Source organism: Onthophagus taurus, chromosome 10 (assembly GCF_036711975.1).
Source record: "Onthophagus taurus isolate NC chromosome 10, IU_Otau_3.0, whole genome shotgun sequence".
In the NCBI taxonomy this organism is placed as follows: domain Eukaryota; kingdom Metazoa; phylum Arthropoda; class Insecta; order Coleoptera; family Scarabaeidae; genus Onthophagus; species Onthophagus taurus.
The window spans coordinates 14,099,455-14,170,327 of record NC_091975.1 but is presented as its reverse complement, the minus strand read 5'-3'; the positions used below and the strand labels follow the sequence as shown (position 1 = coordinate 14,170,327).

Genomic DNA, 70,873 nt, shown 5'->3' with positions numbered 1-70,873 from the left:
CTCTCACAATGTCATTAACCGATCTCGATCGGTTGATGATGATGACGAAGATGATAACAACACGTAGACATGGTGACCTCATACCGAACAGTATACGAGCAATAGTGTGCGGCCCGAGTGGATGTGGGAAAACTAATTTGATGTTAAATCTCATTTTCGATAAAAATGGTTTAACTTTTGAAAATATTTATCTATATTCAAAATCCTTACATCAACCGAAATATAAATTTTTAGAGATGATTATGAAACAATTACCTGAACTAGGATTTTATCGATTTACGGATAATGATGCGGTTATAGATCCATCTAAAGCTAAACAAAACTCAATTTTCATATTTGATGATGTAGCATGTGATAAACAGGATAAGATTCGATCATTTTTCTGTATGGAGCGACATAAAAATATTGATTCGTTCTACCTCACGCAAACCTATACACGAATACCTAAACACCTAATTCGCGATAATGCAAACGTCCTAATTCTATTCAAACAGGATGAGGTTAATTTAAAACATGTGTATGATGAACACGTTAACACTGATATGAAGTTTGATGTTTTCAAGGAAGCTTGTAAGCGGTGTTGGAATCATGATAAATATAACCCTCTGATTATTATGAAAGATTTTGAATTAAAAGATGGAAGGTATCGTATAGGAATGGATAAATTTATTTACCCAGACTAAATCATTACATTGTTACCTAGTATTTGCGAAAGTAAACATGTCACATGGTGATGAAATGGCTAAGCGTTCCATTCGTGAAAGAGATAAAGCTATAATTAACATAACAAATACTATTAAGAAAAAATATTTGGCGCTTAAACTCGGTCGAGAAAACGATGATCGTCTTATCGCTAAACTCCATCAGCCTTTAAGCGATTCATTGAAAGATATAACTAATAAATTAAGTGACGTGAAATCTTCCTCTTCTTCTGTACATTATCACCACCATTATCCGCATTCTGATGATACTGCTGTGGGTGTAAAAAAAAAATTTGATGAAACTGATTTTAAAAGTCCAGGATTTAGGAAAAAATTAACATTTCCTGAAAGCGATGATGAACGTAAAACGCCGGATGTAAAACAAAAATTGAAGGTGGAGGATTTACCTATAGAAAATCTACCGTTACAAATTCGGGATTTATATTATACGTTTGGTAAAAGAGGGGAAATTGATGAGAGAATGGGTATACGTTATGATCCTGATGAAAACGATTGGATGATTGGATCGAAGACTGTTCAATTTAAACCTTCCCATATTATTCTTGGAGGTGAAAAACGTATTCAAAACACTCCGGGTTTATATGAACTTATACAGTTAAAACGACCTACAAATTATACTGAAGAAGATCTACAACGCTACAAATCTATTCTAGAGTATACGGGTGCACATAAGTGGAATTTTACGGGTCAAATAGTTGGGAATAAATCTAACAAGTATACTAAAATTATTAAACCTTTATTTACATCTCATAAATCAGGAGGTGGATTAATATCCGGAAGACATCTTGAAGTGAACTCTAAAATCGTTGAGTATAAATACTGGGATGATGTTAATGAGTTAGTAGATCGATTGAGATTATTGTACGCATCACATGCGGCAGGAAATAATTCCCATATCAATGAAATTACATCAATTATAGAAGAACTGAAAGAGAGCGGTGTTATATCATAATAAAAAATAGCAATTTATGTGTACTAATGAACAGTGGGTCAAGCGTTAGTGGTGCGAGCATTGATAAGTTTGGTCGCACATTTCGTTCTTCACGGAATAGACCATTGAGTGATGAGAATATAACTACATTTCAACGAAGTATTGGAATACCTTTAACCATAGATGGTGATTATGATATCCAGGGACGTAAACTATCTAACGTTCAACAACCGACGGAGGAAAACGATTGTGCGATAAAAATTTACGTAGACGAAATTTGTGAAAAATTGAAAGCTACAATCTTAAACGAAATTAACGTCATAATAGCGGAAGTTCAAAGAATTATTGGAGATCATAGTAAACGTATACATCAGGTGTCAACAAAAATTGATATTAAAAACTCTACACTCTTACGCGACATTAAAAAAATTAACGCGGAAATCCTATTAAACTAACAGCAAACTTCAGCTCTAAAAAGTTCATTCATTTCTAATTTAAATACAATTGATATACTCACAACCAATCTACAGAATGGAATACAGGATGTTGCAAATCGTATGCTTGATATAGAAAACAGTATAAATTCCCGACTAGACGCATTAGAGAAAAAAGTTATACCTAATCCATAAGCGTAAGAATGCAGGTATCGAAAGCGAAACAAACTATAGTTGAAGAACTTCATCGGCCTGCTAGACGTTTATTTTCCAGACGAAGAACTATATTGAAGGGGATTGATGATTTATGGCAAGCTGATCTTATTGAAATGATTGAATTTAGTAAATTCAATGTCGGACATAAGTACATATTAGTGGTTATCGATTGTTTTTCGAAGTATCTCTGGATGCGTCCGTTAAAAAATAAATCTTCAACGGATGTAACACACGCGTTACGTTCAGTTCTCTCTGAAGGTCGTCTACCTAAAAATCTACAAACAGATCAAGGAAAAGAATTTTACAATACTCACTTCAAAAAGTTGATGATGGAATTTAAAATTAATCATTATTCAACCTATAGTGTAATGAAGGCTTCAATGGCTGAACGCGTAATTAGAACCGTAAAACAAAAGTTGTATAAAATGTTTAGTCTTTACGGAAATCATAAATGGTTACACTTATTAAATACTATCACAACTCAATATAACAATTCAAAGCATTCGACCACAAAAATGAAACCATCTCAAATAAATTCAAAATCTGTAGAAAATAAACTTCTCAATACGGTGTACAATCATATTAAAATTGCTGGTAAGGGAAACTTTAAAGTTGGAGATGTAGTTCGCATTAGCAAGCATAAACACGTTTTCGATAAAGGATATTTACCCAACTGGACCACCGAGCTATTTAAAATAGTTAAAAGACAAATTACGAATCCAATTTCTTATTTATTAGAGGATATGAATGGTTAACCTATTAAAGGAGCTTTTTATGAATTTGAACTCCGAAAATCCAAACAACCTGATGTATATCTTGTTGAAAAAGTGTTGAAGAGGAGAAAGAATAAAGTGTACGTCAAATGGTTAGGATTCGATTCATCGCATAAAAGCTGGATTTTTAAAGATAATATTGTTTAAATTTTACATTGTTATTTTGTAAATAAAATTGTTGTGTTTATGTTGTTGTAAATAAAGGTTCATTTTGTAAATAAAATTGTTGTGTTTATGCTGTTGTAAATAAATCGTATCCCATATATTACCATAAGGAAAACTTCTACACGTCTTGCAATAAATAAAAATTAAAAGCATGCTTACATAAACAGTATCTCATAATATATTAAATAAAGAGGATAAAAATACACTTTTATTTTAAAAATGACATCGGTATCGCCAATACCGCTCGACGTTATTGAAATAATAACAACAATTTGTTCATGGGCAGCTAATAATGTAAGTAATATTTTATTTATTATTATTCTTTCCTAATTGTAATAATACAGTATCCTTTCAAATTACAGCCCCGCGTATTCATAACGTCGGCTGCGGATTTAGAGGACATCACCATTCATGAGGGGGGTGATGTCCTCTATTGTGGACCGATCCTCGGCGGTCACTTAAAAATTATCCGGGAGATCGGCTTTGCGAGCCATTTCACTGCCGTCTGTAAGTTATTTATATATAGCTCCGAATATTAATCATAATTAAATTATTTTTTAGTTACACCTCAATAGATATATTAGTATTAAGTTATAAGTATTATTTTTTAGTTAAGTAGTAATAAGTAAATATTTTATAAATTAAATATTAACTATAAATATATTTTATATTATTATTTTATTGTTTATAAGTTATAAGTATTATTTTTTAGTTAAGTAGTAATAAACAAATATTTTCAGATTTAACAATTCTTGTATGATATAAGTATTATTTTTTAGTTAAGTAGTAATAAGTAAATATTTTATAAATTAAATATTAATTATAAATATATTTTATATTATTATTATTTTATTGTTTAATATACATGTTTTTTTCCTATAAGCTGACTTAAATTTAAAATATAGGTGATTCAATTAATATCTCATGCAGTTCTTCTGAACAATATCTTTTTAAAAAAAATTTAAAATGTGGATGATTCATACAAAACGAGCACCACATATCAACCCGTTCTATTAAATCTATAAATTCAGATTTAACAATTCGTGTATGATGTAGTCTTACATCTTCTTCCATTTCCTTAAATTCCGTATTTTCAAAAAAGTGTCGTTCCCGTATAACAAGATCATTATAATCCTCAAAACACTTTTCACATACACGACCACGTTCTGTTTCGATGTACGTAACCCATACACACAATACCCCTCCTGTATAACCAAACGATTAAATTTAAAATATAGGTGATTCAATTAATATCTCATGCAGTTCTTCTGAACAATATCTTTTTAAAAAAAATTTAAAATGTGGATGATTCATACAAAACGAGCACCACATATCAACCCGTTCTATTAAATCTATAAATTCGGATTTAACAATTCGTGTATGATGTAGTCTTACATCTTTTTCCATTTCCTTAAATTCCGTATTTTCAAAAAAGTGTCGTTCCCGTATAACAAGATCATTATAATCCTCAAAACACTTTTCGCATACACGACCACGTTCTGTTTCGATGTACGTAACCCATACACACAATACCCCTCCTGTATAACCAAACGATTGGAAGAATAAATCATCCCTAAGGTTTTATAAAAATTACATCACACTTTATTTAATGTTTTTTAATTTACCTGTACAATACTGGATTCCTGAATAGGACACAGTGAATTCTGTGAGGTAATCTAAACTTAAATGTTTCCAATTCAATACACAATAGATTTTCGTTATCAACACACTCTTCATGTTCACCCAATTCCCGCCAATTAATATCAAACCACGTGTCCCATAACTTCAAAACTAAATCCCATGGTATTACTCGATATAATTTTAGTATATCTACAGAGGTTTTTATATTTAAATTAATTTTATCAATAGCTAAATCCGCTAAGGAAGATGGATTGAATAAAGCCATTGTAATGCAACTAAACGTTGAAATACATATTTACTCAGTTATATATATACTTATGTTAAAACGTAAAAAATCAATGTGTGACGAAGATTCAGGAGGACCAAATTAAAACGCAAACTTACATAAACAACTTTAAAATATGCTAATAACTTTGTAATAAAAATACATTTTAAATTTCTATTTAATGTATATACATAAATCAATGTGTGACGTAGAGTCATGAAAATCAAATTAAAACGCAAATTATAATGGTTTATGGTTAATAATATAGCGTTAAAGAGTCACGAAAATCAAATTAAAACGCAAATTATAATGGGTTATGTTAATAATAATATAGCGTTAAAGAGTCATGAAAATCAAATTATAATGGTTTATGGTTAATAATATAGCGTTAACGTACATAAACGACTACATAAATTGAAGTGTGATGTAAATTCAAGAAAATAAAATACATAATATATTATTTATATTAAATAATAACTTTATTTTATATTACGTTAAAGCTAATTTTAAAATATGTGAATAACCTGCTACTAAAATGTGTTTTAAATCTTTTGTGGCTCAGTTTATTATTTAATTGTAAATATAAATCATATTTACTTCAGTTGACTATTAAAAATTGAAGTGTTCACATCATAATGTCTTGGTCCGACTTCCGTCTTCATTTGAAGCAGTGCTTAAACACAAATTTCCCAGAGGAAATTGTCCAGCTCGATTTCGTACTTCTAGGAATAGAAGACTTGGATGGTGATAAAATGAACGATTCGCAATTTATACAGTTTTGTGAATTTGACAATAATATATGGAGAGTTTATCGAAAGGGTGATATTCTGTATGTTGGTAGTGATGATGACTTTGAAAATCATAAAAAATTTAAAGATTTCTTAAAAGATAATGGATACTTTCCCGATAGCGAATCAGCTAAATTAATTATTGATGGTGATATTAATTTAACCGATTTTGAATATATTAACGATTGTTATTACAATTATAACTACTGGCATGTGTATCGTAATACAAATACTATAGTTGTTAATTTTACCGATTATTAAATTTTATACTTGTTTAATTATGTATAAACGTTTAAGTTGTTGAACTCTGCGCAACTCACATTCTAAAAGTTTTCAAGGTTTTTCTCGATGGTATATCAACGGTTAAAATTTTCATATGGAACTCAGTTACTACCTTCTCTTACTACTCACATCAGTCGCTCACGTTATAAAATCTATTTAGTATGTCGCGGTTAAGTCAATTAGGTCAGTATCAATTTTTCCCGAAGAAGAACATATCCGAATTAGAGGTAAATAAAATGTATGTGATTAAGTCTGTGAAGCGGATTACATCATGCGCATGGCCATCAGTTGTAGACTTGGAGGATGGATTCTCCGTATTTCTACCTAAACGCATCGCGGAGGTGATTACGGATGGTGAAATTACTGAGCTAGTTGGCATGAGCTTAATATTCAAAGGAGTAAAAGATGTTGGAAAAGGAAATCCAGCGCATCTCATCGACTTTGTAAAAACGTTAGAAAATAAATGAATGTAAAAACGTTAGAAGGTAAATAAATGTAAAAACTTTAGAAAGTAAGTAAATGTAAATAAATGTAAAAGAACAGAAAGTAAATAAATGTAAAAAAATCTTATAAAGTAAAAATGTTAATAAAATTTTTTTATTGATTTTGTAAAAAAAACCTTAATAAAATTTATTGAAGAACATATCTAAATTAATTTTTTAAGAAAAAAACATATCCGAATTAGACGTGTCTAAATTGTATGTAATTAACGCTTTGCGTTCACATGTATCAACGGGAGAATGCTGCGCTCTGATTGGTTGAATTTAAAATATGGGTGTGGTCAGAAGGAGGTAGTGGTGGGGATAAAAAGTACTTTTGAACCCCCCTATGTTAAATCTTATGGGAGTTTGGTCCAGAACGCCTATAGCTATACGCGCGCCATTTATCGCTCAATAAAAATTTTAAAGCTACATGTATTTTAATGTTACCAAAATAATTGTATCTTAATTCTATAACGTCGCATGAATTTTTAAAAATTTACGCTCGCCATCTATCGCTCATCGGTGGTTTATTGGCTTTAAAGTTTCTAGATTTCTCCTTGCAGCTATCAGTTCAATTCCTATAACAAGTAAGTATTATGTATATTTCGTTAAGTTACACCACCGAAACCTTTTTATATTAATTGTATCTGAATTCTATAACGTCACATAAATTTTTTTAAATTTATGCGCGCCATCTATCGCCCATCAGACCCTCGCTTAACTATCCACCGCTAGGTGGGCGCGCATCGTCTATCCACCGCCGTTTGGCGTTACTTCCGCTAGGTGACGTCCCGTGAAGTAGGTAACCAACATCCACCACCCACCGCTAGGTGACACCTCACGACGTAGACAACCAACATGACATGTTTTAGTTTCACTACACACCACCAGATGGTCAACATAGCGTTAGTTCCACCACCCACCGCTAGGTGGCGTCTCACGACGTAGGCAACCAACATGACATGTTTTTTAGTTTCACTACACACCACCAGATGGCGCTACAAGCATTTCAAATTTCCCACGCTGTGACGTCACTTCCTGCGCGCGCATGCGCAGACGTCACAGGGGGATTAGGGGGATTAACTTCCGGTCGGGAACTCTCGTTTTTATACTACTTACGGGAACCAAATGTGATAGAAAGTTCAAACATGGCTCAAAACGGCGTATAACGTCATAATATCACGTTTTGGGCACATTTTGTTTTTTAACACCAACATACCCCAATGTGACATTTGCCACCTGAATATCACATATATGGTCGACAGAATTACCGGAACCAAAAGTGATAGAAAGTTCAAACATGGCTCAAAACGGCGTATAACGTCATAATATCACGTTTAATGCACATTTTGTTTTTTATCTCCAACATACTTCAAAATAATATTTACCATCTGAATATCACATATATGGTCGCCAGAATTACCGGAACCAAAAGTGATAGAAAGTTCAAACATGGCTCAAAACGTCGTATAACGTCATAATATCACGTTTTGGGCACATTTTGTTTTTTATCTCCAACATGCTCCAAAATAATATTTACCATCTGAATATTACATATATGGTCGCCAGAATTACCGGAACCAAAAGTGATAGAAAGTTCAAACATGGCTCAAAACGGCGTATAACGTCATAGTATCACGTTTTGGGCACATTTTGTTTTTTATCTCCAACCTGCTCCAATGTGACATTTGGCATCTGAATATCACCTATATGGTCGATGGAATTACCGGAACCAAAAGTGATAGAAAGTTCAAACATGGCTCAAAACGGCGTATAACGTCATAATATCACGTTTTGGGCACATTTTGTTTTTTATCTCCAACATGCTCCAATATAACATTTGGCATCTGAATATCACCTATATGGCCGACAGAATTACCGGAACCAAAAGTTATAGAAAGTTCAAACATGGCTCAAAACGGCGTATAACGTCATAATATCACGTTTTGGGCACATTTTGTTTTTTATCTACAACATGCTCCAAAATAATATTTACCATCTGAATATCACATATATGGTCGCCAGAATTACCGGAACCTAAAGTGATAGAAAGTTCAAACATGGCTCAAAACGGCATATAACGTCGTAATATAACGTTTTGGGCACATCTTGTTTTTTATCTCCAACATGCTCCAATATAACATTTGGCATCTGAATATCACATATATTGTCGATAGAATTACCGGAACCAAAAGTGATAGAAAGTTCAAACATGGCTCAAAACGGCGTATAACGTCATAATATCACGTTTTGGGCACATTTTGTTTTTTATCTCCAACATGCTCCTATGTGACATTTGCCACCTGAATATCCATATATGGTCGACAGAATTACCTGAACCAAAAGTGATAGAAAGTTCCAACATGGTTCAAAACGGCGTATATCGTCATTATATCACGTCTTGGGCACATTTTGTTTTTTATCTCCAACATACTCCAAAATAATATTTACCATCTGAATATCACATATATGGTCGCCAGAATTACCGGAATCAAAAGTGATAGAAAGTTCAAACATGGCTCAAAACGGCGTATAACGTCATAATATCACGTCTTGGGCATATTTTGTTTTTTATCTCCAACATACTCCAAAATAATATTTACCATCTGAATATCACATATATGGTCGCCAGAATTACCGGAATCAAAAGTGATAGTTCAAACATGGCTCAAAACGGCGTATAACGTCATTATATCACGTCTTGGGCACATTTTGTTTTTTATCTCCAACATACTCCAAAATAATATTTACCATCTGAATATCACATATATGGTCGACAGAATTACAGGAACCAAAAGTGATAGAATGTTGAAACATGGCTCAAAACGGCGTATAACGTCATAATATCACGTTTAAGGCACATTTTGTTTTTTATCTCCAACATACTTCAAAATAATATTTACCATCTGAATATCACATATATGGTCGACAGAATTACCGGAACCAAAAGTGATAGAAAGTTCAAACATGGCTCAAAACGGCGTATAACGTCATAATATCACGTTTTGGGCACATTTTGTTTTTTATCTCCAACATGCTCCGATATAACATTTGGCATATGAATATCACCTATATGGTCGACAGAATTACCGGAACCAAAAGTGATAGAAAATTCTAACATAGCTCAAAACGGCGTATAACGTCATAATATCACGTTTTGGGCACATTTTGTTTTTTATATCCAACATGCTCCAATATAACATTTGGCATCTGAATATCACGTATATGGTCGACGGAATTACCGGAACCAAAAGTGATAGAAAGTTCAAACATGGCTCAGAACGGCGTATAACGTCATAAAATCACGTTTTGGGCACATTTTGTTTTTTATCTCCAACATGCTCCAATGTGACATTTGCCACCTGAATATCACATATATGGTCGACGGAATTACCGGAACCAAAAGTGATAGAAAGTTCAAACATGGCTCAAAACGGCGTATAACGTCATAATATCACGTTTTGGGCACATTTTGTTTTTTATCTCCAACATGCTCCAATATAACATTTGGCATCTGAATATCACCTATATGGTCGACAGAATTACCGGAACCAAAAGTGATAGAAAGTTCAAACATGGCTCAAAACGGCGTATAACGTCATAATATCACATTTTGGGCACATTTTGTTTTTTAACTCCAACATGCTCCAATGTGACATTTGCCACCTGAATATCCATATATGGTCTACAGAATTACCGGAACCAAAAGTGATAGAAAGTTCAAACATGGCTCAAAACGGCGTATAACGTCATAATATCACGTTTTGGGCACATTTTGTTTTTTAACTCCAACATGCTCCAATGTGACATTTGCCACCTGAATATCCATATATGGTCGACAGAATTACCGGAACCAAAAGTGATAGAAAGTTCACACATGGCTCAAAACGGCGTATAACGTCATAATATCACGTTTAAGGCACATTTTGTTTTTTATCTCCAACATACTTCAAAATAATATTTACCATCTGAATATCACATATATGGTCGACAGAATTACCGGAACCAAAAGTGATAGAAAGTTCAAACATGGCTCAAAACGGCGTATAACGTCATAATATCACGTTTTGGGCACATTTTGTTTTTTATCTCCAACATGCTCCGATATAACATTTGGCATATGAATATCACCTATATGGTCGACAGAATTACCGGAACCAAAAGTGATAGAAAATTCTAACATAGCTCAAAACGGCGTATAACGTCATAATATCACGTTTTGGGCACAATTTGGTTTTTATATCCAACATGCTCCAATATAACATTTGGCATCTGAATATCACGTATATGGTCGACGGAATTACCGGAACCAAAAGTGATAGAAAGTTCAAACATGGCTCAGAACGGCGTATAACGTCATAAAATCACATTTTGGGCACATTTTGTTTTTTAACTCCAACATGCTCCAATGTGACATTTGCCACCTGAATATCCATATATGGTCGACAGAATTACCGGAACCAAAAGTGATAGAAAGTTCAAACATGGCTCAGAACGGCGTATAACGTCATAATATCACGTTTTGGACACATTTTGTTTTTTATCTCAAACATGCTCCAAGATGACATTCGGCGCCTGAATATCACAAATATGGTCCACAGAATTATCGTAACCAAAAGTGATAGAAAGTTCAAACATGGCTCAGAACGGCGTATAACGTCATAATATCACGTTTTGGGCACATTTTATTTTTTATCTCCAACATGCTCCAATATAACATTTGGCATCTGAATATCACGTATATGGTCGAAGGAATTACCGGAACCAAAAGTGATAGAAAGTTCAAACATGGCTCAAAACGGCGTATTACGTCATAATATCACGTTTTGGGCACATTTTGTTTTTTATCTCCTACATGCTCCAATATAACATTTGGCATCTGAATATCACGTATATGGTCGACGGAATTACCGGAACCAAAAGTGATAGAAAGTTCAAACATGGCTCAAAACGGCGTATAACGTCATAATATCACATTTGGGCACATTTTGTTTTTTATCTCCAACATACTCCAAAATAATATTTACCATCTGAATATCACATATATGGTCGCCAGAATTACCGAAACCAAAAATGATAGAAAGTTCAAACATGGCTCAAAACGGCGTATAACGTCATAATATCACGTTTAAGGCACATTTTGTTTTTTATCTCCAACATACTCCAAAATAATATTTACCATCTGAATATCACATATATGGTCGACAGAACTACGGGAACCAAAAGTGATAGAAAGTTCAAACATGGCCCAAAACGGCGTATAACGTCATAATATCACGTTTTGGGCACATTTTGATTTTAACTCCAACATACTCAAATGTGACATTTGCCACCCGAATATCACATATATTATCGACAGAATTACCGGAACCAAAAGAGATCGAAAGTTCAAACATGGCTCAGAACGGCGTATGTCATAATATTACGTTTTGGACACATTTTGTTTTTTATCTCCATCATGCTCCAATATGACATTTGGCCCCTGAATATCACTTATATGGTCGACAGAATTTCCGGAACCAAAAGTGATAGAAAGTTCAAACATGGCCCAAAACGGCGTATAACGTCATAATATCACTTTTTGGGCACATTTTGTTTTTTAACTTCAACATGCTCCAATGTGACATTTTCCATCTGTATATCACATATATGGTCGACAGAATTACCGGAACCAAAAGTTATAGAAAGTTCAAACATGGCTCAAAACGGCGTATAACGTCATAATATTACATTTTGGGCACATTTTGTTTTTTATCTCCAACATGCTCCAAAATAATATTTACCATCTGAATGTCACATATATGGTCGCCAGAATTACCGGAACCAAAAGTGATAGAAAGTTCAAACATGGCTCAAAACGGCGTATAACGTCATAATATCACTTTTGGGCACATTTTGTTTTTTATCTCCAACATACTCCAAAATAATATTTACCATCTGAATATCACATATATGGTCGCCAGAATTACCGGAACCAAAAATGATAGAAAGTTCAAACATGGCTCAAAACGGCGTATAACGTCATAATATCACGTTTTGGGCACATTTTGTTTTTTAACTCCAACATGCTCCAATGTGACATTTGCCACCTGAATATCACATATATGGTCGACAGAATTACCGGAACCAAAAGTTATAGAAAGTTAAAACATGGCTCAAAACGGCGTATAACGTCATAATATTACATTTTGGGCACATTTTGTTTTTTATCTCCAACATGCTCCAAAATAATATTTACCAGCTGAATATCACATATATGGTCGCCAGAATTACCGGAACCAAAAATGATGGAAAGTTGAAACATGACTCAAAACGGCGTATAACGTCATAATATCATGCTTTGGGCACATTTTGTTTTTTAACTCCAACATGCTCCAATGTGACATTTGCCACCTGAATATCACATATATGGTCGACAGAATTACCGGAACCAAAAGTGATAGAAAGTTCAAACATGGCTCAAAACGGCGTATAACGTCACAATATCACGTTTTGGGCACATTTTGTTTTTTATCTCCAACATGCTCTAAAATAATATTTACCATCTGAATATCACATATATGATCGCCAGAATTACCGGAACCAAAAGTGATACAAAGTTCAAACATGGCTCAAAACGGCGTATGACGTCATAATATCACGTTTTGGGCACATTTTGTTTTTTATCTCCAACATACCCCAAAATAATATTTACCATCTGAATATCACATATATGGTCGACAGAATTTCCGGAACCAAAAGTGATAGAATGTTCAAGCATGGCCCAAAACGGCGTATAACGTCATAATATCACGTTTTGGGCACATTTTGGTTTTTAACACCAACATGCTCCAATGTGACATTTGCCACCTGAATATCACATATATGGTCGACAGAATTACCGTAACCAAAAGTGATAGAAAGTTCAAACATGGCTCAAAACGGCGTATAACGTCATAATATCACGTTTAATGCACATTTTGTTTATTATCTCCAACATACTTCAAAATAATATTTACCATCTGAATATCACATATATGGTCGCCAGAATTACCGGAACCAAAAGTGATAGAAAGTTCAAACATGGCTCAAAACGTCGTATAATGTCATAATATCACGTTTTGGGCACATTTTGTTTTTTATCTCCAACATGCTCCGATATAACATTTGGCATCTGAATATCACCTATATGGTCGACAGAATTCCCGGAACCAAAAGTGATAGAAAATTCTAACATAGCTCAAAACGGCGTATAACGTCATAATATCACGTTTTGGGCACATTTTGTTTTTTATATCCAACATGCTCCAATATAACATTTGGCATCTGAATATCACGTATATGGTCGACGGAATTACCGGAACCAAAAGTGATAGAAAGTTCAAACATGGCTCAGAACGGCGTATAACGTCATAAAATCACGTTTTGGGCACATTTTGTTTTTTATCTCCAACATGCTCCAATGTGACATTTGCCACCTGAATATCACATATATGGTCGACGGAATTACCGGAACCAAAAGTGATAGAAAGTTCAAACATGGCTCAAAACGGCGTATAATATCACGTCATAATATCACGTTTTGGGCACATTTTGTTTTTTATCTCCAACATGCTCCAATATAACATTTGGCATCTGAATATCACCTATATGGTCGACAGAATTACCGGAACCAAAAGTGATAGAAAGTTCAAACATGGCTCAAAACGGCGTATAACGTCATAATATCACATTTTGGGCACATTTTGTTTTTTAACTCCAACATGCTCCAATGTGACATTTGCCACCTGAATATCCATATATGGTCGACAGAATTACCGGAACCAAAAGTGATAGAAAGTTCAAACATGGGTCAGAACGGCGTATAACGTCATAATATCAGGTTTTGGACACATTTTGTTTTTTATCTCAAACATGCTCCAAGATGACATTCGGCGCCTGAATATCACAAATATGGTCCACAGAATTATCGTAACCAAAAGTGATAGAAAGTTCAAACATGGCTCAGAACGGCGTATAACGTCATAATATCACGTTTTGGGCACATTTTATTTTTTATCTCCAACATGCTCCAATATAACATTTGGCATCTGAATATCACGTATATGGTCGAAGGAATTACCGGAACCAAAAGTGATAGAAAGTTCAAACATGGCTCAAACCGGCGTATTACGTCATAATATCACGTTTTGGGCACATTTTGTTTTTTATCTCCAACATGCTCCAATGTGACATTTGGCATCTGAATATCACATATATGCTCGACAGAATTACCGGAACCAAAAGTGATAGAAAGTTCAAACATGGCTCAAAACGGCGTATAACGTCATAATATCACATTTGGGCACATTTTGTTTTTTATCTCCAACATACTCCAAAATAATATTTACCATCTGAATATCACATATATGGTCGCCAGAATTACCGGAACCAAAAATGATAGAAAGTTCAAACATGGCTCAAAACGGCGTATAACGTCATAATATCACATTTGGGCACATTTTGTTTTTTATCTCCAACATACTCCAAAATAATATTTACCATCTGAATATCACATATATGGTCGCCAGAATTACCGGAACCAAAAGTGATAGAAAGTTCAAACATGGCCCAAAACGGCGTATAACGTCATAATATCACGTTTTGGGCACATTTTGATTTTAACTCCAACATACTCAAATGTGACATTTGCCACCCGAATATCACATATATTATCGACAGAATTACCGGAACCAAAAGAGATCGAAAGTTCAAACATGGCTCAGAACGGCGTATGTCATAATATTACGTTTTGGACACATTTTGTTTTTTATCTCCATCATGCTCCAATATGACATTTGGCCCCTGAATATCACATATATGGTCGACAGAATTTCCGGAACCAAAAGTGATAGAAAGTTCAAACATGGCCCAAAACGGCGTATAACGTCACAATATCACTTTTTGGGCACATTTTGTTTTTTAACTTCAACATGCTCCAATGTGACATTTTCCATCTGTATATCACATATATGGTCGACAGAATTACCGGAACCAAAAGTTATAGAAAGTTCAAACATGGCTCAAAACGGCGTATAACGTCATAATATTACATTTTGGGCACATTTTGTTTTTTATCTCCAACATGCTCCAAAATAATATTTACCATCTGAATGTCACATATATGGTCGCCAGAATTACCGGAACCAAAAGTGATAGAAAGTTCAAACATGGCTCAAAACGGCGTATAACGTCATAATATCACTTTTGGGCACATTTTGTTTTTTATCTCCAACATGCTCCAAAATAATATTTACCAGCTGAATATCACATATATGGTCGCCAGAATTACCGGAACCAAAAATGATGGAAAGTTGAAACATGGCTCAGAACGGCGTATATCGTCATAATATCACGTTTTGGGCACATTTTGTTTTTTATCTCCAACTTGCTCCAACATGTTATTTGGCGCCTGAATATTACAAATATGGTCAGCAGACTTATCGGAACCAAAAGTGATAGAAAGTTCAAACATGGCTCAGAACGGCGTATAACGTCATAATATCACGTTTTGGGCACATTTTGTTAGTAGTACAGCTAAGGGGGTTCTGGGACCGAAAACTCTCGATGGCATGCCGGATGGCCATGGGGGGGTTACAACTCTTCAGAAGGGTAGTTCTTGTAGTTGGTACCCTTAAGCTGCTGAAGAACTACCCCGAAGAAGAAGTTACCTGGTGGTGGGGGGGTAGTTCTTGTACACGCAACCCTTGATTAGCCCCGAAGAAGAAGAACTTACCTGTAACTCTAACCTTACCTGAGACTTTACCTGTAACTCTAACCTTACCTGTGACTCTGACGTCACAACGTTTTATCTAGCAGAGGTCAACAAGGTTATTTAGGTCAACGGTGGGGTTATCGATAACACACAGGTCAAAGGTCACACGCTGTGATGTTGATAATTAGAGAAATGAGTGTAAAGGTTATGAAAATAAAACAAACGTATATAAATATTAATTACTGTATTATACTTTTAAACAATGCCATATTTTATCTTTTTTTCAACCAAGTAAACATTTGGGTACATAACTTTTTGAAGTTGCATTTCGTAAAATCCACCTTGAATTTCTTTATTATTAAAGTCTTCTATTATATAGGTCGTTGGATTTGTAAGTTTTATCCGTTTAATAGTGAAAACTTCAGTAGACCAATTAGGAGTATATTGTTTATCGAAAATTTCTTTCATAACTTGTTCTAAAAGAAGGGATTATGTAGAGAATTAATTACTTCAATGAAAAAAAGAACTTACTGCTCATTGTCTTGACATCATATTCTTTAATGCTTTGCCGGCCGCCAGCTTCTTAATTTCTTTCATAACTTGTTCTAAAAGAAGGGATTATGTAGAGAATTAATTACTTCAATAAAAAAAAAAAACTTACTGCTCATTGTCTTGACATCATATTTTTTAATGCTTTGTCGGCCGCCAGCTTCTTAAATTCGTATAATTAATAGCTGGCCGCCAGCTTTTACAATTCATACAGTCCTTTGTTGTTGTTCCAAGTGTCCAACACTTGCAACAACATTTTATTTTCGGTACTGGACAATGCTTCTGAAAATGACCACCTTCCAGACACCACCAACACACTTGGGGTACTTGGAATGGTATACCATTCCCAGTATCCCAAGTTGCATCATCCTCTTGTTCTAAAAGAGGAAGAAGAAAAAGAAGAGGTTATGTAGAGAATCAATTTCTTTAATGAAAAACAAAACAAAAAAAAATACTTACTACTCATCTCTGCTTTCATAACTTGTTCTAAAAGAAGAGATTATGTAGAGAATTAATTACTTCAATGAAAAAAAACTTACTGCTCATTGTCTTGTTTGAAGATTTTAACTGATTTTGGATTCAGAACTTATCTCAAATGGAATATATATACAACCGTTGACTTAGGGAAATTTACAAATCAGATTTCAATCAAAAAAGTATTTTTGTCTAATAAGCACAAATGCAACGGAAATTAACAATATCATTTGGTAGTGGTTAATTTGAAGGTCAATAAATTTACACATCAGATTTCAATCAAAAAAGTATTTTTGTCTAATAAGCACAAATGCAACGGAAACTAACAATATTTCTTTAATTTGAAGGTCAATGGTGGGTTATCGATAACTTACAGGTCAAAGGTCACATGCTGTTAATTGATGTTTATAAAATTAATTGATGTTGATAATCAGAAAGAGAGTGTAAAAGGTTATGAAAATACAACAAACGTATATTAATTTTACTTAAATTCAAATTTTTATTGATAGATGGTATAGTTGGATTAAAAGCAAAAAATTGTATAAATTATAGAATTATGCTTATCACATATTCATAACCATGCATCATTTTGGAGTAAAAAGTCAAAAATTTACATGTCCTGAGTGCAAACATCGAATTGTAACAAAAATTGAAAAGACAACAACTAATAGAACACATGTGAACAGTTTATTTTTATGCTTATTAGGGTAACGTAAGCAGTAACGTTAATAATTGATTGTTATTTATTTATTTTTTTATTATAGATGTTGGTTCTGTGTTTGGGTACCATATTGTATGGATTCATGTAAAAATATTGATCATCACTGTCCTTATTGTGATTTGTATTTAGGTACATACGAATGTTAAAATCAATAAAAAAACAGTTATCTTTGAAAAGGTTTTTTTTTTTTATTTTACAAAGGACTATCATTTAAAGTTTCATAACACATAATATCAGTTGAACTAGTTCTTTTCTTCCTTGTTTCTTCAATTTTTCTTTCACGTTCTTCAATTTTTCTTTCACGTTCATCTTGTTTTTTATGGTTTTCTATTGATGTTTTACAATAGCAGAAATGTTTTTCACATAAGTTACACCAAATAGTAGGCATGTTTGTATTGAAATAATATTAAATTGAAAAGATATGTTCTTATTTATACTATTGTTAGAAGCGTGGTGGTGGTATAAGATCCCATTTTTTTATTGATTATTTTTCTTCTCGTAATACTAATGATGTGATAAAATTATTTACATTATGCATCATTTTCAAACGATCACCATTTCGTTGCAAAATTTCAGTACGACATGCTTTTAATTTTTCTTTATAATTTTCATTATCATTTTTAATTATAATAACATTAAATCTCATTTGTTCTATTTCTTTGTTTAATCGATCAATTATTTTTTCTTCCGAATTAATTATTTCGTATGCAGTTATTAATCTTTCTTGAGTTTTTGTTAATATTTCATTTAATTCTTTGTTGCGTGCTGTTAAAATTACCGTATTATTTATTAATATTTCCGTAGTCGTTCTTGTTGTTGAATTTGCAAATTTTCCACTCAAAGATTTAATTTCATTGTTGCAAATATCATTTAACATTGGTTCACATTGTTCACAACACCTTTCCATATTGTTTTTACAGGTTTGATATAAGATACTACTAGAATTATATAGAGTCTCATAGTTTGAATATACAATTTCATATTGGTCCTTATAGTAATTATCTTCTTGTTGACCATTTAACCCATTTGCTAATAGTAGTAGAAGTGGGAAAACAATCTTTTTTTTTTTTTTTCAATCTTGTTATTAATATCGCTAGAACACAATTAAATGACATTAAGTGGTGCTTCAATTTATATATGTTTGTTTCTTACCTGTTTAAACATGTTTAAACTCGTCCAAACTTGATTTATTACGTGGTATCTTGTTTATGTGTGTTAGTACAATTTTTTATAACCCCAAGGTTTTGTATCTGTGTAAGAATAAGATACTATTCTCTTATCATCATGGCTATTCAACGCTACCTTCCTTTGTTGAATGGTGTATACATTATGTTTTTGAGACCGAATGGAATTTTGTTCAGTAATAAATGTTTCATTATTAAATAAGCATTGATAATAGTTTTCAAATGTAAGCGTTTTTAATGATGATGATTTTACACCTTTAGCCTTTTTGCTAACACCAACATTTGATATAATTGTATCAATTTCTTTCTGATTTTCACCTGTATCAATAAGTTTCTTTTCAATTTCACTGATTTCACTTTCAGAAATTTGAACTTTAATTGCATACATTTTAGATTTTAAACCAATAAATTCGGTCATAATACGACCGTTGTTCTCATCCTTCATCAAACCAATTTTTTTTTTGTTTTTCTGGGGAATATTATAAACATTGTTTGCTGATAGTCTGATGTATCGAAACGATCTAAATCATTTTTAATTTCCTCATAAATATCTAATACAAAAAAATGATATATTAAACTATCGGTATCGGTATAGAGTACTTTTGCATTGCTTCCAAATTTTTGTAAGATATAATTGTAATGAAAATCATAAAGAAATGTTTTAGAAATATCCAAAATTGCCATCCCAGAGTATATTGGTTTGTTGTAGTGAATTTTAAATTTTTTCATTTCAATAAGAATTAAATCGGAATCAATAATTGTACAACTACTAAAATTTGGTTGAGATATATAATATTTTGCTCCATAACGTCCAGACCATTTGTTCACCAATTTAACGTCTCTATATTTTCGAACATTTTCCATAGTTTTACCGAAAACTGCATTGTTCATTAATTTAAAGAAATTTTTTGTAAATTCATATATACTTTCTTTTCTCATTTCAGTGTTTAAATTTATATATTTTGATAGCCAATTAGATTGTGAAAATTGTAATACTTTATGGATTTTTTTAATTTTAATACCTAACTTAATAGCTTGCTGTAAAGTACGATAGTGGATTATGTATTTATTTTTTGGAAGAAATGTAGTCATTAATTTGGAAAGTTTTGATTTTGAGCCGGGTGGAACTAAATGTTCTGCACATAATGGTAAATCTTTATGTGATTCATATAGCTCTGTCGGATAAAATAAATCAACTTCGTAAATGTAGCCAATAGAACTTTCTGTTGATATATTTTCAATGCTTGGTATTGCATATATATCATTCACCCATTGAAAGTTACCATACGGTAAGTACATTAACATTGCCAATCCATACAAATTGTTAATATCGAAATACATTAAATATGAAATATCTTGTTCTGAATTAAAATTATTCATATACTTATTATTTGCTTTTCCATACCGATTTGAACATTGTGATATACCACCTCTTATTCCTCGTTCAACAAATAATAACATATCTACGTCAGTTAAAAGTTCCAGTTTAACATCTGTAATTTTTAACATGGCATCAAATGCTAAACCGGGTGCTGTACAATAATGTAAGGGATCTAAACCATACGTAGATTTACATAATTTTCGAAAATTTTCAAAAATATCTGTTAATATTAGTACATCTGTTTTTAGGTACAATTCAGCATACTCTTGTAAATTTCTAATATGAAACCTATTCCAAATATTTATAGCATGCTGATAATCGGATTTAGAAATTTCCTTTTTATTAATATTACTGTAATTTTTACAGTAATAAACAGTTCTATTGACGGTAATTTTGTTTCCTCCAGTTTTTCCCAACTATCTAAATACTCATATGGAAAAACTCCTTTTCTTTGTAACAATTGAAATTCATCATGATTGTTACAAAATTTTCTTGTAGTAATTTTTTGTTCTTCCGTTAAGTATGATGATAGTTTATCTAAACTTGAAGCCATGAATCTGAAGGAATCAATAAATTTAAAGACTACATTTGTATTATTAATATATTTTTTAAATGATATGTAAGTTTCTTTGTTAACAGGTAACAAAGAGATTCTACCTTCTAACTGAGTACTAATAGATTTAATTATAAAATGGGAGTCGTATCCAGACAAGTTATGAAATACTACAGGGATTGAATTTGTATTTTTAAAATTTAAATTACATCGTTTATGTGCAGCACCTCTAAAAGTTCCAGTTAAATGACAATGATCTCTAACTTTTAGATCTTCATTTTCAATGTACTTCGAACAAATATGACAAATTTTAGAGTTTTTATACACTAGTTCTATTAACTTCTATTAACTATACTATAGTTAAATTCATTGGAACTACATTTAAAATCCGTTGATTTATTTTTAATGCAATTTGTTCCAATTTTTTAGCAAACCAAATATCACAATCTCTACCTGTGTAAAGTTCAAATGTTGATAGTGAGTCATCAAAAGAACATTTTAAATAAAATGCTATGCTAAAGGCTTGATGTTTCTGAAGTCTATTTAAAGTTGTTGTTTTTCTATCATAATCACATTTAAACAGTATACTTTCAATGTCAGCATATATTACAAAAGGAGCATCTAAAGTATGTTTAAAGCTACTAAATTTTAGTATAGAATCTGATATTTTAGGCAATGTAATTTTTGTTTCATTAAAATTAATACAATTTATCAAATGTTCATTTAAAACAGTTTCGCTCATAAAATGGTTTAAACAACGTTCACATAAATATTTCTTGTTTTTGGATTTGCTAATTTGATTGTACAATAATCGGTGTAAATTTTTAATAAGAGCAAAATGAAAAATTTTTTTATTATACGAAACGATATTGCGGTAATCATCATCATCATCATCATCATCATCTTCATTACAAATTGTAAACAGATTAATTTTTTCTTTAAAATCATATTTGCTTAAGTAGGATGGTACAACTTCTTTCCTCTTACAATCACTGCTTATAGTATATGTATTAATTGAAATGTTATTCATAAATTCAAATTTGGGTATGTCTTTTAATCTTATAGGGAATCGAATACCATCGTACTTTAAGATTTCACTAAAATGCGGATATGATGATGTTCTTGATACATTTTGATTTGTTCTACATGGAAATTTTGCAGCTACAATTGACCATAAAAAACAATAAACATCATCGTTTTTGATGTTAATCACAGCTTTAGTTTTTTTAATAAATTGAGGAAGTTCCCGATAGGTTGAAGTACCATAACTAATAGGAGAATAGTTATTAATGTTCACTTTTAAATGTAGAATTTCAAATAAAGCCCACCCTGAATCTCGTTCTTGAAACTCTTCTAATTTTTGCAATATTTTATCAATTACATGTTCATCATACCAAATTTTCAATTTTGTGTTGTTATCAATTATTTCATTTTTAGTATTAAAATACTTAATGTCAGTCTCAGCAGTTTGAGGTTTAATGAAGTTACAATACAATATAACATTTACTTTCAATAAAGATCTTTGAAGCGCTTTTTTTATTTGGTTGGAAAAACATCTGAATGCTTTTTTAAGGAAAAGTTCAGGGTCTACACTATTGTAATTTACAATGAGCCCACTACAAACTCTACCCTCAAAACATGATTCTAAATGTTCACATTTTGTATTTCTATTACGTCTAATAGTTTTTCTATCCTTTAAATTTCGAAATTTATCACTATAGAATTTTAAATGTGCTAAATTAGATTCTATTTTCAAATAATTAACTCCCGGTACTTTATTTTTAATAATTTTTCGTATTGTACAAATTATACTGTTTAATAATTTTATCCAATGTACAAACTGTCTCTTGGTTTTAATTATTGTACTAACACGTTTAATTTTAGATACTAACTCGTTAGAAAGTTGATCCATGATGAGGAAACTAATTAAAACCAAATGTGTTTAAGTTGAATTATGTTTAAGTGTAAAAAAAAACTTACCTGTGTTGTTGTTGGGTTACGTTTGCTCATAATAATACTAACTCACATATATATTAGAATCACTTTTTTTTTTTTAGTTTATAAGTTGAAAGGTTAATTTACATAATGTTAAATTATTTTTCCAAGAAATAACAAATCGTTATTAATGGTATTGACGTTAAATGATTTTTATAAGTTTTGCAAAAGAAAAAATTGAAAGCGAACACATCAACAAAACATCGATAACTAAATGATTTTTGTTAAAATAATCTGCATTTATGATTAAGATTAAATAACAATAACAATTAATTTAAATAACAGAAACATTGATAGCGAATGTGTCAATAACAAAATATTGATAACTCAGCAAAAGATAACTAAATGATTTTTGTTAAAATAATCTGCATTTATGATTTTTTATTAAGATTAATTTAAATTAATAGCGAATGTGTTAACAAAACTATGATTTCTTTTATTAAAATAATCTACATTTATGCTTAATAAGCAAATTATTCAACCTATAAATGTCTCTCAATCGGTCCAATTTAGCATATCTACGACACAGCTTCGACAATTCGACTTACAACAACAAAATGACTACACCAGCATGTACTTTACTGATTACCAGTACTGATATGATAAATATACCAGTAAAAATATTATTCGTGGTGTGTAAACACCTATTCTCCCGGTAAGTTTCTTTTCTCTTTTTGTTCCTTTATTATTAATAATTCTGAATTAGGTATGGTTTAAAAAGTATCACAACAAAGGGGCAGTGTGTAATCGTTACACTATTGTATACTCCCAAAAACGAGACACTGAAAAGGAAATTTGGAAACCTCCCAGTGCAATATACAAGGTTGGGAGTTGAAAATGAAGTGGAGGTACAAATGTTGGCGACAGCGATGCATAAGTATTTCTTTGATTTGAGTGTTGAGAGGGATGAGCAATTTCCCCAAATTGAGAGTCAACAACAACAACAACAAAGCCACCACGAAGATGTAGAAGGGGAGAAAAAGAAAAAACTGCAGTTGGATTTTGATACTCTTCGAAAAAATTTTAAGAGACAACCACCACAACCATCATCATCATCATCATCACAAAAAGGAATGGCTCTAGTTAATTTGAGTGATGATGATGATGATGATGATGATGATGGTAAACAAGAAGAACAAAACAGTATTACTAAAAAGAGGAAAGTCACATTTGCTAACAACAACGACGACGACGATGCCGGTTTCCATGATGACTTGCAGGATTTTTGTAATAAAGTAGTAGTATTAGATGAGGATGATCAATGTAACGTGAAAAATTTTTTAAAAAGTAGAAGTAAATAAAAAGAACAGAAGCAGGCTTTTTATAGTAAAGTAGTGTTAGATAAGGATGATCAATGTAACGTGAAAAAAAAAAAAAAAAATAAAAACAGAATTAAATAAAAAAAAATTTTTTTTTTATTGTGTAAACCAATTATATAACAAATGTACATTCATTAAAGAGCAATTTAATGAATTAATTGAATGACCATTACAGTGATAATTAACTGAACTTTTTTTACGTAACTCTTCAAAATTTGAACAATTAAATTTCTCTACATCTATTATAATATTTTCTGAAACAATTTTCTTTAATCGATTTTTCTTGTTGAGTCCTTTAACTAAGATAATACCATCTCCAACAATATTTCTAATATAATTATTTATTTCATCAGCTTCGATAAGCCAAAAGTTGTGTTCGTTGTCCAGATCACGATTCCAATTCAATCCATGACAATTACATCTTAACCATTCGAAATGTCTTTGAATTTTATTATTAAACCATGACACTTGATACGGTAACCGTACAAAGGTATGATAATCAACATTTTTTTTAACATCATAAATTGAAAATTCTCTAATATATACTTCACTTTGTCCGTATTGAAATCCTTGAAAGTCAATGACAAACATTTTTATTTTTTTTAAAAGATTTTTATTACACTAGTTAACGGATTGTACTTTATAAGTCTATCGTGTAGAATAAGACAATAGGCAGTTGTTTTATCTGGGACGTTTTGAGAGGTTTCGAACTCTAACCGAATATCAACTGCACCAGTCTTCACAGCTTCAGATTGATGACTACAATCTATTACTACAAACGGTCCAAAGTGTTTAAAATTTATAGGCGAAAGACACGGTTCTACCCCACCATCACTTCCATTTTTAAAGTAGTAGGACTTTTGAAATTGCGCATACATTTCATATAAGATAGACCATTGATTTTTTTCAAAATTTAAATTCATGTTATCGTAAGGATAGACGTCAGAGTTTAAATATAACTTTACATTTGTTAAATTGCAATCATCGAATTCACTCATTGATTTACCGGTAGAATTTTTTCTATCTGTTTGGAGTGCGAAAATTATAAATCGCGGTTTTTCTAATTGGCTGGTCGTCTTTACAGTCCATGTATGCCTTGTGCTCGTTTGTAATAGGGGGAGTTCTTGTAATTCCCAACTTCTAAACGCCACCTCTAAATCCTTATCAATATATTTCATAAGTCGTAATTTTTCAATATCTGCTACAGCAACGTGCGGCATTTTCCACATAATCTTAGTAATGTCAATTTTAGGTTTATCAGTACCCGTAACGGGTACATTAATAACACAATTCAGATCTGTATTACTTCGTATTAATACAAGTTCTTGTCGCACGTTCATAATAATCTTAGGAAAATCCTCAGCAAATCCTAATAACATTGATAATGGAATACATACACTGAAATAACCATTTTTATTATTTATTTGTGGATGTTGTGTATGATTCCAACCGGCATTTTCCAATCTAGTACATTGGTTCACCGTGTAAGAAGCAAATGTTTTTAAGGTTGTTGTTATACCGGGATTACGTGTACGATCAATTGCAGTTCCAGCTAGTTCATAACGAATTTCATCAAATAAAAATGTAATCCCATTATTTACAAAGTGTAAATCCTTACTAATCGTTTTACCATCATCCTTTAATAACTTACCTTCTACATATAAATAGCTTTGTGAAGGTAATGTGTACACGTCTTGTGTTTGAATTGGAATACGTATTTCATCGTTATTATTGAAGGTTGTAGCCGCGTAAGGTTGATGAGAGTGGTATTCACAATTTACAATTGAATTATCTGAAAAAACACCTTCTCCAACCCTTAAATTACTGAAACTCATTTTGAATTTTAAATCCCAAGGAACGTAAGAATTTTTTATTAGATGCTGTTAACACTTTGCGCTTTCTTTTCACACTGGTTGTTTTATTGTTGTTGTGATATCGCTTTATAGTGTTATTACTTTTTAAAATACTAGAGTTGTTATTTTGATACCTAAACACCATTTCTAGATACACACTTTAGATGAAGTCTTACTGTTATCACTTCACTGTTGAAATTAATCAGGTTTCCATCTTGGTCAGTTATTTTAAGTATAATTTCACTAATATACGTAGTATTGATTGGTAAATAGATAACATTATTAGGATTCTCAACAATTTTTGTACCAGGCATTACGGTTGGGTAGAACACATGTAAAATATGCATTGGGTGATCATTGTTGTAAGAATTTGTAATCAAATTACATTCCACATTAATAGAATTAATTTGAAAAATATTTACAGGTGTATCTGATTGGTGTCTAATATTCTTGGATAATATTTTGTTATGAAATCCTAATAAACTTCCAATATTGTTTGGTTTAGTGAAATCTATCTCTTTATTACATTTAATTTCACTTTTTAACGTATTTCGATTGGTCCATATGCGTAGAATTGTATTTTCTGTTGTTTGTTTGGTCTTTTTTTCCATTTCTTCAATATGTTTTTGTAAATAATCACTAATATCTTCCACTTCATATAATCCCTCAGGTAATGTAACCATCTTATTACCATCATAATAAAAATTTTTATTCAAAATGTCAACGTTTGGAATCGAATTATAACTAACGAAATTTACTAGACCCATAACGTAGGTATCTTGATCATTTAAAATAATCAGTGGGTATAATTTATTGCTTAGAATTGAGGATCTTTGATGAAATGTGAACGTGTATGACATTTTTTAACAATAAATGTTAAATGCTAAAGAATGACAATTGCTTATTCTATTTATACAATTTATTTAATAAAAACTTTATACATAGGTGACCACAATTATAAGATGGTTTCTGTAATGTTTGATAATTTATATAATTGTAGAAGATTTGTACATTTCCATTTGATTTAAAGTAGTTTTTGACTTCTCTCGGTGGTCGAAGATTACCATACGAATCAAAGTAGACAATTTGATTTCCTCTTTTTTTATATGCAACCCAATGAGTTCCAGGACCAATAGCATTATCCAAATTAATCACACCATTTTCATATTTTTTTCTTATTTTACGAGGGAGTTGATCTTTCATAAAAACACCACGAAAATGTGGTTTTTGAAATTTGAAATTTTTTTACATAATTTTTTATATCTATATCTGTAAGAGGTGCTCTTTTCATTGTGTTTTTCTTGTATACCGTTGTTGTGCTTCTCGTGGATGCAAATAAAGTCCTAATCCTCTTTTATATGGTTTTAAGTAGGCACCCTTTCCTCTTGGGAATCGGTATTATCCTTTTTTTTTTCCAATCTGTTTTCATTTTTGATTTAAATTTCCTACTCGCTTTACTAGCAATCCGTACAGCAGTATTAACATCTTTTGGTTGCTCTCGAATAATACGTTTCTTTATTGTATTAATCACCTTACCCAATTGATTAAGGGTTTTCTTTTTAGATTTACAACATTGTTTTTTTTTTCATCTTAGAAACCATCCACTCACTAATAAGGATGAAATAAGACTATTGTAATTTAAAAATATAACTATTGCTTTATTCTTTTTATATTATCATCATCATCATCATCATCATCATCCTCTTTAAATTTACGTTTAAAGTTTGTTTTAGTTCTTTTTGTATAATGTATACTATCATCCGATTCATCTCGTAAACGCTTTACATTAGATTTAACTGTTTCATTATTATTTGATAGTTTAATTTTTTTCTTCTCATCAATATCTTCACTTTCATTATCACTTCTTTTTCGTTTAAAGTTACTTAATGTAGTATCTACATCCATATCTTCTATCTCCCTTTGTTTTTGTTTATTTAATATTTGTAACATTGCTGGAGTTAAAATTTCGTTTGTCATAAGTGTTTTCTCTTTCTTATTGCTACCAATTTTTCGTTTTCTAACTTTTGGTTTTGGATGAGGAGGATGAGGTTTCATAACATTACGCAAACTATTTTCTATACTATTCTGAACTTCTTCTACAACTTTGCTTATTTCTCGTGACGTCTTTTCAAGTCTTTATCCAATGTATAGGCTATATCGTGTTCTTTACAAGCTTCATCTAATTTATTTACACCGGAATCACCTCTTCCTAATCGCTTTTCAAGTTTTGTTCCAGGTCCACAATAATTATAACCAGGTATATGTAGTTCAAACGGCAAAGCATTAATAACACTATTTACCAATCCGCTTCCTAAATATACCTTCATTACACTTCACAGGTCAATTGTAGATTAATAAATAAAAGGTTAAACGTTTATTTCGTTATTTTATATTCGTGCACAATGAAAGTAGTACCACAAAAAGTTTCTTTGAATGTTGAAAATCATGATCGTGACGCGGGTGAAATTAAAAACAAGAACAAACATGGAATCCTTTTACCATCAACTATACGATCAATGATCATTGGTCCATCAAATTGTGGAAAAACAAACACGTTAATTACACTAATTGAACATAAGAATGGTTTAAAATTTGAAAACATTTATTTATACTCGAGATCGGCTTATCAACCAAAATATGTCTATTTAGAACGACTATTAAAACCAATAAAAGGAATAACATTCAATTCATTTACTACTAATGAAAACATTTTACATCCCAACGAGGCATTACCTAATTCGATAATGATTTTTGATGATGTTTCTTGCGATAATCAAAATATTATGCGAGAATACTTTAGTATGGGTCGTCATAACCATATCGATTGTTTTTACTTATCGCAAACGTACGCTAAAGTACCGAAGCATTTAATAAGAGATAACACAAATTTTATTGTCTTATTTAAACAGGATGATCTAAATTTAAGACACGTTTACAGCGATCATGTAGGTGCCGATATGGTGTTTGACAAATTTAAAGATATGTGCAATTTATGTTGGCAAGATGCATTTCAATTTTTATCGATTTTTAAGGATTGTCCCTTAAACGGTGGGAGGTATCGAAAGGGATTCGATAACTTTATATTACCAGGTTGATCAAAAATAATTTCATTATTACTCCAAACGCCATTGTATTTAGAAACGAACTATTATGAAAGAGAAACAAATTACAAGAAAACTATTTGCAAAAAGACGTGATATTAAGAATAAACTTGATATCCTAAAACATGGTGAAATAATAAAAGAACGAATGTTCTCACCTATTACTAAACAACTAAAGATTATTCAAACAAAATTAGATAAAAATAGTGGAAAAACTAACAACAAAGATGATGATGATGATGAAGAAAAAACCACTCCTACATTAAATTTAAATGAAAATCAATCAATAGACACTGATTATAGTAATAATGATGATGATACTTGTGGTACAGATGATGATGATGATGATGATGATGGATCAACTGTTGCTAAAAAATACCTTAAAAACATACAAGATGAACAGAAACAGAATAAATTTGATCATAAGTATGGTGTAAGACATGATCCTCAAAAAGGAAAACTATTTATTGGAAATTCACCATTATCAATATCAACGACAGGTAATATTATTGTTAAAAGTCAAACGTATAAGGGAACACGTGGTTTATATGAACTTTTATTTATGAAAAATCCTCGAAAATATACAGAACAAGATAGAAAAAAATACACAGATATTGTACTAAAAACCAACGCACACAAACGTTATTATCTACCTGATGCGCAACTTAATGCTAGTAAATTAAAGAAATACGTAAAAATTTTAGCTCCTCTAGCAAATAAGGAAGGTGCTGGGATGTTAATGTCATATGTTGATAAAAATGTAGAATATACATACTGGGATGACCCTAATGAACTTGTAGATAGACTTAGACTTTTACTTGCATCACACGAAGCAGGCAATACTGGTGTTATAAACGAAATTAATTCTATAATTGAAGAATTACGAGAAGCAAATATTATCAAATAAATTATGTCTAATGAGAAGCGACAAGTAGTAGAGGAAATTCATAAAGGATCACGCATCAATTTCCCTAGAAGAAAAGTTATATTAAAATCTTTAAACGATTTATTTCAAGCTGATTTGGTTGAAATGATTCCGTATGCAAACGAAAACGATAACTTTAAATACATTTTAATAATGATAAACTGTTTCTCAAAGTTCGTATGGGCCATTCCTGTAAAGAACAAGTCGGGACATGAAATTTCTAATGCTGTCGAAAAAATATTTAAAAATATTAGACCAACGAATTTACAAACTGATCAAGGTAAGGAATTCTTTAATAAGAACTTTAATCAATTGATGAAAAAATATGGAATAAATCACTATAGCAGTTATAGCGAAAAGAAAGCTTCCATCCTTGAACGTGTAAATAGAACATTAAAGAATATGATGTGGAAAGAATTCAGTTACAGAGGAAATTATAAATGGATTGATATTTTAGATGACATTGTAAATAAGTACCAAAAGTGATAGAAAGTTCAAACATGGATCAGAAAGGCGTATAACGTCATAATATCACGTTTTGGGCACATTTTGTTTTTTATCTCCAACATGGTTCAACACGTCATTGGGCGCCTGAATATCACAAATATGGTCAGCAGATTTATCTTAACCAAAAGTGATAGAAAGTTCAAACATGGCTCAGAACGGCGTATATCGCCATAATATCACGTTTTGGGCACATTTTGTTTTTTATCTCCAACTTGCTCCAACGTGTTATTTGGCGCCTGAATATCACAAATATGGACAGCAGAATTATCGGAACCAAAAGTGATAGAAAGTTCAAACATGGCTCTGCACGGCGTATATCGTCATAATATCACGTTTTGGGCACATTTTGTTTTTTATCTCCAACTTGCTCCAACATGTTATTTGGCGCCTGAATATCACAAATATGGTCAGCAGAATTATCGGAACCAAAAGTGATAGAAAGTTCAAACATGGCTCAGAACGGCGTATAACGTCATAATATCACGTTTTGGGCACATTTTGTTTTTTATCTCCAACATGGTTCAACATGTCATTTGGCGCCTGAATATCACAAATATGGTCAGCAGATTTATCTTAACCAAAAGTGATAGAAAGTTCAAACATGGCTCAGAACGGCGTATAACGTCATAATATCACGTTTTGGGCACATTTTGTTTTTTATCTCCAACATGGTTCAACATGTCATTTGGCGCCTGAATATCACAAATATGGTCAGCAGATTTATCTTAACCAAAAGTGATAGAAAGTTCAAACATGGCTCAGAAAGGCGTATATCGCCATAATATCACGTTTTGGGCACATTTTGTTTTTTATCTCCAACTTGCTCCAACGTGTTATTTGGCGCCTGAATATCACAAATATGGACAGCAGAATTATCGGAACCAAAAGTGATAGAAAGTTCAAACATGGCTCTGCACGGCGTATATCGTCATAATATCACGTTTTGCTCACATTTTGTTTTTTATCTCCAACTTGCTCCAACATGTTATTTGGCGCCTGAATATCACAAATATGGTCAGCAGAATTATCGGAACTAAAAGTGATAGAAAGTTCAAACATGGCTCAGAACGGCGTATGACGTCATAATATCACGTTTTGGGCACATTTTGTTTTTTATCTCCAACTTGCTCCAACATGTTATTTGGCGCCTGAATATCACAAATATGGTCAGCAGAATTATCGGAACCAAAAGTGATAGAAAGTTCAAACATGGCTCAGAACGGCGTATGACGTCATAATATCACGTTTTGGGCACATTTTGTTTTTTATCTCCAACTTGCTCCAACATGTTATTTGGCGCCTGAATATCACAAATATGGTCAGCAGAATTATCGGAACCAAAAGTGATAGAAAGTTCAAATATGGCTCAGAACGGCGTATAACTTCATAATATCACGTTTTGGGCACATTTTGTTTTTTATCTCCAACATGGTTCAACATGTCATTTGGCGCCTGAATATCACAAATATGGTCAGCAGATTTATCTTAATCAAAAGTGATAGAAAGTTCAAACATGGCTCAGAACGGCGTATAACGTCATAATATCACTTTTGGGCACATTTTGTTTTTTATCTCCAACATACTTCAAAATAATATTTGACATCTGAATATCACATATATGGTCGCCAGAATTACCGGAACCAAAAGTGATAGAAAGTTCAAACATGGCTCAAAACGGCGTATAACGTCATAATATCACTTTTGGGCACATTTTGTTTTTTATCTCGAACATGCTCCAAAATAATATTTACCATCTGAATATTACATATATGGTCGCCAGAATTACCGGAACCAAAAGTGATAGAAAGTTCAAACATGGCTCAAAACGGCGTATAACGTCATAATATTACGTATTGGGCACATTTTGTTTTTTATCTCCAACATACTCCAAAATAATATTTACCATCTGAATATCACATATATGGTCGCCAGAATTACCGGAACCAAAAGTGATAGAAAGTTCAAACATGGCTCAAAACGGCGTATAACGTCATAATATCACGCTTTGGGCACATTTTGTTTTTTAACTTCAACATGCTCCAATGTGACATTTGCCACCTGAAAATCACATATATGGTCGACAGAATTACCGGAACCAAAAGTGATAGAAAGTTCAAACATGGCTCAAAACGGCGGATAACGTCATAATATCACGTTTAAGGCACATTTTGTTTTTTATCTCCAACATACTCCAAAATAATATTTTCCATCTGAATATCACATATATTGTCGACAGAATTACCGGAACGAAAAGTGATAGAAAGTTCAAACATGGCTCCAAACGTCGTATAACGTGATAATATCACGTTTTGGGCACATTTTGTTTTTTATCTCCAACATGCTCCAAAATAATATTTACCATCTGAATATCACATATATGGTCGCCAGAATTACCGGAACCAAAAGTGATAGAAAGTTCAAATATGTCTCAAAACGGCGTATAATGTCATAATATCACGTTTTGGGCACATTTTGTTTTTTATCTCCAACATGCTCCAATGTGACATTTGGCATCTGAATATTACATATATGGTCGCGAGAATTACCGGAACCAAAAGTGATAGAAAGTTCAAACATGGCTCAAAACGGCGTATAACGTCATAATATCACGTATTGGGCACATTTTGTTTTTTATCTCCAACAGAATCCAACAGAATATATGGTAATTCTGTCGACCATATAGGTGATATTCAGATGCCAAATGTCACATTGGAGCATGTTGGAGATAAAAAACAAAATGTGCCCAAAACGTGATATTATGACGTTATACGCCGTTTTGAGCAATGTTTGAACTTTCTATCACTTTTGGTTCCGGTAATTCTGGCGACCATATATGTGATATTCAGATGGTAAATATTATTTTGGAGCATGTTGGAGATAAAAAACAAAATGTGCCCAAAACGTGATATTATGACGTTATACGCCGTTTTGAGCCATGTTTGAACTTTCTATCACTTTTGGTTCCGGTAATTCTGGCGACCATATATGTGATATTCAGATGGTAAATATTATTTTGGAGCATGTTGGAGATAAAAAACAAAATGTGCCCAAAACGTGATATTATGACGTTATACGCCGTTTTGAGCCATGTTTGAACTTTCTATCACTTTTGGTTCCGGTAATTCTGTCGACCATATATGTGATATTCAGATGTCAAATGTTATGTTGGAGCATGTAGGTGATAAATAACAAAATGTGCCCAAAACGTGATATTATGAAGTTATACGCCGTTTTGAGCCATGTTTGAACTTTCGACCTCTTTTGGTTCCGGTAATTCTGTCGACCATATATGTGATATTCGGGTGGCAAATGTCACATTGGAGTATGTTGGAGTTAAAAAACAAAATGTGCCCAAAACGTGATATTATGACGTCATACGCCGTTTTGAGCCATGTTTGAACTTTCTATCACTTTTGGTTCCGATAATTCTGCTGACCATATTTGTGATATTTCGGAGCCAAATCACATGTTGAACCATGTAGGAGATAAAAAACAAAATGTGCCCAAAACGTGATATTATGACGTTATACGCCGTTCTGAGCCATGTTTGAACTTTCTATCACTTTTGGTTCCGATAATTCTGCTGACCATATTTGTGATATTTCGGAGCCAAATCACATGTTGAACCATGTAGGAGATAAAAAACAAAATGTGCCCAAAACGTGATATTATGACGTTATACGCCGTTCTGAGCCATGTTTGAACTTTCTATCACTTTTGGTTCCGATAATTCTGCTGACCATATTTGTGATATTCAGGCGCCACATAACATGTTTTAGCAAGTTGGAGATAAAAAACAAAATGTGCCCAAAACGTGATATTATGACGTTATACGCCGTTCTGAGCCATGTTTGAACTTTCTATCACTTTTGGTTCCGATAATTCTGCTGACCATATTTGTGATATTCAGGCGCCAAATAACATGTTGGAGCAAGTTGGAGATAAAAAACAAAATGTGCCCAAAACGTGATATTATGACGTTATACGCCGTTCTGAGCCATGTTTGAACTTTCTATCACTTTTTGTTCCGGTAATTCTGTCGACCATATATCTGATATTCAGGTGGCAAATGTCACATTGGAGCATGTTGGAGATAAAAAACAAAATGTGCCCAAGACGTGATATTATGACGTTATAAGCCGTTTTGAGCCATGTTGGAACTTTCTGTCACTTTTCGTTCCGGTAATTCTGGCGACCATATATGTGATATTCAGGTGGCAAATGTCACATTGGAGCATGTTGTAGTTAAAAAACAAAATGTGCCCAAAACGTGATATTATGACGTTATACGCCGTTCTGAGCCATGTTTGAACTTTCTATCACTTTTGGTTCCGGTAATTCTGTCGACCATATATGTGATATTCAGATGCCAAATGTTATGTTGGAGCATGTTGGAGATAAAAAACAAAATGTGCCCAAAACGTGATATTATGACGTTATACGCCGTTTTGAGCCATGTTTAAACTTTCTATCACTTTTGGTTCCGGTAATTCTGTCGACCATATATGTGATATTCAGATGTCAAATGTTATATTGGAGCATGTTGAAGTTAAGAAACAAACTGTGCCCAAAACGTGATATTATGACGTTGTAGGCCGTTTTGAGCCATGTTGGAACTTTCTATCATTCTTTGGTTCAGGTAATTCTGGCGACCATATATGTGATATTCAGATGCCAAATGTTATGTTGGAGCATGTTGGAGATAAAAAACAAAATGTGCCCAAAACGTGATATTATGACGTTATACGCCGTTTTGAGCCATGTTTGAACTTTCTATCACTTTTGGTTCCGGTAATTCTGTCGACCATGTATGTGATATTCAGATGCCAAATGTTATATTGGAGCATGTTGGAGATAAAAAACAAAATGTGCCCAAAACGTTATATTATGACGTTATACGCCGCTTTGAGCCATGTTTGAACATTCTATCACTTTTGGTTCCGGTAATTCTGGCGACCATATAAGTGATATTCAGATGGTAAATATTATTTTGGAGCATGTTGAAGTTAAAAAACAAAATGTGCCCAAAACGTGATATTATGACGTTGTAGGCCGTTTTGAGCCATGCTTGAACTTTCTATCACTTTTGGTTCCGGTAATTCTGGCGACCATATATGTGATATTCAGATGGTAAATATTATTTTGGAGCATGTTGGAGATAAAAAACAAAATGTGCCCAAAACGTAATATTATGACGTTATACGCCGTTTTGAGCCATGTTTGAACTTTCTATCTCTTTTGGTTCCGGTAATTCTGTCGACCATATATGTGATATTCAGATGGTAAATATTATTTTGAAGTATGTTGGAGTTAAAAAATAAAATGAGCCCAAAACGTGATATTATGACGTTATACGCCGTTCTGAGCCATGTTTGAACTTTCTATCTCTTTTGGTTCCGATAATTCTGCTGACCATATTTGTGATATTTCGGAGCCAAATCACATGTTAAACCATGTAGGAGATAAAAAACAAAATGTGCCCAAAACGTGATATTATGACGTTATACGCCGTTCTGAGCCATGTTTGAACTTTCTATCACTTTTGGTTCCGATAATTCTGCTGACCATATTTGTGATATTCAGGCGCCAAATAATATGTTGGAGCAAGTTGGAGATAAAAAACAAAATGTTCCCAAAACGTGATATTATGACGTTATACGCCGTTCTGAGCCATGTTTGAACTTTCTATCACTTTTGGTTCCGATAATTCTGCTGACCATATTTGTGATATTCAGGCGCCAAATAACATGTTGGAGCAAGTTGGAGATAAAAAACAAAATGTGCCCAAAACGTGATATTATGACGTTATACGCCGTTCTGAGCCATGTTTGAACTTTCTATCACTTTTTGTTCCGGTAATTCTGTCGACCATATATCTGATATTCAGGTGGCAAATGTCACATTGGAACATGTTGGAGATAAAAAACAAAATGTGCCCAAGACGTGATATAATGACGATATACGCCGTTTTGAGCCATGTTTGAACTTTCTATCACTTTTGGTTCCGGAAATTCTGTCGATCATATATGTGATATTCAGGTGGCAAATGTCACATTGGAGCATGTTGGAGTTAAAAAACAGTATGTGCCCAAACGTGATATTATGACGTTATAAGCCGTTTTGAGCCATGTTTGAACTTTCTATCACTTTTGGTTCCGATAATTCTGCTGACCATATTTGTGATATTCAGGCGCCAAATAACATGTTGGAGCAAGTTGGAGATAAAAAACAAAATGTGCCCAAAACGTGATATTATGACGTTATACGCCGTTCTGAGCCATGTTTGAACTTTCTATCACTTTTGGTTCCGATAATTCTGCTGACCATATTTGTGATATTTAGGAGCGAAATGACATGTTGAACCATGTTGGAGATAAAAAACAAAATGTGCCCAAAACGTGATATTATGACGTTATACGCCGTTCTGAGCCATATTTGAACTTTCTATCACTTTTGGTTCCGATAATTGTGCTGACCAAATTTGTGATATTTCGGAGCCAAATCACATGTTGAACCATGTAGGAGATAAAAAACAAAATGTGCCCAAGACGTGATATTATGACGTTATAAGCCGTTTTGAGCCATGTTGGAACTTTTTGTCACTTTTCGTTCCGGTAATTCTGGCGACCATGTATGTGATATTCAGGTGGCAAATGTCACATTGGAGCATGTTGTAGTTAAAAAACAAAATGTGCCCAAAACGTGATATTATGACGTTATACGCCGTTTTGAGCCATGTTTGAACTTTCTATCACTTTTGGTTCCGGTAATTCTGTCGACCATATATGTGATATTCAGATGCCAAATGTTATGTTGGAGCATGTTGGAGATAAAAAACAAAATGTGCCCAAAACGTGATATTATGACGTTATACGCCGTTTTGAGCCATGTTTGAACTTTCTATCACTTTTGGTTCCGGTAATTCTGTCGACCATGTATGTGATATTCAGATGCCAAATGTTATATTGGAGCATGTTGGAGATAAAAAACAAAATGTGCCCAAAACGTTATATTATGACGTTATACGCCGCTTTGAGCCATGTTTGAACATTCTATCACTTTTGGTTCCGGTAATTCTGGCGACCATATAAGTGATATTCAGATGGTAAATATTATTTTGGAGCATGTTGAAGTTAAAAAACAAAATGTGCCCAAAATGTGATATTATGACGTTGTAGGCCGTTTTGAGCCATGCTTGAACTTTCTATCACTTTTGGTTCCGGTAATTCTGGCGACCATGTATGTGATATTCAGATGGTAAATATTATTTTGGAGCATGTTGGAGATAAAAAACAAAATGTGCCCAAAACGTAATATTATGACGTTATACGCCGTTTTGAGCCATGTTTGAACTTTCTATCTCTTTTGGTTCCGGTAATTCTGTCGACCATATATGGATATTCAGGTGGCAAATGTCACATTGGAGCATGTTGGAGTTAAAAAACAAAATGTGCCCAAAGCGTGATATTATGACGTCATACGCCGTTTTGAGCCATGTTTGAACTTTCTATCACTTTTGGTTCCGGTAATTCTGGCGACCATATAAGTGATATTCAGATGGTAAATATTATTTTGGAGCATGTTGGAGATAAGAAACAAAATTTTCCCAAAACGTGATATTATGACGTTATACGCCGTTCTGAGCCATGTTTGAACTTTCTATCACTTTTGGTTCCGATAATTCTGCTGACCATATTTGTGATATTTCGGAGCCAAATCACATGTTGAACCATGTAGGAGATAAAAAACAAAATGTGCCCAAAACGTGATATTATGACGTTATAAGCCGTTTTGAGCCATGTTTGAACTTTCTATCACTTTTGGTTCCGATAATTCTGCTGACCATATTTGTGATATTCAGGCGCCAAATGACATCTTGGAGCATGTTGGAGATAAAAAACAAAATGTGCCCAAAACGTGATATTATGACGTTATTCGCCGTTTTGAGCCATGTTTGAACTTTCTATCACTTTCGGTTCCGATAATTCTGTTGACCATATTTGTGATATTCACTCGTCAAATGACATCTTGGAGCATGTTGGAGATAAAAAACAAAATGTGCCCAAAACGTGATATTATGACGTTATACGCCCTTTTAAGCCATGTTTGAACTTTCTATCACTTTCGGTTCCGATAATTCTGTTGACCATATTTGTGATATTCAGGCGCCAAATGACATCTTGGAGCATGTTGGAGATAAAAAACAAAATGTGCCCAAAACGTGATATTATGACGTTATACGCCGTTTTGAGCCAGGTTTGAACTCTCTATCACTTTTGGTTCCGATAATTCTGCTGACCATATTTGTGATATTCAGGCGCCAAATGACATCTTGGAGCATGCTGGAGATAAAAAACAAAATGTGCCCAAAACGTGACATTATGACGTTATACGCCGTTCTGAGCCATGTTTTAACTCTCTATCACTTTCGGGTCCGATAATTCTGTTGACCATATTTGTGATATTCAGGCGCCAAATGACATCTTGGAGCATGTTGGAGATAAAAAGCAAAATGTACCCAAAACGTGATATTATGACGTTATACGCCGTTCTGAGCCATGTTTGAACTCTCTATCACTTTCGGTTCCGATAATTCTGTTGACCATATTTGTGATATTCAGGCGTCAAATGACATCTTGGAGCATGTTGGAGATAAAAAACAAAATGTGCCCAAAACGTGATATTATGACGTTATACGCCGTTCTGAGCCATGTTTGAACTTTCTATCACTTTTGGTTCCGGTAATTCTGCTGACCATATTTGTGATATTCAGGCGCCAAATAACATGTTGGAGCAAGTTGGAGATAAAAAACAAAATGTGCCCAAAACGTGATATTATGACGTTATACGCCGTTCTGAGCCATGTTTGAACTTTCTATCACTTTTTGTTCCGGTAATTCTGTCGACCATATATCTGATATTCAGGTGGCAAATGTCACATTGGAGCATGTTGGAGATAAAAAACAAAATGTGCCCAAGACGTGATATAATGACGATATACGCCGTTTTGAGCCATGTTTGAACTTTCTATCACTTTTGGTTCCGGTAATTCTGTCGATCATATATGTGATATTCAGGTGACAAATGTCACATTGGAGCATGTTGGAGTTAAAAAACAATATGTGCCCAAACGTGATATTATGACGTTATAAGCCGTTTTGAGCCATGTTTGAACTTTCTATCACTTTTGGTTCCGATAATTCTGCTGACCATATTTGTGATATTCAGGCGCCAAATAACATGTTGGAGCAAGTTGGAGATAAAAAACAAAATGTGCCCAAAACGTGATATTATGACGTTATACGCCGTTCTGAGCCATGTTTGAACTTTCTATCACTTTTGGTTCCGATAATTCTGCTGACCATATTTGTGATATTTAGGAGCGCAATGACATGTTGAACCATGTTGGAGATAAAAAACAAAATGTGCCCAAAACGTGATATTATGACGTTATACGCCGTTCTGAGCCATATTTGAACTTTCTATCACTTTTGGTTCCGATAATTCTGCTGACCAAATTTGTGATATTTCGGAGCCAAATCACATGTTGAACCATGTAGGAGATAAAAAACAAAATGTGCCCAAAACGTGATATTATGACGTTATACGCCGTTCTGAGCCATGTTTGAACTTTCTATCACTTTTGGTTCCGATAATTCTGCTGACCATATTTGTGATATTCAGGCGCCAAATAACATGTTTTAGCAAGTTGGAGATAAAAAACAAAATGTGCCCAAAACGTGATATTATGACGTTATACGCCGTTCTGAGCCATGTTTGAACTTTCTATCACTTTTGGTTCCGATAATTCTGCTGACCATATTTGTGATATTCAGGCGCCAAATAACATGTTGGAGCAAGTTGGAGATAAAAAACAAAATGTGCCCAAAACGTGATATTATGACGTTATACGCCGTTCTGAGCCATGTTTGAACTTTCTATCACTTTTTGTTCCGGTAATTCTGTCGACCATATATCTGATATTCAGGTGGCAAATGTCACATTGGAGCATGTTGGAGATAAAAAACAAAATGTGCCCAAGACGTGATATAATGACGATATACGCCGTTTTGAGCCATGTTTGAACTTTTTATCACTTTTGGTTCCGGTAATTCTGTCGATCATATATGTGATATTCAGGTGGCAAATGTCACATTGGAGCATGTTGGAGTTAAAAAACAATATGTGCCCAAAACGTGATATTATGACGTTATAAGCCGTTTTGAGCCATGTTGGAACTTTCTATCACTTTTGGTTCCGGTAATTCTGGCGACCATATAAGTGATATTCAGATGGTAAATATTATTTTGGAGCATGTTGAAGTTAAAAAACAAAATGTGCCCAAAACGTGATATTATGACGTTGTAGGCCGTTTTGCGCCATGCTTGAACTTTCTATCACTTTTGGTTCCGGTAATTCTGGCGACCATATATGTGATATTCAGATGGTAAATATTATTTTGAAGTATGTTGGAGTTAAAAAATAAAATGAGCCCAAAACGTGATATTATGACGTTATACGCCGTTTTGAGCCATGTTTGAACTTTCTATCACTTTTGGATCCGGTAATTCCGTCGACCATATATGTTATATTCAGATGCCAAATGTTACATTGGAGCATGTTGAAGATAAAAAACAAAATGTGCCCAAAACGTGATATTATGACGTTATACGCCGTTTTGAGCTATGTTTGAACTTGCTATCACTTTTGGTTCCGGTAATTCCGTCGACCATATAGGTGATATTCAGATGCCAAACGTTATATTAGAGCATGTTGGAGATAAAAAATAAAATGTGCCCAAAACGTGATATTATGACGTTATACGCCGTTTTGAGCCATGTTTGAACTTTCTATCACTTTTGGATCCGGTAATTCCGTCGACCATATATGTTATATTCAGATGCCAAATGTCACATTGGAGCATGTTGAAGATAAAAAACAAAATGTGCCCAAAACGTGATATTATGACGTTATACGCCGTTTTGAGCCATGTTTGAACTTTCTATCACTTTTGGATCCGGTAATTCCGTCGACCATATATGTTATATTCAGATGCCAAATGTCACATTGGAGCATGTTGAAGATAAAAAACAAAATGTGCCCAAAACGTGATATTATGACGTTATACGCCGTTTTGAGCTATGTTTGAACTTGCTATCACTTTTGGTTCCGGTAATTCCGTCGACCATACATGTTATATTCAGATGCCAAATGTCACATTGGAGCATGTTGGAGATAAAAAACAAAATGTGCCCAAAACGTGATATTATGAAGTTATACGCCGTTTTGAGCCATGTTTGAACTTTCTATCACTTTTGGATCCGGTAATTCCGTCGACCATATATGTTATATTCAGATGCCAAATGTCACATTGGAGCATGTTGGAGATAAAAAACAAAATGTGCCCAAAACGTGATATTATGACGTTATACGCCGTTTTGAGCCATGTTTGAACTTTCTATCACTTTTGGATCCGGTAATTCCGTCGACCATATATGTTATATTCAGATGCCAAATGTCACATTGGAGCATGTTGGAAATAAAAAACAAAATGTGCCCAAAACGTGATATTATGACGTTATACGCCGTTTTGAGCCATGTTTGAACTTGCTATCACTTTTGGTTCCGGTAATTCCGTCGACCATATAGGTGATATTCAGATGCCAAATGTTATATTAGAGCATGTTGGAGATAAAAAACAAAATGTGCCCAAAACGTGATATTATGACGTTATACGCCGTTTTGAGCCATGTTTGAACTTTCTGTCACTTTTGGATCCGGTAATTCCGTCGACCATATATGTTATATTCAGATGCCAAATGTCACATTGGAGCATGTTGAAGATAAAAAACAAAATGTGCCCAAAACGTGATATTATGACGTTATACGCCGTTTTGAGCTATGTTTGAACTTGCTATCACTTTTGGATCCGGTAATTCCGTCGACCATATATGTTATATTCAGATGCCAAATGTCACATTGGAGCATGTTGGAGATAAAAAACAAAATGTGCCCAAAACGTGATATTATGACGTTAAACGCCGTTTTGAGCCATGTTTGAACTTTCTATCACTTTTGGATCCGGTAATTCCGTCGACCATATATGTTATATTCAGATGCCAAATGTCACATTGGAGCATGTTGGAGATAAAAAACAAAATGTGCCCAAAACGTGATATTATGACGTTAAACGCCGTTTTGAGCCATGTTTGAACTTTCTATCACTTTTGGTTCCGGTAATTCTGGCGACCATACATGTTATAGTCAGATGCCAAATGTCACATTGGAGCATGTTGGAGATAAAGAACAAAATGTGCCCAAAACGTGATATTATGACGTTATACGCCGTTTTGAGCCATGTTTGAACTTGCTATCACTTTTGGTTCCGGTAATTCTGTCGACCATATATGTGATATTCAGGTGGCAAATGTCACATTGGAGCATTTGGAGATAAAAAACAAAATGTGCCCAAAACGTGATATTATGACGTTATACGCCGTTTTGAGCCATGTTTGAACTTTCTATCACTTTTGGTTCCGGTAATTCCGTCGACCATATAGGTGATATTCAGATGCCATATGTTATATTAGAGCATGTTGGAGATAAAAAACAAAATGTTCCCAAAACGTGATATTATGACGTTATACGCCGTTTTGAGCCATGTTTGAACTTTCTATCACTTTTGGATCCGGTAATTCCGTCGACCATATATGTTATATTCAGATGCCAAATGTCACATTGGAGCATGTTGGAAATAAAAAACAAAATGTGCCCAAAACGTGATATTATAACGTTATACGCCGTTTTGAGCCATGTTTGAACTTGCTATCACTTTTGGTTCCGGTAATTCCGTCGACCATATAGGTGATATTCAGGTGCCAAATGTTATATTAGAGCATGTTGGAGATAAAAAACAAAATGTGCCCAAAACGTGATATTATGACGTTATACGCCGTTTTGAGCCATGTTTGAACTTTCTGTCACTTTTGGATCCGGTAATTCCGTCGACCATATATGTTATATTCAGATGCCAAATGTCACATTGGAGCATGTTGAAGATAAAAAACAAAATGTGCCCAAAACGTGATATTATGACGTTATACGCCGTTTTGAGCTATGTTTGAACTTGCTATCACTTTTGGTTCCGGTAATTCCGTCGACCATATAGGTGATATTCAGATGCCAAATGTTATATTAGAGCATGTTGGAGATAAAAAATAAAATGTGCCCAAAACGTGATATTATGACGTTATACGCCGTTTTGAGCCATGTTTGAACTTTCTATCACTTTTGGATCCGGTAATTCCGTCGACCATATATGTTATATTCAGATGCCAAATGTCACATTGGAGCATGTTGGAGATAAAAAACAAAATGTGCCCAAAACGTGATATTATGACGTTAAACGCCGTTTTGAGCCATGTTTGAACTTTCTATCACTTTTGGTTCCGGTAATTCTGGCGACCATACATGTTATATTCAGATGCCAAATGTCACATTGGAGCATGTTGGAGATAAAAAACAAAATGTGCCCAAAACGTGATATTATGACGTTATACGCCGTTTTGAGCCATGTTTGAACTTGCTATCACTTTTGGTTCCGGTAATTCTGTCGACCATATATGTGATATTCAGGTGGCAAATGTCACATTGGAGCATTTGGAGATAAAAAACAAAATGTGCCCAAAACGTGATATTATGACGTTATGCGCCGTTTTGAGCCATGTTTGAGCTTTCTATCACTTTTGGTTCCGGTAATTCTGACGACCATATATGTGATATTCAGGTGGCAAATGTCACATTGGAGCATGTTGGAGATTAAAAACAAAATGTGCCCAAAACGTGATATTATGACGTTATACGCCGTTTTGAGCCATGTTTGAACTTTCTATCACTTTTGGTTCCGGTAATTCTGGCGACCATATATGTGATATTCAGATGGTAAATATTATTTTGGAGCATGTTGGAGATAAAAAACAAAATGTGCCCAAAACGTAATATTATGACGTTATACGCCGTTTTGAGCCATGTTTGAACTTTCTATCACTTTTGGTTCCGGTAATTCTGGCGACCATATATGTGATATTCAGATGGTAAATATTATTTTGGAGCATGTTGGAGATAAAAAACAAAATGTGCCCAAAGCGTGATATTATGACGTTATACGCCGTTTTGAGTCATGTTTGAACTTTCTATCACCTTTGGTTCCGGTAATTCTGGCGACCATATATGTGATATTCAGATGGTAAATATTATTTTGGAGTATGTTGGAGATAAAGAACAAAATGTGCCCAAAAGTGATATTATGACGTTATACGCCGTTTTGAGCCATGTTTGAACTTTCTATCACTTTTGGATCCGGTAATTCCGTCGACCATATATGTTATATTCAGATGCCAAATGTCACATTGGAGCATGTTGGAGATAAAAAACAAAATGTGCCCAAAACGTGATATTATGACGTTATACGCGGTTTTGAGCCATGTTTGAACTTTCTATCACTTTTGGATCCGGTAATTCCGTCGACCATATATGTTATATTCAGATGCCAAATGTCACATTGGAGCATGTTGGAGATAAAAAACAAAATGTGCCCAAAACGTGATATTATGACGTTATACGCCGTTTTGAGCCATGTTTGAACTTTCTATCACTTTTGGATCCGGTAATTCCGTCGACCATATATGTTATATTCAGATGCCAAATGTCACATTGGAGCATGTTGGAGATAAAAAACAAAATGTGCCCAAAACGTGATATTATGACGTTAAACGCCGTTTTGAGCCATGTTTGAACTTTCTATCACTTTTGGTTCCGGTAATTCTGGCGACCATACATGTTATATTCAGATGCCAAATGTCACATTGGAGCATGTTGGAGATAAAAAACAAAATGTGCCCAAAACGTGATATTATGACGTTATACGCCGTTTTGAGCCATGTTTGAACTTGCTATCACTTTTGGTTCCGGTAATTCTGTCGACCATATATGTGATATTCAGGTGGCAAATGTCACATTGGAGCATTTGGAGATAAAAAACAAAATGTGCCCAAAACGTGATATTATGACGTTATGCGCCGTTTTGAGCCATGTTTGAGCTTTCTATCACTTTTGGTTCCGGTAATTCTGACGACCATATATGTGATATTCAGGTGGCAAATGTCACATTGGAGCATGTTGGAGATTAAAAACAAAATGTGCCCAAAACGTGATATTATGACGTTATACGCCGTTTTGAGCCATGTTTGAACTTTCTATCACTTTTGGTTCCGGTAATTCTGGCGACCATATATGTGATATTCAGATGGTAAATATTATTTTGGAGCATGTTGGAGATAAAAAACAAAATGTGCCCAAAACGTAATATTATGACGTTATACGCCGTTTTGAGCCATGTTTGAACTTTCTATCACTTTTGGTTCCGGTAATTCTGGCGACCATATATGTGATATTCAGATGGTAAATATTATTTTGGAGCATGTTGGAGATAAAAAACAAAATGTGCCCAAAGCGTGATATTATGACGTTATACGCCGTTTTGAGTCATGTTTGAACTTTCTATCACCTTTGGTTCCGGTAATTCTGGCGACCATATATGTGATATTCAGATGGTAAATATTATTTTGGAGTATGTTGGAGATAAAGAACAAAATGTGCCCAAAAGTGATATTATGACGTTATACGCCGTTTTGAGCCATGTTTGAACTTTCTATCACTTTTGGATCCGGTAATTCCGTCGACCATATATGTTATATTCAGATGCCAAATGTCACATTGGAGCATGTTGGAGATAAAAAACAAAATGTGCCCAAAACGTGATATTATGACGTTAAACGCCGTTTTGAGCTATGTTTGAACTTGCTATCACTTTTGGTTCCGGTAATTCCGTCGACCATATAGGTGATATTCAGATGCCAAATGTTATATTAGAGCATGTTGGAGATAAAAAATAAAATGTGCCCAAAACGTGATATTATGACGTTATACGCCGTTTTGAGCCATGTTTGAACTTTCTATCACTTTTGGATCCGGTAATTCCGTCGACCATATATGTTATATTCAGATGCCAAATGTCACATTGGAGCATGTTGGAGATAAAAAACAAAATGTGCCCAAAACGTGATATTATGACGTTAAACGCCGTTTTGAGCCATGTTTGAACTTTCTATCACTTTTGGTTCCGGTAATTCTGGCGACCATATAAGTGATATTCAGATGGTAAATATTATTTTGGAGCATGTTGAAGTTAAAAAACAAAATGTGCCCAAAACGTGATATTATGACGTTGTAGGCCGGTTTGAGCCATGCTTGAACTTTCTATCACTTTTGGTTCCGGTAATTCTGGCGACCATATATGTGATATTCAGATGGTAAATATTATTTTGGAGCATGTTGGAGATAAAAAACAAAATGTGCCCAAAACGTAATATTATGACGTTATACGCCGTTTTGAGCCATGTTTGAACTTGCTATCACTTTTGGTTCCGGTAATTCTGTCGACCATATATGTGATATTCAGGTGGCAAATGTCACATTGGAGCATTTGGAGATAAAAAACAAAATGTGCCCAAAACGTGATATTATGACGTTATGCGCCGTTTTGAGCCATGTTTGAACTTGCTATCACTTTTGGTTCCGGTAATTCTGACGACCATATATGTGATAATCAGATGCCAAATGTTATATTAGAGCATGTTGGAGATAAAAAACAAAATGTGCCCAAAACGTGATATTATGACGTTAAACGCCGTTTTGAGCCATGTTTGAACTTTCTATCACTTTTGGTTCCGGTAATTCTGGCGACCATATAAGTGATATTCAGATGGTAAATATTATTTTGGAGCATGTTGAAGTTAAAAAACAAAATGTGCCCAAAACGTGATATTATGACGTTGTAGGCCGGTTTGAGCCATGCTTGAACTTTCTATCACTTTTGGTTCCGGTAATTCTGGCGACCATATATGTGATATTCAGATGGCAAATGTCACATTGGAGCATGTTGGAGATAAAAAACAAAACGTGCCCAAAACGTAATATTATGACGTTATACGCCGTTTTGAGCCATGTTTGAACTTTCTATCACTTTTGGTTCCGGTAATTCTGTCGACCATATATCTGATATTCGGGCGGCAAATGTCATATTGGAGTATGTTGGAGTTAAAAAACAAAATGTGCCCAAACGGCGACCATATATGTGATATTCAGATGGTAAATATTATTTTGGAGTATGTTGGAGATAAAAAACGAAATGTGCCCAAATCGTGATATGATGACGATATACGCCGTTTTGGGCCATGTTTCAACTTTCTATCACTTTTGGTTCCGGTAATTCTGTCGACCATATATGTGATATTCAGATGCCAAATGTTATATTGGAGCATGTTGGAGATAAAAAACAAAATGTGCCCAAAACGTTATATTATGACGTTATACGCCGTTTTGAGCCATGTTTGAACATTCTATCACTTTTGGTTCCGGTAATTCTGTCGACCATATATGTGATATTCAGATGCCAAATGTTATATTGGAGTATGTTGGAGATAAAAAACGAAATGTGCCCAAAACGTGATATAATGACGATATACGCCGTTTTGAGCCATGTTTCAACTTTCTATCACTTTTGGTTCCGGTAATTCTGGCGACCATATATGTGATATTCAGATGGTAAATATTATTTTGGAGCATGTTGGAGATAAAAAACAAAATGTGCCCAAAACGTGATATTATGACGTTATACGCCGTTTTGAGCCATGTTTGAACTTTCTATCACTTTTGGTTCCGGTAATTCTGGCGACCATATATGTGATATTCAGATGGTAAATATTATTTTGGAGCATGTTGGAGATAAAAAACAAAATGTGCCCAAAACGTGATATTATGACGTTATACGCCGTTTTGAGCCATGTTTGAACTTTCTATCACTTTTGGTTCCGGTAATTCTGGCGACCATATATGTGATATTCAGATGGCAAATGTCACATTGGAGCATGTTGGAGATAAAAAGCAAAATGTTTCCAAAACGTGATATTATGACGTTATACGCCGTTTTGAGCCATGTTTGAACTTTCTATCACTTTTGGTTCCGGTAATTCCGTCGAACATATATGTGATATTCAGATGCCAAATGTCACATTGGAGCATGTTGGAGATAAAGAACAAAATGTGCCCAAAACGTGATATTATGACGTTATACGCCGTTTTGAGCCATGTTTGAGCTTTCTATTACTTTTGGTTCCGGTAATTCTGTCGACCGTACATGTGATATTCAGGTGGCAAATGTCAAATTGGAGCATGTTGGTGATAAAAAACAAAATATGCCCAAAACGTGATATCACGACGTTATACGCCGTTTTGAGCCACGTTTGAACTTTCTATCACTTTTGGTTCCGGTAATTCCGTCGAACATATATGTGATATTCAGATGCCAAATGTCACATTGGAGCATGTTGGAGATAAAGAACAAAATGTGCCCAAAACGTGATATTATGACGTTATACGCCGTTTTGAGCCATGTTTGAGCTTTCTATTACTTTTGGTTCCGGTAATTCTGTCGACCGTACATGTGATATTCAGGTGGCAAATGTCAAATTGGAGCATGTTGGTGATAAAAAACAAAATATGCCCAAAACGTGATATCACGACGTTATACGCCGTTTTGAGCCACGTTTGAACTTTCTATCACTTTTGGTTCCGGTAAATCTGGCAATCATATATGTGATATTCAGATGGTAAATATTATTTTGGAGTATGTTGGAGTTAAAAAACAAAATGTGCCCAAAACGTGATATTATGACGTTATACGCCGTTTTGAGCCATGTTTGAACTTTCTATCACTTTTGGTTCCGGTAATTCTGTCGACCATATACGTGATATTCAGATGCCAAATGTTATATTTGAGCATGTTGGAGATAAAAAACAAAACGTGTCCAAAACGTGATATTATGACGTTATACGCCGTTCTGAGCCATGTTTGAACTTTCTATCACTTTTGGTTCCGATAATTCTGCTGACCATATTTGTGATATTTAGGCGCCAAATGACATGTTGGAGCATGTTGGAGATAAAAAACAAAATGTGCCCAAAACGTGATATTATGACGTTATACGCCGTTCTGAGCCATGTTTGAACTTTCTATCACTTTTGGTTCCGATAATTCTGCTGACCATATTTGTGATATTTAGGCGCCAAATGACATGTTGGAGCATGTTGGAGATAACAAACAAAATGTGCCCAAAACGTGATATTATGACGTTATACGCCGTTTTGAGCCATGTTTGAACTTTCTATCACTTTTGGTTCCGGTAATTCTGTCGACTATATATGTGATATTCAGGTGGCAAATGTAACATTGGAGCATGTTGGAGATAAAAAACAAGATGTGCCCAAAACGTGATATTATGACGTTATACGCCGTTTTGAGCCATGTTTGAACTTTCTATCACTTTTGGTTCCGGTAATTCTGTCGACTATATATGTGATATTCAGATGGTAAATATTATTTTGGAGCATGTTGGAGATAAAAAACAAAATGTGCCCAAACGTGATATTATGACGTTATACGCCGTTTTGAGCCATGTTTGAACTTTCTATCACTTTTGGTTCCGGTAATTCTGTCGACCATATACGTGATATTCAGATGCCAAATGTTATATTTGAGCATGTTGGAGATAAAAAACAAAACGTGTCCAAAACGTGATATTATGACGTTATACGCCGTTCTGAGCCATGTTTGAGCTTTCTATTACTTTTGGTTCCGGTAATTCTGTCGACCGTACATGTGATATTCAGGTGGCAAATGTCAAATTGGAGCATGTTGGTGATAAAAAACAAAATATGCCCAAAACGTGATATCACGACGTTATACGCCGTTTTGAGCCACGTTTGAACTTTCTATCACTTTTGGTTCCGGTAATTCCGTCGAACATATATGTGATATTCAGATGCCAAATGTCACATTGGAGCATGTTGGAGATAAAGAACAAAATGTGCCCAAAACGTGATATTATGACGTTATACGCCGTTTTGAGCCATGTTTGAGCTTTCTATTACTTTTGGTTCCGGTAATTCTGTCGACCGTACATGTGATATTCAGGTGGCAAATGTCAAATTGGAGCATGTTGGTGATAAAAAACAAAATATGCCCAAAACGTGATATCACGACGTTATACGCCGTTTTGAGCCACGTTTGAACTTTCTATCACTTTTGGTTCCGGTAAATCTGGCAATCATATATGTGATATTCAGATGGTAAATATTATTTTGGAGTATGTTGGAGTTAAAAAACAAAATGTGCCCAAAACGTGATATTATGACGTTATACGCCGTTTTGAGCCATGTTTGAACTTTCTATCACTTTTGGTTCCGGTAATTCTGTCGACCATATACGTGATATTCAGATGCCAAATGTTATATTTGAGCATGTTGGAGATAAAAAACAAAACGTGTCCAAAACGTGATATTATGACGTTATACGCCGTTCTGAGCCATGTTTGAACTTTCTATCACTTTTGGTTCCGATAATTCTGCTGACCATATTTGTGATATTTAGGCGCCAAATGACATGTTGGAGCATGTTGGAGATAAAAAACAAAATGTGCCCAAAACGTGATATTATGACGTTATACGCCGTTCTGAGCCATGTTTGAACTTTCTATCACTTTTGGTTCCGATAATTCTGCTGACCATATTTGTGATATTTAGGCGCCAAATGACATGTTGGAGCATGTTGGAGATAACAAACAAAATGTGCCCAAAACGTGATATTATGACGTTATACGCCGTTTTGAGCCATGTTTGAACTTTCTATCACTTTTGGTTCCGGTAATTCTGTCGACTATATATGTGATATTCAGGTGGCAAATGTAACATTGGAGCATGTTGGAGATAAAAAACAAGATGTGCCCAAAACGTGATATTATGACGTTATACGCCGTTTTGAGCCATGTTTGAACTTTCTATCACTTTTGGTTCCGGTAATTCTGTCGACTATATATGTGATATTCAGATGGTAAATATTATTTTGGAGCATGCTGGAGATGAAAAACAAAATGTGCCCAAAACGTGATATTATGACGTTATACGTCGTTCTGAGCCATGTTTGAACTTTCTATCACTTTTGGTTCCGGCAATTCTGTCGACCATATATGGATATTCAGGTGGCAAATGTCACATTGGAGCATGTTGGAGATAAAAAACAAAATGTGCCCAAACGTGATATTATGACGTTATACGCCGTTTTGAGCCATGTTTGAACTTTCTATCACTTTTGGTTTCGGTAATTCTGTCGACCATATACGTGATATTCAGATGCCAAATGTTATATTTGAGCATGTTGGAGATAAAAAACAAAACGTGTCCAAAACGTGATATTATGACGTTATACGCCGTTCTGAGCCATGTTTGAACTTTCTATCACTTTTGGTTCCGATAATTCTGCTGACCATATTTGTGATATTTAGGCGCCAAATGACATGTTGGAGCATGTTGGAGATAAAAAACAAAATGTGCCCAAAACGTGATATTATGACGTTATACGCCGTTCTGAGCCATGTTTGAACTTTCTATCACTTTTGGTTCCGATAATTCTGCTGACCATATTTGTGATATTTAGGCGCCAAATGACATGTTGGAGCATGTTGGAGATAACAAACAAAATGTGCCCAAAACGTGATATTATGACGTTATACGCCGTTTTGAGCCATGTTTGAACTTTCTATCACTTTTGGTTCCGGTAATTCTGTCGACTATATATGTGATATTCAGGTGGCAAATGTAACATTGGAGCATGTTGGAGATAAAAAACAAGATGTGCCCAAAACGTGATATTATGACGTTATACGCCGTTTTGAGCCATGTTTGAACTTTCTATCACTTTTGGTTCCGGTAATTCTGTCGACTATATATGTGATATTCAGATGGTAAATATTATTTTGGAGCATGCTGGAGATGAAAAACAAAATGTGCCCAAAACGTGATATTATGACGTTATACGTCGTTCTGAGCCATGTTTGAACTTTCTATCACTTTTGGTTCCGGCAATTCTGTCGACCATATATGGATATTCAGGTGGCAAATGTCACATTGGAGCATGTTGGAGATAAAAAACAAAATGTGCCCAAACGTGATATTATGACGTTATACGCCGTTTTGAGCCATGTTTGAACTTTCTATCACTTTTGGTTCCGGTAATTCTGTCGACCATATACGTGATATTCAGATGCCAAATGTTATATTTGAGCATGTTGGAGATAAAAAACAAAACGTGTCCAAAACGTGATATTATGACGTTATACGCCGTTCTGAGCCATGTTTGAACTTTCTATCACTTTTGGTTCCGATAATTCTGCTGACCATATTTGTGATATTTAGGCGCCAAATGACATGTTGGAGCATGTTGGAGATAAAAAACAAAATGTGCCCAAAACGTGATATTATGACGTTATACGCCGTTCTGAGCCATGTTTGAACTTTCTATCACTTTTGGTTCCGATAATTCTGCTGACCATATTTGTGATATTTAGGCGCCAAATGACATGTTGGAGCATGTTGGAGATAACAAACAAAATGTGCCCAAAACGTGATATTATGACGTTATACGCCGTTTTGAGCCATGTTTGAACTTTCTATCACTTTTGGTTCCGGTAATTCTGTCGACTATATATGTGATATTCAGGTGGCAAATGTAACATTGGAGCATGTTGGAGATAAAAAACAAGATGTGCCCAAAACGTGATTTTATGACGTTATACGCCGTTCTGAGCCATGTTTGAACTTTCTATCACTTTTGGTTCCGGTAATTCTGTCGACCATATATGTGATATTCAGATGGTAAATATTATTTTGAAGTATGTTGGAGATAAAAAACAAAATGTGCATTAAACGTGATATTATGACGTTATACGCCGTTTTGAGCCACGTTTGAACTTTCTATCACTCTTGGTTCCGGTAATTCTGTCGACCATATATGTGATATTCAGATGGTAAATATTATATTGAAGTATGTTGGAGATAAAAAACAAAATGTGCATTAAACGTGATATTATGACGTTATACGCCGTTTTGAGCCATGTTTGAACTTTCTATCACTTTTGGTTCCGGTAATTCTGTCGACCATATATGTGATATTCAGATGGTAAATATTATTTTGAAGTATGTTGGAGATAAAAAACAAAATGTGCATTAAACGTGATATTATGACGTTATACGCCGTTTTGGGCCATGTTTGAACTTTCTATCACTTTTGGTTTCGGAAGTTCTGTCGACCATATATGTGATATTCAGATGGTAAATATTATTTTGTAGTATGAGGGAGTTAAAAAACAAAATGTGCCCAAAACGTGATATTATGACGTTATACGCCGTTCTGAGCCATGTTTGAACTTTCTATCACTTTTGGTTCCGATAATTCTGCTGACCATATTTGTGATATTTAGGCGCCCAATGACATGTTGGAGCATGTTGGAGATAAAAAACAAAATGTGCATTAAACGTGATATTATGACGTTATACGCCGTTTTGAGCCACGTTTGAACTTTCTATCACTCTTGGTTCCGGTAATTCTGTCGACCAAATATGTGATATTCAGATGGTAAATATTATTTTGAAGTATGTTGGAGATAAAAAACAAAATGTGCATTAAACGTGATATTATGACGTTATACGCCGTTTTGAGCCATGTTTGAACTTTCTATCACTTTTGGTTCCGGTAATTCTGTCGACCATATAGGTGATATTCAGATGCCAAATGTTATATTAGAGCATGTTGGAGATAAAAAACAAAATGTGCCCAAAACGTGATATTATGACGTTATACGCCGTTTTGAGCCATGTTTGAACTTTCGACCTCTTTTGGTTCCGGTAATTCTGTCGACCATATATGTGATATTCTGGTGGCAAATGTCACATTGGAGTATGTTGGAGTTAAAAAACAAAATGTGCCCAAAACGTGATATTATGACGTTATACGCCGTGTTGAGCCATGTTTGAACATTCTATCACTTTTGGTTCCGGTAATTCCGTCGACCATATACGTGATATTCAGATGCCAAATGTTATATTTGAGCATGTTGGAGATAAAAAACAAAACGTGTCCAAAACGTGATATTATGACGTTATACGCCGTTCTGAGCCATGTTTGAACTTTCTATCACTTTTGGTTCCGATAATTCTGCTGACCATATTTGTGATATTTAGGCGCCAAATGACATGTTGGAGCATGTTGGAGATAAAAAACAAAATGTGCCCAAAACTTGATATTATGACGTTATACGCCGTTCTGAGCCATGTTTGAACTTTCTATCACTTTTGGTTCCGATAATTCTGCTGACCATATTTGTGATATTTAGGCGCCAAATGACATGTTGGAGCATGTTGGAGATAAAAAACAAAATGTGCCCAAAACGTGATATTATGACGTTATACGCCGTTTTGAGCCATGTTTGAACTTTCGACCTCTTTTGGTTCCGGTAATTCTGTCAAAAATATATGTGATATTCGGGTGGCAAATGTCACATTGGAGTATGTTGGAGTTAAAAAACAAAATGTGCCCAAAACGTCATATTATGACGTTATACGCCGTGTTGAGCCATGTTTGAACATTCTATCACTTTTGGTTCCGGTAATTCCGTCGACCATATACGTGATATTCAGATGCCAAATGTTATATTGGAGCATGTTGGAGATAAAAAACAAAATGTGCCCAAAACGTGATATTATGACGTTATACGCCGTTCTGAGCCATGTTTGAACTTTCTATCACTTTTGGTTCCGATAATTCTGCTGACCATATTTGTGATATTTAGGCGCCAAATGACATGTTGGAGCATGTTGGAGATAACAAACAAAATGTGCCCAAAACGTGATATTATGACGTTATACGCCGTTTTGAGCCATGTTTGAACTTTCTATCACTTTTGGTTCCGGTAATTCTGTCGACTATATATGTGATATTCAGGTGGCAAATGTAACATTGGAGCATGTTGGAGATAAAAAACAAGATGTGCCCAAAACGTGATATTATGACGTTATACGCCGTTTTGAGCCATGTTTGAACTTTCTATCACTTTTGGTTCCGGTAATTCTGTCGACTATATATGTGATATTCAGATGGTAAATATTATTTTGGAGCATGTTGGAGATAAAAAACAAAATGTGCCCAAAACGTGATATTATGACGTTATACGTCGTTCTGAGCCATGTTTGAACTTTCTATCACTTTTGGTTCCGATAATTCTGCTGACCATATTTGTGATATTTAGGCGCCAAATGACATGTTGGAGCATGTTGGAGATAAAAAACAAAATGTGCCCAAAACGTGATATTATGACGTTATACGCCGTTTTGAGCCATGTTTGAACTTTCTATCACTTTTGGTTCCGGTAATTCTGTCGACTATATATGTGATATTCAGGTGGCAAATGTAACATTGGAGCATGTTGGAGATAAAAAACAAGATGTGCCCAAAACGTGATTTTATGACGTTATACGCCGTTCTGAGCCATGTTTGAACTTTCTATCACTTTTGGTTCCGGTAATTCTGTCGACCATATATGTGATATTCAGATGGTAAATATTATTTTGAAGTATGTTGGAGATAAAAAACAAAATGTGCATTAAACGTGATATTATGACGTTATACGCCGTTTTGAGCCACGTTTGAACTTTCTATCACTCTTGGTTCCGGTAATTCTGTCGACCATATATGTGATATTCAGATGGTAAATATTATATTGAAGTATGTTGGAGATAAAAAACAAAATGTGCATTAAACGTGATATTATGACGTTATACGCCGTTTTGAGCCATGTTTGAACTTTCTATCACTTTTGGTTCCGGTAATTCTGTCGACCATATAGGTGATATTCGGGTGGCAAATGTCATATTGGAGTATGTTGGAGTTAAAAAACAAAATGTGCCCAAAACGTGATATTATGACGTTATACGCCGTGTTGAGCCATGTTTGAACATTCTATCACTTTTGGTTCCGGTAATTCCGTCGACCATATATGTGATATTCAGATGCCAAATGTTATATTGGAGCATGTTGGAGATAAAAAACAAAATGTGCCCAAAACGTGATATTATGACGTTATACGCCGTTCTGAGCCATGTTTGAACTTTCTATCACTTTTGGTTCCGATAATTCTACTGACCATATTTGTGATATTTAGGCGCCAAATGACATGTTGGAGCATGTTGGAGATAAAAAACAAAATGTGCCCAAAACGTGATATTATGACGTTATACGCCGTTCTGAGCCATGTTTGAACTTTCTATCACTTTTGGTTCCCGTAATTCTGTCGACCATATATCTGATATTCAGGTGGCAAATGTCACATTGGAGCATGTTGGAGATAAAAAACAAAATGTGCCCAAAACGTGATATTATGACGTTATGCGCCGTTTTGAGCCATGTTTGAACTTTCTATCACTTTTGGTTCCGGTAATTCTGGCGACCATATATGTGATATTCAGATGGTAAATATTATTTTAGAGCATGTTGGAGATAAAAAACAAAATGTGCCTTAAACGTGATATTATGACGTTATGCGCCGTTTTGAGCCATATTGGAACTTTCTATCACTTTTGGTTCCGGTAATTCTGTCGACAATATATGTGATATTCAGGTGGCAAATGTCACATTGGAGCATGTTGCAGTTAAAAAACAAAATGTGCCCAAAACGTGATATTATGGTTTTATACGCCGTTTTGAGCCATGTTTGAACTTTCCATCACTTTTGGATCCGATAATTCTGTCGACCATATATGTGATATTCAGGGGCCAAATGTCATATTGAAGCATGTTGGAGATAAAAAACAAAATGTGCCCAAGACGTGATATAATGACGTTATACGCCGTTTTGAGCCATGTTTGAACTTTCTATCACTTTTGGTTCCGGTAATTCTGTCGACCATATATGTGATATTCAGATGCCAAATGTTATATTGGAGCATGTTGGAGATAAAAAACAAAACGTGCCCAAAGCGTGATATTATGACGTTTTACGCCGTCTTGAGCCATGTTTGAACTTTCTATCACTTTTGGTTCCGGTAATTCTGTCGACTATATATGTGATATTCAGGTGGCAAATGTAACATTGAAGCATGTTGGAGATAAAAAACAAGATGTGCCCAAAACGTGATATTATGACGTTATACGCCGTTTTGAGCCATGTTTGAACTTTCTATCACTTTTGGTTCCGGTAATTCTGGCGACCATATATGTGATATTCAGATGGTAAATATTATTTTGGAGCATGTTGGAGATAAAAAACAAAATGTGCCCAAAACGTGATATTATGACGTTATACGCCGTTCTGAGCCATGTTTGAACTTTCTATCACTTTTGGTTCCGATAATTCTGCTGACCATATTTGTGATATTTAAGCGCCAAATGACATGTTGGAGCATGTTGGAGATTACAAACAAAATGTGCCCAAAACGTGATATTATGACGTTATACGCCGTTTTGAGCCATGTTTGAACTTTCTATCACTTTTGGTTTCGGTAATTCTGTCGACTATATATGTGATATTCAGGTGACAAATGTAACATTGGAGCATGTTGGAGATAAAAAACAAGATGTGCCCAAAACGTGATATTATGACGTTATACGCCGTTTTGAGCCATGTTTGAACTTTCTATCACTTTTGATTCCGGTAATTCTGGCGACCATATATGTGATATTCAGATGGTAAATATTATTTTGGAGCATGTTGGAGATAAAAAACAAAATGTGCCCAAAACGTGATATTATGACGTTATACGCCGTGTTGAGCCATGTTTGAGCTTTCTATTACTTTTGGTTCCGGTAATTCTGTCGACCGTATATGTGATATTCAGGTGGCAAATGTCAAATTGGAGCATGTTGGAGATAAAAAACAAAATGTGCCCAAAACGTGATATTATGACGTTATACGCCGTTCTGAGCCATGTTTGAACTTTCTATCACTTTTGGTTCCGATAATTCTGCTGACCATATTTGTGATATTTAGGCGCCAAATGACATGTTGGAGCATGTTGGAGATAACAAACAAAATGTGCCCAAAACGTGATATTATGACGTTATACGCCGTTTTGAGCCATGTTTGAACTTTCTATCACTTTTGGTTCCGGTAATTCTGTCGACTATATATGTGATATTCAGGTGGCAAATGTAACATTGGAGCATGTTGGAGATAAAAAACAAGATGTGCCCAAAACGTGATATTATGACGTTATACGCCGTTTTGAGCCATGTTTGAACTTTCTATCACTTTTGGTTCCGGTAATTCTGGCGACCATATATGTGATATTCAGATGGTAAATATTATTTTGGAGCATGTTGGAGATAAAAAACAAAATGTGCCCAAAACGTGATATTATGACGTTATACGCCGTTCTGAGCCATGTTTGAACTTTCTATCACTTTTGGTTCCGATAATTCTGCTGACCATATTTGTGATATTTAAGCGCCAAATGACATGTTGGAGCATGTTGGAGATAACAAACAAAATGTGCCCAAAACGTGATATTATGACGTTATACGCCGTTTTGAGCCATGTTTGAACTTTCTATCACTTTTGATTCCGGTAATTCTGTCGACTATATATGTGATATTCAGGTGACAAATGTAACATTGGAGCATGTTGGAGATAAAAAACAAGATGTGCCCAAAACGTGATATTATGACGTTATACGCCGTTTTGAGCCATGTTTGAACTTTCTATCACTTTTGGTTCCGGTAATTCTGGCGACCATATATGTGATATTCAGATGGTAAATATTATTTTGGAGCATGTTGGAGATAAAAAACAAAATGTGCCCAAAACGTGATATTATGACGTTATACGCCGTTCTGAGCCATGTTTGAACTTTCTATCACTTTTGGTTCCGATAATTCTGCTGACCATATTTGTGATATTTAAGCGCCAAATGACATGTTGGAGCATGTTGGAGATAACAAACAAAATGTGCCCAAAACGTGATATTATGACGTTATACGCCGTTTTGAGCCATGTTTGAACTTTCTATCACTTTTGGTTCCGGTAATTCTGTCGACTATATATGTGATATTCAGGTGGCAAATGTAACATTGGAGCATGTTGGAGATAAAAAACAAGATGTGCCCAAAACGTGATATTATGACGTTATACGCCGTTTTGAGCCATGTTTGAACTTTCTATCACTTTTGGTTCCGGTAATTCTGGCGACCATATATGTGATATTCAGATGGTAAATATTATTTTGGAGCATGTTGGAGATAAAAAACAAAATGTGCCCAAAACGTGATATTATGACGTTATACGCCGTTCTGAGCCATGTTTGAACTTTCTATCACTTTTGGTTCCGATAATTCTGCTGACCATATTTGTGATATTTAGGCGCCAAATGACATGTTGGAGCATGTTGGAGATAAAAAACAAAATGTGCCCAAAACGTGATATTATGACGTTATACGCCGTTTTGAGCCATGTTTGAACTTTCGACCTCTTTTGGTTCCGGTAATTCTGTCGACCATATATGTGATATTCGGGTGGCAAATGTCACATTGGAGTATGTTGGAGTTAAAAAACAAAATGTGCCCAAAACGTGATATTATGACGTTATACGCCGTGTTGAGCCATGTTTGAACATTCTATCACTTTTGGTTCCGGTAATTCCGTCGACCATATACGTGATATTCAGATGCCAAATGTTATATTGGAGCATGTTGGAGATAAAGAACAAAATGTGCCCAAAACGTGATATTATGACGTTATACGCCGTTCTGAGCCATGTTTGAACTTTCTATCACTTTTGGTTCCGATAATTCTGCTGACCATATTTGTGATATTTAGGCGCCAAATGACATGTTGGAGCATTTTGGAGATAAAAAACAAAATGTGCCCAAAACGTGATAGGTATTATGACGTTATACGCCGTTTTGAGCCATGTTTGAACTTTCTATCACTTTTGGGTCCGGTAATTCTGTCGACTATATATGTGATATTCAGATGCCAAATGCTATATTGGAGCGTGTTGGAGATAAAAAACAAAATGTGCCCAAAGCGTGATATTATGACGTTTTACTCCGTTTTGAGCCAAGTTTGAACTTTCTATCACTTTTGGTTCCGGAAATTCTGTCGACCATATGTGTGATATTCAGATGGTAAATATTATTTTGGAGCATGTTGGAGATAAAAAACAAAATGTGCACAAAACGTGATATTATGACGTTATACGCCGTTTTGAGCCATGTTTGAACTTTCTATCACTTTTGGTTCCGGTAATTCTGTCGACCATATATGGATATTCAGGTAGCAAATGTCACATTGGAGCATGTTGGAGTTAAAAAACAAAATGTGCCCAAAACGTGATATTATGACGTTATACGCCGTTTTGAGCCATGTTTGAACTTTATATCACTTTTGGTTCCGGTAATTCTGTCGACCATATATGTGATATTCAGATGCCAAATGTTATATTGGAGCATGTTGGAGATAAAAAACAAAATGTGCCCAAAACGTGATATTATGACGTTATACGCCGTTTTGAGCCATGTTTGAACTTTCTATCACTTTTGGTTCCGGTAATTCTGGAGACCATATATGTGATATTCAGATGGTAAATATTATTTTGGAGCATGTTGGAGTTAAAAAACAAAATGTGCCCAAAACGTAATATTATGACGTTATACGCCGTTTTGAGCCATGTTTGAACTTTCTATCACTTTTGGTTCCCGTAATTCTGTCGACCATATATCTGATATTCAGGTGGCAAATGTCACATTGGAGCATGTTGGAGATAAAAAACAAAATGTGCCCAAAACGTGATATTATGACGTTATACGCCGTTTTGAGCCATGTTTGAACTTTCTATCACTTTTGGTTCCGGTAATTCTGTCGACCATATATGTGATATTCAGATGCCAAATGTTATATTGGAGCATGTTGGAGATAAAAAACAAAACGTGCCCAAAGCGTGATATTATGACGTTTTACGCCGTCTTGAGCCATGTTTGAACTTTCTATCACTTTTGGTTCCGGTAATTCTGGCGACCATATATGTGATATTCAGATGGTAAATATTATTTTAGAGCTTGTTGGAGATAAAAAACAAAATGTGCCTTAAACGTGATATTATGACGTTATGCGCCGTTTTGAGCCATGTTGGAACTTTCTATCACTTTTGGTTCCGGTAATTCTGTCGACCATATATGGATATTCAGGTAGCAAATGTCACATTGGAGCATGTTGGAGTTAAAAAACAAAATGTGCCCAAAACGTGATATTATGACGTTATACGCCGTTTTGAGCCATGTTTGAACTTTCGACCTCTTTTGGTTCCGGTAATTCTGTCGACCATATATGTGATATTCGGGTGGCAAATGTCACATTGGAGTATGTTGGAGTTAAAAAACAAAATGTGCCCAAAACGTGATATTATGACGTTATACGCCGTGTTGAGCCATGTTTGAACATTCTATCACTTTTGGTTCCGGTAATTCCGTCGACCATATACGTGATATTCAGATGCCAAATGTTATATTGGAGCATGTTGGAGATAAAGAACAAAATGTGCCCAAAACGTGATATTATGACGTTATACGCCGTTCTGAGCCATGTTTGAACTTTCTATCACTTTTGGTTCCGATAATTCTGCTGACCATATTTGTGATATTTAGGCGCCAAATGACATGTTGGAGCATTTTGGAGATAAAAAACAAAATGTGCCCAAAACGTGATAGGTATTATGACGTTATACGCCGTTTTGAGCCATGTTTGAACTTTCTATCACTTTTGGGTCCGGTAATTCTGTCGACTATATATGTGATATTCAGATGCCAAATGCTATATTGGAGCGTGTTGGAGATAAAAAACAAAATGTGCCCAAAGCGTGATATTATGACGTTTTACTCCGTTTTGAGCCAAGTTTGAACTTTCTATCACTTTTGGTTCCGGAAATTCTGTCGACCATATGTGTGATATTCAGATGGTAAATATTATTTTGGAGCATGTTGGAGATAAAAAACAAAATGTGCACAAAACGTGATATTATGACGTTATACGCCGTTTTGAGCCATGTTTGAACTTTCTATCACTTTTGGTTCCGGTAATTCTGTCGACCATATATGGATATTCAGGTAGCAAATGTCACATTGGAGCATGTTGGAGTTAAAAAACAAAATGTGCCCAAAACGTGATATTATGACGTTATACGCCGTTTTGAGCCATGTTTGAACTTTATATCACTTTTGGTTCCGGTAATTCTGTCGACCATATATGTGATATTCAGATGCCAAATGTTATATTGGAGCATGTTGGAGATAAAAAACAAAATGTGCCCAAAACGTGATATTATGACGTTATACGCCGTTTTGAGCCATGTTTGAACTTTCTATCACTTTTGGTTCCGGTAATTCTGGAGACCATATATGTGATATTCAGATGGTAAATATTATTTTGGAGCATGTTGGAGTTAAAAAACAAAATGTGCCCAAAACGTAATATTATGACGTTATACGCCGTTTTGAGCCATGTTTGAACTTTCTATCACTTTTGGTTCCCGTAATTCTGTCGACCATATATCTGATATTCAGGTGGCAAATGTCACATTGGAGCATGTTGGAGATAAAAAACAAAATGTGCCCAAAACGTGATATTATGACGTTATACGCCGTTTTGAGCCATGTTTGAACTTTCTATCACTTTTGGTTCCGGTAATTCTGTCGACCATATATGTGATATTCAGATGCCAAATGTTATATTGGAGCATGTTGGAGATAAAAAACAAAACGTGCCCAAAGCGTGATATTATGACGTTTTACGCCGTCTTGAGCCATGTTTGAACTTTCTATCACTTTTGGTTCCGGTAATTCTGGCGACCATATATGTGATATTCAGATGGTAAATATTATTTTAGAGCTTGTTGGAGATAAAAAACAAAATGTGCCTTAAACGTGATATTATGACGTTATGCGCCGTTTTGAGCCATGTTGGAACTTTCTATCACTTTTGGTTCCGGTAATTCTGTCGACCATATATGGATATTCAGGTAGCAAATGTCACATTGGAGCATGTTGGAGTTAAAAAACAAAATGTGCCCAAAACGTGATATTATGACGTTATACGCCGTTTTGAGCCATGTTTGAACTTTCTATCACTTTTGGTTCCGGAAATTCTGTCGACCATATGTGTGATATTCAGATGGTAAATATTATTTTGGAGCATGTTGGAGATAAAAAACAAAATGTGCACAAAACGTGATATTATGACGTTATACGCCGTTTTGAGCCATGTTTGAACTTTCTATCACTTTTGGTTCCGGTAATTCTGTCGACCATATATGGATATTCAGGTAGCAAATGTCACATTGGAGCATGTTGGAGTTAAAAAACAAAATGTGCCCAAAACGTGATATTATGACGTTATACGCCGTTTTGAGCCATGTTTGAACTTTATATCACTTTTGGTTCCGGTAATTCTGTCGACCATATATGTGATATTCAGATGCCAAATGTTATATTGGAGCATGTTGGAGATAAAAAACAAAATGTGCCCAAAACGTGATATTATGACGTTATACGCCGTTTTGAGCCATGTTTGAACTTTCTATCACTTTTGGTTCCGGTAATTCTGGAGACCATATATGTGATATTCAGATGGTAAATATTATTTTGGAGTATGTTGGAGCTAAAAAACAAAATGTGCCCAAAAGTGATATTATGACGTTATACGCCGTTTTGAGCCATGTTTGAACTTTCTATTACTTGTTGTTCCGGTAATTCTGTCGACCATATATGTGATATTCAGATGGTAAATATTATTTTGGAGCATGTTGGAGTTAAAAAACAAAATGTGCCCAAAACGTAATATTATGACGTTATACGCCGTTTTGAGCCATGTTTGAACTTTCTATCACTTTTGGTTCCCGTAATTCTGTCGACCATATATCTGATATTCAGGTGGCAAATGTTACATTGGAGCATGTTGGAGATAAAAAACAAAATGTGCCCAAAACGTGATATTATGACGTTATACGCCGTTTTGAGCCATGTTTGAACTTTCTATCACTTTTGGTTCCGGTAATTCTGTCGACCATATATGTGATATTCAGATGCCAAATGTTATATTGGAGCATGTTGGAGATAAAAAACAAAACGTGCCCAAAGCGTGATATTATGACGTTTTACGCCGTCTTGAGCCATGTTTGAACTTTCTATCACTTTTGGTTCCGGTAATTCTGGCGACCATATATGTGATATTCAGATGGTAAATATTATTTTAGAGCTTGTTGGAGATAAAAAACAAAATGTGCCTTAAACGTGATATTATGACGTTATGCGCCGTTTTGAGCCATGTTGGAACTTTCTATCACTTTTGGTTCCGGTAATTCTGTCGACCATATAGGTGATATTCAGGTGGCAATTGTCACATTGGAGCATGTTGCAGTTAAAAAACAAAATGTGCCCAAAACGTGATATTATGGGGTTATACGCCGTTTTGAGCCATGTTTGAACTTTCTATCACTTTTGGTTCCCGTAATTCTGTCGACCATATATCTGATATTCAGGTGGAAAATGTCACATTGGAGCATGTTGGAGATAAAAAACAAAATGTGCCCAAAACGTGATATTATGACGTTATACGCCGTTTTGAGCCATGTTTAAACATTCTATCACTTTTGGTTCCGGTAATTCCGTCGACCATATACGTGATATTCAGATGCCAAATGTTATATTGAAGCATGTTGGAGATAAAAAACAAAATGTGCACAAGACGTGATATAATGACGTGTAACGCCTTTTACAACACAACAACAAAACTGACCAAAACAAATGTTTACAACTTTAAAACAACAATCGCGGATCCACGGCCTGTTCAGTGAAGATGGGTGGTTCGATTTATAAAGGCGCCACTCAGTTTCTTCCACGATGTCCACTAACTGAGAAGTGTGATGGAAAGGAAAGTTGTAACAAATAATACATTGACAACAAGACAACAAAACAAGACAAAAAAAATATCAAGAAGCGAATATGAGTTGCAATAAAGAAATAAATTTATTAAATAAAGCAAAAAAAAATATATATATATAAAAAGGAAAAGGTAAATATTTGAATAAAAAAAAAAATGAGTGTTCCAATAACAACAAAAAATTATAAAAAAAATTATTAGCCAAAAAGACAAATTAAACAAGAAAAACTCAAATCAAAAAAAAAAATCTTAATTGAACTCGCGTACGTTCCCGAGTACCTTGAGCTCAAGTTTTCTCCGAAAGCGTTTTAAAAAAAAATCAAAATCAACGGAGAAAATATAAAAAAACGGGCCAATAAAATTTAATATTACAAATAAAAAAAATAATGAGTTGGAAGCACAAAAAAAATTGTAACTATAAATTATAAAAAAAAGAAAACGCGTGAAGCGCTTAATACACAAAAAAATTAATAAAAAAAAACGATATCCAAAAAAAGGAACGCAAAATTCTTATTCCAATTCTTTGTTTCCCTTGAATTTTTAAAAATGAAATTTCCGCCGACGAATTTTATTAAAATAAAATATCTGACCTTATCCCAACCTTGATAACAGATCTTTTCCTTTATTCCCGTGGCGTCGTGTGGAGTTAGGAAAGGTTTCGAAAACGTCAAAATGGCGATGGGTTCCTTGGTTCCAAAATGCTCCCAGCAAAAAAAAAATTGATGGGCGAAGAAAAATTGGAAACGATTGAATGTTACGATAACCGTAACTAAAAAGCCTAAAAGGAATAGAAGGAAAAAAAACGAATTAGAGAAGAAAAAAAAGAAATGTTCCGAGATGCAAAAAAAACAACTCACCTCAAGATCTAACGAGGCTTAGGTCCAAAAAAAAATTTATAAGCAAATACGATATATATCCGGATAAATCCGTAATCGGAATAACGAAAACTTCGTTTTCCAACAGCAAAGAAACTGTGTAAAATCCCGAAAATCGGAGAAAAGCTACTAATTTCCAAAATGCCGTAATGGCGTCACCAAAATTCAACTAATGCACACAGTTCTTCAACGTATCGTCGATGGACCAATAATGATCAAGATGTCAATTATCCGTTTCCGATATCTAACAACCCCCACCTTATCAGATCCTTAACGCAAACTCGGAACGCTCAAAGAAAAGAAAAGACGGAAGAATATAAAAGAAGGAAAGATTACGAAAAATAACAAGTTTAAAATAAGAAATTAAAGAAAAGAATTAAATAATAGGAAAACTTAGTTCAGGAAAAAAAAAAGGATTAAAGGAAACTCCATTACGATCGTCACTGAAATAAAGTGTAATTAAAATAAAAAAAACAATAAATCAAAATAATAAATTCAAAACCCTAAACGCGAAATGCAACTCATATTTCACCTCAGCACACAAAGTAACAACACAAAACAAAACAAAGGTAAATGAAAATTTGGCACGTAACAATCCCCCTCTTTCCCGCCTAAAGAAATTTTCCCAAAATTTCTTTCATCTGTACAAAAGTTCCCCAAGAGAAAGAAAAGAATCACAAGAACAACAGAATAGAAATCGCACACATACAGATTATCCGTAAACAATTATTCGTTATTAAATGGTTTCAAATGCGAAACATCGGATCCTATTCGCATATACAATTCTCGAAATAAACGTCCAAAGTCTTTCGTTCTTTCCCCAATAGAAGTTTTAAACCTATCCCCGATCTTATTATGTAATTCCCCGTCTAGAATCATCTCTCTTCCGTAATTAACAAAGTACGGAGTATATTTAGTTGTTTCATTCTTAGCAGTTCTTAACGCGCATACCACCCTACTTAAAAACTTATCCCAACCTCTATGATTGTCATTAACGTACGCTGTTAACATCGTTTTAATGGTGCGATTAGTTCTTTCTGTGGGGTTTGCTTGGGCATGATAAAAGGGAGTAAATTTACTTTTAACATTATAACTTTTCAATAATTTTTGGTATTCTTTAGAACGAAATTGGACTCCGTTATCCGATAAAACTGTTAGAGGTACTCCATAAGTTAGGAAAACACCATCTTCTAAACATCTTACAACATGCGAAGCAGTGGCTTTCCTTAAGGGAAAACACACCGGAAATTTACTAAAAACGTCTAGTACTACAAGTATGTACGAAAATCCCTTTGTACTCCGAGGTAAAGGTCCAATAAGATCAATACTTATATATTTCCACGGTTTATTCGCATCGAGATGGCTATTCATTCTACCCGCAGGAGATTTTTGTTCAACCTTTATCTGCTGACAAATTTTACAGTTCTTTATATATTTCATTACATCGCTTTTTAATTTAGGCCAATAAAAAAATTGATTTAATTTAGAAATCGTTTTAAAAACCCCTAAGTGACCTCCCGTTTCAGGCAAATCGTGAAACTTATGAATTAAACCCGATCTATCCTTTTTATGTACTACTTCTCTCCAACCCTCATCACCCGACAATTCCGAATAATTCACCTTTACACGTTTGAATACTTTACCGTTTTCAACTCTATAATTGGGATATTTATATTCGTTATTCACGATATTTTGTTTTAACTGATCTAACCACGGATCTCTATTTGCATTTTCGGTCAATAATTCGTCAACTACTACAGGTACTGATCTCGATAACATGTCCGGAACGACATGATCTTTTCCGTTTCTATGCTCGATACTAAAATTGTACTGCTGTAGTCGGATCGACCACCTAGCCAAACGTCCACTCGGTGATTTTAGTTTATTAAGCCATACAAGCGAATAATGGTCAGTTATTACCCTAAAATGAGTTCCCTCGACATAAGGTCTTAATTTTTCAACGGCCCAGAGTACCGCCAAACACTCTTTCTCTGTTGTACTGTATTTGCGTTCTTGAGCTGTCAACGAGCGACTCAAATAACATATAACCTTTTCATTTTGATCTATCATCTGCGTCAATACCGCGCCCAACCCGAAATCCGAGGCATCTGTCTGAATAATAAATTCTTTGTCAAAATCAGGACGTGTCAAAATTGGAGCTGTTACGAGTTTATCTTTAATAATATCCCACGCATTTTGGCAATCTATCGACCACGAAATAGTTTTACAAGTCTTTTTCAATAATGCAGTCAACGGAGCAATAACCGTTGCGAAATTTGGAACAAAACGTCTATACCAAGACGCCATGCCGACCATACGTCTTACATCAGATATTTTTTTCGGAATTGGAATTTCAAGAACCGCTTTTACTTTTTCGGGATCTACATGTAGACCATTCCCATCAACTACATAGCCTAAATAATTCAATTTTTCGCGGAAAAATTTACACTTATCTTTATTCAATGTAAGTCTAGCTGCTTTTAATCTCTTAAAGACCGTTTGTAAAACATCAAAATGTTTTTCAATAGTCGCTGTCACAATCACTATATCATCCAAATAAACAAAGACGTGTGGATCCAAGTCGCTACCGATTACTTCATCAATATATCTTTGCCATGTCGCCGGGGCATTGGCTAAACCGAAAGGCATTCTATTAAAATGAAATAAACCTCTATTCGGAACCGTGAACGCTGTGTATTGTTTACTAGTCTCACTCATAGGAATCTGCCAGTATGCCGACTTGATATCTATCGACGAAAGATATTTTGCGTCCCGCAACCGATCTAACGTCCACGAGACTTGTGGCAAAGGATATGCGTCCGCCTGAGTAACGCGATTAAGCTGCCTATAATCTACGCAAAAACGGTAACCGCCATCCTTTTTCGGAACTAATAGTATGGGTGATGCCCACGCGCTTCGAGATTTTTCCACAATTCCCAACCGTAACATTTCGTCTAACTCTTTATCTACTATCTTTTGTATAGCCGGTGAAATGGGATAATACCGTTGTTTTATTGGCATTGAATCTGTACGAATTTGATGCTCTACCGATATTGCACAACCCAATTCATCCCCGGAAGTATTATCAAACGCTTCGGCAATTAAGGCTTTTAACTTATGCTCATCTTCGCAAGAAAGTTCTGATCGCGACTGTATGGCAGAAACTTCGAGTTTAGGTGGCTCTTTAGAAAACGTCCACTCACCGCGTCTAAGATCAGGAACAATCCCCATCTTATGCCAAAAATCTGTTCCCAAAATAAGTTCGTGTCTAATACTCGGTACTAATAATATTTCAACAACAATACTACGATCTTTTAGTTTTATGGGTACGCTTACAATTCCTTCCACCGCGCATTTTTCATCGTTTGCGACCGTAATTATTTTCTGTGTCGAATGTATCGGAAGTCCTAAATTCTTTAACATTTTAGTTCCCTTGAGCCCTGCTACAGTTTGATTCGCGCCCGAATCTAACAATCCAACCATCTTTTTTCCAAATATATCAACAGTTAAATAGGGTCTCTCATCGTCCCGAACGCAACTCAAAACGAAATCAAGCAAAACACCGATCGGCTTTTTAACGGCTTGGAGCAGACACCGACCTACCGTCGCCCCCTTCGCCCGTTTCCCGAACAATTTTCGCAATTTCGCGACGTAACGCCTGGTTTTCCACAGCGAAAGCAATGAATTTTACGAGGTTCTCGACATTCAACTGCCCGATGGCCTACCTTTCGACAATTCCAACACAATAACGCATTTTGTCCTGTCTGAGGGACAAACTTCTCTTTAACCACGGGAGTTACTACTGAACTTGTCGCAGACACGCCCGCAACGTCAAGTAAATCTGACTGTACATACGCGAGATCTGGCTCTAAAATTCTTGCTGTACGAACCGGAGGTGTATATGATTCCACGGAAAGTTTTGTTGCCTCTAATTTTTTTCCCAATTGTAGTAATTGATCAACCGAATTTACTTCAACCAACGATAATTGACGCTGATATGTAGGAGTTAAATTTCTCAAAATTATTTTTACCTGACTTAATTCAGAAATTCGCGTACTTAATCTAGCAAATAA

At 34.5% G+C, this 70,873-nt stretch overlaps 1 protein-coding gene across 1 annotated transcript; it reads right to left on the bottom strand.

Moving 5' to 3' along the window:
• Nucleotides 1-25,210: 25,210 nt before the first annotated feature.
• LOC139431519 (uncharacterized) lies at nt 25,211-26,443 on the bottom strand. Its single transcript, XM_071199397.1, has one exon. The coding sequence runs from the start codon at nt 26,441-26,443 to the stop codon at nt 25,211-25,213; it is 1,233 nt and encodes a 410-aa protein (XP_071055498.1).
• Nucleotides 26,444-70,873: the final 44,430 nt, after the last annotated feature.

What these genes read in the sequence shown, in the direction of transcription:
- LOC139431519 (XM_071199397.1), bottom strand. Translation starts at nt 26,443, where the DNA reads ATGAGTTTCAGTAATTTAAGGGTTGGAGAAGGTGTTTTTTCAGATAAT.